The sequence below is a fragment of the Haliotis rubra genome, unplaced genomic scaffold (assembly GCF_003918875.1).
Source record: "Haliotis rubra isolate DU_JTF1 unplaced genomic scaffold, ASM391887v1 Scf1038, whole genome shotgun sequence".
NCBI lineage: Eukaryota > Metazoa > Mollusca > Gastropoda > Lepetellida > Haliotidae > Haliotis > Haliotis rubra.
Window position 1 is genome coordinate 10399 of NW_025764935.1, and position 72089 is coordinate 82487.

At 39.3% G+C, this 72089-nt stretch overlaps 1 protein-coding gene across 1 annotated transcript; it reads right to left on the bottom strand.

Moving 5' to 3' along the window:
* Positions 1 to 12234: 12234 nt before the first annotated feature.
* LOC124273820 (fibrinogen-like protein 1) lies at positions 12235 to 51369 on the bottom strand. Its single transcript, XM_046709132.1, has 3 exons — positions 51047 to 51369; positions 13557 to 13659; positions 12235 to 13270 (listed from the first exon to the last, which is right to left on the bottom strand). Exons 1-3 carry the CDS (start codon positions 51341 to 51343, stop codon positions 12618 to 12620), a joined length of 1053 nt encoding a protein of 350 aa, XP_046565088.1. The 5' UTR covers positions 51344 to 51369; the 3' UTR covers positions 12235 to 12617.
* Positions 51370 to 72089: the final 20720 nt, after the last annotated feature.

A 72089-nucleotide genomic window follows, 5' to 3' on the forward strand; every position in this document is an offset into this window, starting at 1 on the left:
AGAACTGGATGTTCATCTTTATGTTCATAGAGACTTCTCTCTTCGACTAGTACGCGTCTATAGCAATCACACGAGAAACCCGAGAAGATCGGGGTAAGAGTTGGTCATCATCATCCCATGCTTGTCGTAAGAGGTGACTAACGGGATCCGGTGGTCAGGCTCGCTTACTAGGTTGACACATGTCATCGCTTCCCAATTGCGTAGATCGATGCTCATACGGTCGATCACTGAATGATCTGGTCCAAACTCGAGTATATACTGAACGCCGCCTTATAGTTGGAATGTTGTTCGGTTGATGAAGACCAATTATACCCGGATTTTACATTATACAATTATTAGTTGAATACAAAACTGAATGATTGATATAACTGAATGATATATGTGATTGCAAAATGTTCACTGCTTGTGTGTACCATGTTAAAACATCGATGTCATTATTTACTTCAATCATTTACCACTCAGATATGAATTTTGTATAAATAGATTTTGAATACAGATCGTAAATTTCAAGTTGTGTCACTCACCTGCCATACGTGCACATTGGGACTTTAGAGTTGTTTGGGTTTTCAGTTGTTTTTTACTCCACAGACAGAATTTTCATAAAATACACACCAAATTTCGACATTACAGCTTCTACATGATGCGGTGAACACAATGATGAGTTGGCATAACCCTGTGTGGTAGTTGGCTGTCTAGTTGCACTGAAAAATACTTCCGGATTTTGCACAATCACTTGACAAGAGTACTGAACAACATACCTTCAAAATACACTTGGTCTTCGCATCATAACCTCTGAGAGAAGTCGTATGAACCCATCCACTTTCGAATAAAATAAATGCTTCCAAAGAACGGAATGCGCGCGGGCTGGTGCCACTGCAAGGCTACGGTGTAACGATGAGGTAAGTGTACAGATCGCCGTATTGTAGATCTGGCCATTGCGTCCAATATCAGCCCATCGATTGCTAATTGTGGATGTGTCGTCCTCCAAACGAAGGGAGAGAAGATTAGGTTTCTTTTCTTAGAGAAGTTTGTCTGTGGTGGACATACAATTCTAGTTTGTAGTCATCGGTATTTTAAAGATCGCTCAGCGTAACTAGCAGTTTGATATTGCTGAAGTGAAGGCTACCTCCACGTTCTTTTGCCCTAAGCTCGTTGCGCATGTGCGGACGGATACGGAAGACCGTGCCTGCTGAAACTCAAACTCAAAGGATATCAGCTCATGTTTCAATCCGCAAACATTCCCCCGGTATTTTATCAATATTAGGTTTGTTGGTTGTATTCATTGTTTCGGATCAGTATTTATACTTACATGAGTGATATTATCAACAACATGTGTTAAATACAATACAGGTCAAAGTGTTTATATAGCAGACCGCTAAACGGTTATTATATACCCGCGGGATGTAACAATTTCACATACAAACGTCATAAAATTACAAGTCACATGAACCATGGCACTAACGATGCACAAATGAACCTAATGAATCGTAAGATGTCAATGGAAACAGCAGTGTACATATACCACGTAACATATTGTTCCAGGCTTGTAGTAAAAAAACCAAAAGGGTAAGATTATTGATGAACATCTGGAGAATTAGTACATAAACGTGACCATCTTCGAGAGCAGTGAAAAGGGATATCAAGATACAAAAAAAAACGTGCCACGCGTGACGCATGTGGTCTCGAGGCGAGTGATTTTGTATATAAACTGCGTTTATTCATCCAGCAGGGAATGGGTACCCGGTGGGATAAATCATATGACTGTTAACCTTCTAGCGCCTCACAGGCATCTTGGGTTATCCGGGGTAATAATTGTTAGCGCCCTGAGCATGCCGAAGTGCGTGGAAACACTATGTCATTATGATTATTTTCATTATTAAAAATATCGAAATACATATGACAGTTATGAACTTGGTTTGGTTTCTTATGGTGTCATCTTCGCAGTTGCTATACTTTTAAGAGAGATATAGACACCCCCGACTGTGAAACAAGAAGAAATAATTATGGCAAAGTTGCTGGTGGAAAAAACTAAATATCTGAGTCGCCAGCTGACGGCATAGCCAAGTTTGAAGAAATTGTGTCAACGCGTGGATATAATAATAATAAAAACAACAACTCAATATACATGTAGGTGTGAGCATATATATACACTTTTGACAACAATGGACAGTCGACGACTCAACAGTGGACAGATAGAAAAACAATAGCACCTCCTTGACCAGTTGATGTGATGGCAGACACGGCCAAGGGGGATGACCAATTAGGGCAATAAATGTCATATACAATAATTAATGACAAGACAGAGCGGTTCAGGGTGGCTGACAAGACAATGTACACTGTCGTAGTGATAAGAATTAAGATTGCAGATTGAATAATTACAATTAAGTCTCACATGGCTTGGCTACATAGTTTTGGTCTTTAGAAATATTTGGACGATTCCTGTCCTGAATTAGTCACTATAACAATTGTTTACTGATGCAAACCGAAACATCAGATAGACTTAACCGTGATCCGTTGGTATGGTTCCATTTCTCAGCATGGGTTACAGGATTGTCAGAAAAGACTTTTCTTTTCATACGTCGAGGTGACATCTTAAACCCTTGAATAAAGTGCTCATTTTTGCAGAAAAACTTGAAAGTCGTTGGGAAATACACATTCTGGTACATCTTCTTTTGGAACACCTCACAATATTACCAACTTATCCATTTTGGGGAAATGCACATTAATTATTCCTATACATGAAGAGACGAGAAAAGATGGTCGCGTTAACACACGGATGTCTTAATTGAATTGCCGCAACTGAACATCAGCATAACCTACAAATATCAGAATCAACAAAACGATACTTGATTTAAACAGTATTATTTTTCCCAAAGACATGTAATATACATTAAGCGTTAATAAATTACAAAAGGAAAAAGGATCAGCAAACAGGCTGCATCAGCCTATGTAAATGCTCTCCTAAACATAATCTTATAAAGAAAGAGTTTATAAATACATTTGTGGAAATAAAAAATTCAATAATTTCAAACTAAGTACAGCATATGGTACCACACTATATGGAAAACGGTTGGTGTCATTTAAGAAATTATAATCCGATTTTATTCAATTCGTTTTCATACTGGGGCAAAGATTCATCGCCGCTTAGAATAGCATGTACACTTATAGTATTTTGAAAGAAGTATTTATTAAATCTAAACATATCATATAGAGGACACTGAAGGAAATAATGGAAAGGGTCCTCTCGAGTGTTTCCACAGGAGCAGGTTCGGCTCTCTGACAAACATCTATCATACAAGTGAGAGTTAAGACCACTGCAGCCAAGGTGCAAACGACAGAGAAGACTATGACCTCGCCTGGGACCATATGATATATAATGTTTAAATGTTGGAGATAATTTCATGTCACAAGATATACAAGTTCTTAAATTTTGATAATGACTCAACATTTCTAATACTCATGTCTAACGAATTCCATGCCTTAACAGTAGATGGGAGAAAATACTTATTAAAGTAAGACACACGCCCCGCATTACATTGGAGGTTATCGGAGTTTCGCAAATTATAGCGGCTTTGATTAGAATCATTTGGTGGTACCCATATTGAGAGATATTGTGGGGTTAACCCATTTACCATTTTGTAGAACATACATAATTTATGATAGTGGCGCCTTTCGACTAAGGAACTATATCCTGTCTCAGCATAGAGATTTTTGTGACTTGTGCTTCTCACTGCACCTGAGATAGTCCTAAGGGCATCTAAATGCAGTTTCGCTATCAGATGAGCCTGCTCCTTGGTACAATTATCCCAGATGGTATCACAGTAGTCAAAGATAGGCAAAATAAATGATTTATACATAGTTTCAAGCGATATTCTGTTCAGCCTGTATTTCAAACTTTTCAGACAATTTATTAGTGGACTTGCTTTGGCTAGTATATAATTAATATGTTTCTGCCATTTCCCATCATCTTGTTAACTCAGACCAAGGTGTTTATGTTCACAAACTTCAGAAATCGCAGTATTATGAACTGTTAGTTGAAGTTTCGGACTTGCATTAGTCTTATTGGAGAATAACATAGCTTCTGTCTTTTCAGGATTAAAATTAACCTGCCACTTGCTAGCCCAGTCTGAAATACGTTCCAGGTCATTATTAAGCAATGTCTGAGTCTGAAACGGATCTTCAGTTACTAGGTGTAGGGAAGTATCATCAGCGAAGAGTTTAACGTTACTTACTATTCTATGTTAAATCGTTTATATAGACGAGAAATAATAGTGGCCCCAAGACAGAGCCTTGAGGAACACCAGCTAATACAGATTTTGGACTTGATTTGTGGCCATTAATGACAACTGACTGTTTTGTATCACTGAGATAATTTTCAAACCAAAGCAATAGTTTTCCAGTTATTCCTATCGATTCCAGTTTTGATACCATACCTGCGTGCCAAACACGATCGAAGGCCTTGCTGATATCACAAAAGACAGCTCGGACTTCTTTACCCTCATCTAGTGCCTTTGATGAAACGTGATAAAGTTCAGTTAATTGGTACACTGTGGAATCCCCAGGTTTAAACCCAGACTGGTATTTCGATATGATATCAAAATACTCTTTTCAAATACCTTAGCCAAACAACAAGACAGAGCAACTGGCCTATAACTTTTACAATCGTGCACATTTCCTTTTTCGTGAAGAGGGACAACTGCCGAATATTTCCAGATGTCGGGAAATTGAGAATGTTTTAGAGAGAAATTAAATAGCTTCGTAACGGGTCTATAAAGAGGCCAAGCTAAAACTTTTAATAATCCATTGCTGATATTACCAGGATCCTTAGCTTTCTTTGTGTCTAAGCACAGCAGGATATCCTAGACTTCATTTTCCGTTAGAGAAAATATATCTAATTTGTTTTCGCAGTAAATTGGAGGAGGCGAGTCGATATTAGGTTCGCCGACTTGGGCTTTGCTCTGTGAAATATTCATTAAACGCATTAGCAATGTCATCTGCATCTCTCTACAACAATACCGTTATGGGTGATAGGTGGAAACTGTTTACCTGATATTCTATTTTTCTTAATATACATATTAACTAACCGCCACGTACCATGACTTAGTTCCTCTATCAGTGTTAATGATATCATCACGTTTCAAATCATTTAGCTTTTCTAACTTCCGAAATGACTTTGTTTCTAGCAACTTTAAAACATTCCCAATGATAGGTATCATTTTTTCGTTTAGCAACTTTATGTAGGCGGTTTCTTTTCCTCATTAATTTTCGCAGATATCCATTCATTCATATACAGTCTCGAGGTCTTATTATAACGACTTCTTTATTTGGAATATAGTTATGATTAGTCTACTGAGCGTAGATGTAAAAGTTTCAACAGAGCTATTGATATAATCACTAAACAGAGTGTCCCAATCGGTTGATGATATACTATCACTTAACCCATCGCAGTCTGCACGGTTATAGTCATAAATGGTTCTCTTAAATGTATCCTTGGCGTGTTTCCGATATTTCAGAGGAACATAAACTGGGCAATGATCGCTGCAGATTGGACCGAGAACGCCAGAATCAGTTACAATGCCTGAGGCTGAAGTAAGTATAATATCTAACAAGGTGCTAGTGTTTTGCGTCACCCTTGTAGGGTCAGTAATAAGCTGAACTAGGTCATACATGATTTGAAGACTTTTTATCTTATTATTACTCATGTCAAGCATATTGGCATTGAAATCTAAAAAGAAGAATCTAGCATTTCTGTTTATAGCCATTGCAAAGGAATCATCAATCAGATCCCAATAACGATTGCTTAAGTCAGCTCTATAGAACGGGCCAATTAGAAATTTATTATTGTTTGTAATCACTTCGACCCAAATAGCTTCTAAGCCGGGCGCATCAACATCTGCTGCATGTTTATAGCACAGGTTATCCTTCACGTAAATCGCGACCCCTCCTCCCCCTGTCGGTCTATCTTTACGAAGTGGCGGGTGATACCCGGATATAAGTATAGAACCCTTTGTTACGTCATGACTTAACCAAGTCTCAGATAAACAAATGACATCATAATGACTGTATTCGGCAGCAAGTAGATCAACTTTATCTCTCAAGCTACGTATGTTTAAATGGATATCACTAAGATCTGGACCCGGGTGTGGATGTACATCTCCACAGCATATTAGCAATAAAGAAATCACTACAAAGTAGCGAGCACCTAAACAAGGGACTATGCAGCAACATGTAAACCTATCAAAACGGCGACTATTTCTACTAGAGGTAATAGCAGCAAACAACCCAACTACCATCCTATACTTAGGGGATAACTGTACTGTATTTGACGAATTGGGGTAGTATACCGGTGGTTATATAGCCGCAAATTTAGTTATATCGGCGACGGCCCCATTCTAATTCAACTCGTTTTGCGCCGTTTTTTCGTGAAAGAAATTCATTACTTAAACCAGGTCAAAGTTCCTCTAGGTCAAAGGTTAATCATATCACTCCTCGAACTGACACCATTCGACAGAAAACATAGTTACCTTTTCAAATCTCAACATGTTTATTATGTGCACACTGACTAAATCTGACAATGATGAATAAATCATAGTTTTATAGCTAACATTGACGGAATTAACATGAAACCGCCCTCCATAATGACGTCATAAATCTTGTTTCATGATCTAACAGTTGCGAGTAAGTTGTTTGAACTTACAATTAAATTTTGTTTTGTCTTTTTAAACACAAATTCCATCCATTTTAGCTAAATAGGGGAGCAAACGCACGTAGTACACGTCGGTTTGTAAACAAACGATAAAAACCTGAATACAAACAAAACTCCAAACAATGGAGAACGTGGGCGAGTAGTCATATCAATGACTTCAATACGACCTTACCCATATGAAGAAATATATAAATAAGTCGAAGTACTGGAACGTTATTTACAATTTAATAAGTACTAGAATCTGTACTTTACTAAGAAAGTCGAATCCCAAATATAACATATGTAACATCTGACCACTTTCTAAAATGGCATTGTGTATTTCAATTCAATAAGAATCCTAAGACATTATGCTAATCCCCCGAGACACGTACTGACAACTGTACAAGATATTAGAGATAAATAAATACAAAATTAAAAACAGTCTAAAACGAAAATACCAGCAAACAGACAAAAGACAAACACACTAAAACAACAAAACGATACTTCATAAAATGAAAGACATCACTCACGTTTTAGAAAACACATGCTTGGCTCTGCCTGTAAATAGTAACTTGCTTCCGGATGCATAAAATGTAGTGCGACTTTAAAACAGCCAATCACTCTCGTCGTGTTTTAAACGGAAAGTAATGTGCCCTTATGCTATAATGGGTTTGATCATCAGTTCCAGCCATTTACAGTATTTCCAGTTGAAAAATGTGGACTTGCTCTTACTTACACCTAATCATACAAACGCTGTGTTTTATTTTTCATGACACAAGGTAGCAGCACAAACTACCTTACGGAAGATCACTCTGGTATCCATGAACCATTTATAGTAGTGTGTAACCTTGCGAGTGACCGCAAGTATCAGTCACAATACCATTGAAGTGGGAACATCACAAGAATCAATCTACGAAGTCCCATATTAGGGATATTCCACCATACAATAGGTATTCATATTCATATTAACACTACAAAAAGCCTTTCGAAAACGGCAATTAAGGAAACATGTTAAACATACTTTACAAATGAATTTTACTGAAACTTTTATCTTGCATTTCTCACGGCCTTGTTCGATTTTGTTCCTAAGGACTGCAAGAAGCCAATTTACTTAATCTGGTTAGGGGGCAGATATGTCCATGATATCCCACCGATGTCAGAGCTCCGCGTCTGTTACAACTGACACCCGTTTTATCATTATTTAAGACTGTTTCACCTGCTTATGAATTATTCGGAATCGTACAACATGCGTAATACATATTCAAATGATTTTCTCGCATTTATTGTATTATTCCAACACAAAGACAGAAGCGCTCAAATAAAGACCTGCAAGTCAATGGGGGAGCGAGACAGTGTTTTGTCTCATAATATATTAAAGTATTTCATTTCTCTGAAAATATATAATTTCTCTTCCAGCCTTTCTGGGAACAGACTGTGTTGGCACATACTGTCAGTGACATTGACAAACGCAACATGGGATATCGTTAAATTTACATTTTTCTGATAGGATTGATTGGGCCCTGGCTGCTCAACATGAAATACTTGCATTCAGTCAGGCATTGTTTTCTTTTTCTTTCCTTATGTAAATGCTTGATATTGGACCAATGGGACATGGATGTTGAACAAATAAACAATATTGGGATCGTAGGATTTGCATGGATGTTGAACAAATAAATTCCAATCAATCGAATACGTATACGTCACAAGAAACACAACGAGAGCCATTCATCCAATTCAAACATGTTTGTACGCCAGGCTCTTAAAAAGTAATTCAGCTGCAAACAATCTTCAAAAGTAGCTCGCTAATTGAAATAAACATGGTGGTCTGTCAATATTTACTGGCATGCTAGTAATAGTCCCAGTTAGCAAACCTGCTGACTATTGGTATCTTACATGAATTACTTAAAGGCCTGAATATTCTCGTTCGCACCTACAACGCGGAAAAACTGGCTATTACACGGTAATGGAGAACTGTTCTGTTCACAGATGAGATCATCCACACCGTTTCATACTGAGTTGTCCGTGGAGGGTGGACATCACAGATATGTGAGGGGTATGTTGCTGAGTGGCCTGTACCAACATAATTATCAATCTTGATAATAATCAGAAGGAACACATAAAATAAGACTTGAAATAGGCACATAAAATCGGAGTGACATACACGTCATTGAATTGTTTGTCTGTACAAAACATCTGTACAATATCCCGTAAACTATATCTATTTCTACATTTCTGTAACGAGTGATATAAACAACAGAATCCTCAGGAACTCGAACTACATTGTTGTAAAACAGTTGTGTTATATCGATAACTGCGTGTCTCAATGGAGACAATTCGAATACAACTAAGCTATTTTTTTTCGCAGAGCTTCGGTAAACGCTTTCTCAGTCAGTACCAACATGGTTATTGCATTGGTTGAATATATCTCTCGAGTCAATAGTGGCAGTATCTTTACAATCGATGAAGGATCGTTTAGATCTCTGACTCTCACACACGTATTTTCTTCGAAGTGACAATCTTGTCTCCCGCTTTGCGTTTTATAGCCTTGGTACATTTTTGCGCTTCCTCGATTCTCTAGACCACGTTCTGATTGGGGTGACGTCATTGTTATGTTCAATGTAGAGTTGCGACTGGGTGATACTTTTGTTAGGGGTGCGATTGGAATGATTCGTGAACTGGGTCGACCTTTGACCAGCTTTTTTCCCACAAGCTTACTTCTCAGCAATATTCCAGCTGTATGGCGGCGGTCTGTAAATAATCGAGTCTGGCCCAGACAATCCAGTGACCAACAGCATGAGCATCGACCTGCGCAATTGGGAATCGATGACATGTGTCAACCAAGCCAGCAAGCCTGACCACCCGATCCCGTCGGTCGCCTCTTATGACAAGCATGGGTTACTGAAGGTTCATTCTAACCCGGACCTTTACGAGTTGTTCTTTTAGTAAAATTAGAAGTCCATACATGTTTGGCCCTCACTCGAAGTAAGGTTCATACGTCAAATGAACTGACACAAACTGAATGTCAGTTAAGTGGTTTCACTGCTGTAAGTTCTCCTACACCCTTCACTGTTACTATAGTTTTCTCAAAAGAATTGTTATCACGCCCACATGGGTACACGAACAACCCATGAGAAAATATATTCCTCATCCATCGGAAGTACTTTTGGTCATGTGATGCGTCTTACCAACATTTATCAAAACTTCAATTGTCAGCAAACAACATACCGTATCAATCTTTTTCGCTGTAAGAAAAGCATATGAAACGTGAAAACATGGCGTTTTAAAATTCAAAAAGATTGCACGAATTTGGATTTTGACAGACAATTTCAAGTACAAGTGGACTCCGCTTTGTCTGATTATTTCAATCTCTATCAGGGCGTCACTGTTGTTCTAACTGTCAAACTTTTCAGCATCCAAATGCATAGTCTCACTAACGTTTTGAACACGTTTGTCGATGGTTGCAATATTTCATGTCTTGGTTGGAATATACAATAGAAAGACATCTGCAACTGTGTCTTAAACAAAATTAAAATTGTTTTCATTTTCGTTACGCAACTGACAAAGATCCTGAACTATTTTAGATTGGAATTCATTCTTACAATTTATAAACTATCTGTAGAGGAACTGCCAGATCTGTACAGGTCATCAATCCGATCTGAACTACATTTTGGTGACCATTGTCTTTGGTGGAGCCTGCAAAAGCCAATTTGAACAGCTTTGACCAATATTGAACAACAAAGCCATTGCAGAAATTCCATCATCTTTTCAAGATCTTTGACTTGCCTTCAGACACTCACACTCAAAAGCGTCTCCTCGAATCATCCAATAATCCTTGACATTTTAGAACTTTACAACGATCTTTCTAGTGACCAATGCGTCATCATCTTCCTCTGGTTACTAAATCATGTTATCATTATAGGTGACACAAGGCCGATGCCACAGCTAAAACAGCTCTTGACAAACCATTATCGACACTACTAATTTTAAATTGTAGATAATAGGATCATGATAAAATCTGTATATAGATATAATCTCTATGAATATTGACTTTGTATATATAATGGACTTATTTTTAAGGACCGCCGCCATATTGCTGGAATATTGCTGAGTGCGACGTAAAACTAAACTCACTCACTTATGTATATGAGTATACTAGGTCTTGTCGTTATTTGGCTGAAACGACGTTAAAGACTCACTCACTCACTCACTCACTCACATCGGAATACTGCAGTGTTATCTAACCCACCATGTTACAGATGTACCAGAAGAGAAACATTTTCAAGATGTATAAATTAATATACAGGGACACATTCGTGCCTCTTTAATCTTACCAGACAGAAGAGCAGCTGTTGCGTGAAGATCGTTTAGCAGCCTGGATACGACGTTTTAGTCTAGGTTCTTATATCGTTGTCAAGCAAGAGTCACTATTGACAACGACATAAGAACCTATACTGAGACGTCGCCTCATAATATAATCAATACGTTGTCGTCCATACCTCTCTTGCAGTTTGCTCTTATAAACCTCTGAATCGTGGAAAATGTTCCAGACTTTAAAAGCAGTTGGAATTGGTTGATATATTCAACTTTTAACTCATTGTTTCACTGTGTAGGACGTCTATGTGGATTTTGTTAACATTGTGACAAGGCTAGGCAGACTCAAGGTTATGTTACACGACCGCGACGTCGAAGAGACTAGAGTGGCTTTGCCTTTGCCAAGGACAGTACTGTAACTACAGTTGGTGAGTTAATGAATTTATAGTGAGTGAGTGAGTGAATATAGTTTTACGCCGTTTTTAGCACTATTCCAGCAACATCACGGCGGGGGACACCAGAAATGGGCTTCTCACATTGTACCCATGTGGGGAATCGAACCCGGGCCTTCGGCGTGACGAGCGAACACTTTAACCACCAGGCTACCCCACCGCCCTGATGAACTTATATATATGCAGCTAGATGGCAATTACTATCAAACCAGGTTTTAGTTCGATCTATACCCTCCCAAAAGAGTGGTGAGTGAGTTCACATTTTACGGCACGCGACAAAATTTCAGCCACATCGTGATGACATGAAGTTAAACATTGTTGACAACAATAATAGACTGTATAATGCTGTTGACAAAGGACTATAACTAGACTATCACCCATTTCAGATGAAACAAATTTGAGAGCATGTAAAAGAATGTTATCGCAGCAAGTATCAAAACGGTTTAACTTGAAACTATATTTGGGAAGAATGTAAAGCTGAATGTTAAAACATTTAATCTACTGGTTCAAAGAAAGATAGCCTTTTTTTAAGATATCATGTATACACGTGGGCGTGCTTCTGAGTATCTGTTGTGATAACCGTGTGATTCCAAACCTTCTCCACATCTTGTGGAATCCGAGCTAACTCGTCCTGTAATGTATGTTACAGTGCTCAAACGTTTTGGGTGGCGGTTGACTGTTGTCACTGCTTATCTCCCAAATGTTCTATGGGGGTTATAATCTATCCATTTAGAAGGTCATTCGAGAACTATAATGTTCTCATCCTGCAGGCATATGCAGTGTGTCCGCTATTATTGCCTAGCTGGAACACGTCCCTCTGTCAAGATTTGGAGACAAGCGGTGTCGTGAAAGTCTGTATGTGCCAAAAGGATTTTCTCTGTGTGTAACATATGATGTCTCTCCTTACGATTGCACCTCTTCAACTAAATCGGTCAAATGGCATGACTTTTAACAAACGTTCATTTTGGACGTCTAAAGAAATGTTTTATAAAAATGTGGGAATAAAAACACAATTCATCACCAAACGGAACTCAAGGTGCAAACTTTGTTCTCAGCACTGGGCCAGAATATATTTTTCTGCCGCGGAGTTCAACCTCTCAAATATGATGATGGACAGCGGGAACAAGGAACAACCTGGATGAGGCGTTAACAGTAATATATAAAAATAATTAGGCTTTCAAATAGGCAAAGCATGACAGTATCAGGTTGTCTCCTGTTACAGGTGTCCAGAACATCTCCCAAGGTACTCCAGCTCTCAGCTTGTCCGGAGTCTCTGACCAAACACCATTGGGATTACAGGGGGTGCAGTTCTTGAACCAAAATCCAGACTGGTGCTCTTGAGCACAGTTCAGGGGGCTGTCATCGTTGTCACGATCGAAGGTAGAGAAGGGCTGCCCCTTCAATTCGGCTAAACAATCACCACCAACATGTTCAGGAAGTATGTGTGCCCAAGACCGTTCATATGTCATTGTGTAGAGGCCATCTTGGGAAAGGGTGAAAGATTTGTATATTCTCTGTCTTTGAACAGTGGAACTATTATCTGTAGTTTTAAATGTGAGTAACTGACTGCGCCCATTTGTAATGGAAGCTATTTTGTCGTTTCCAAGCCAGAAGTCCTTGGTAAGGTCCCCAAAGCCATCCTTGTATTCTTGCCACGACCGATTGAAATTGGTAGATCCGTCCATATGAATTTGAATATATGTATTGCCACCGTACTGCATCCTGCACTTGACTTTGAATGGGCCAGGTGCCATATATGGTTGAATTAAATATATCCCAGACCCCTTGTTATAATGATGTGTGCTATATCCTTCCGAACAATCTGAAAGAATGTTATCCATAATTTAGAACGCAAGTATTGGCAAAAGACTCTTTCCAGGTACATTTAGTTCAGTGTAGTCAGATGTACAATAGTTTTGTTCATAGAGGGCTTTAGAAACAAGCTGTCACATTTTGTATTTATTTTAGTGACCCATTAATGTGGTTTCCCTTTCCTTATTTGAAAGTAGAGCATCTATATAATTACATCTTTGATTACATGTAACAATTGGGTGTAGTTTCTGAAATTAGTTTAAGAAAGGACAGCTCGGCTATGATTATCGCCTTACCTTGCATGATTCTTTCACAGAACTGGCCGATATAGCCACCATAACATTGACAGCTTAGCTTGTCCTGGTCATATTCGCCCCCATTCATGCATCGGTTCTGGACCTGTAAGGTAAAAGAGTCAGTTGTTAGTATGAACAAACAATTTTCAGATCAGGGTTCCATGGAACGAAATATATTGCAGTATACTCACAGATACGCCTCTGTAGATAGCTGAGTCCCTTTAGCATGTCAGAAACATAGGATATAGGAGTTCGAATCCCGATACGCCCCAGCACCTTACTAGTGTTCATTGGTTTTACCAAAGTGGTACAAACCTACCAAGCTTTCCTTCTAGGTTGACATCATATTACTGGAATGTTATTCTAAGCGGTATAATCAGTTACTAATTCACCTACAAACTAGCATATTCATAAACAATAGTCATGCAATAACGATTTTCCGCTTTTCAGCGTATCACAAAATGTTATCGCTCTTTATACCAAGATTTCAAACGGCGTCATACGATTATTGCTCAGATGTTGTTCGACGACGATTACAACATTCAAGGCCCCAGAAAAGTCCTGAAAGCGTTCTATTGTAGATACGTGGATCAAATTTCAAAATTTGAGGCATCAGCGAAAAGATGATGTCCGATGCAATTCCTTATCTTGACATGTACCACACGTTCTTTTCCTGGTTTCATAATGAAAGCCATCAGGATAGAAAGTGTATGAAGAAAGCAGAAACGTATTTTCGCCCACATCCTACAGTCGATAATTTGAATAAAGTCAAAATTTTAAATGCCTATGGCTCGAAGCACATTTCAGCAGAATAAGCGTCAGTCGTGGAGGAACTCTATCCAAAATAAATTGTCGTACACCAATGTCAAAGGATGTCAGTGTGGAATATGATAAAAGACACAGGTTCAAAATTTACTGTTCACTATCGACAAGAAGATGATATTTAATTAGCTGATACAGCTGACATTGCCAGTAAACTTGGTGAAACTCCAGCCTTCATGATGAACATTCTTTATCATCAAATTAAGTTCCTGATTTTTTTAAATATCACAAACAATGAGCTACATACGGCCCTTGAGCATTTACCTGAATCATGTCTGGAAACCCGGAAACGATTTTATGGACGCTTCAGTCAGTCTATGAGCTATAGAGTTACCTCCCCCACTAGAACTCTTCCCAGTGGGGATAGGTTTGTGAGCCTTTACGATAAGATGTCGTCTGCTACCAGCACCTGAATTTAGGAACCAATTAACCTAAGGCACACAATTTAACAGTCCCCGCAGTATAAGTTTTGTTTCGTATATATCAGTAAGGCTTTTTGTCACTTTCATCATAACTTTTGGTAAGGAAATGAGCTTTGAATGTACTTTTTTTTAATGGTTTCATCTTTTGCTATGTTTTGGCTCCATTGGCAGAGGTCACAGAATTTTACTTCATTGAAAAAATTTATTGAAATCTCTTTTAATTAATTATTGATGTAGGAATCATTTCCATGAATTAATGCATTTTTTTTATCATATTAGAATGTATAATGTAAGAAATATGAATAAGCTTAAACATGTTGTACAGATTTATTTCAATGACCTTTTGCATTATCAGAACCATTGTAGAACTATTCGATCTTTTGTATTCATTTCTGTCTTTTCACCATATAACTATCAAGTCCTACCACATCTATATGTCAAACAAACAATCACCAGTCATCTGTAATGCTAGATTATGCATCAGGAATCATTAAAAATTTGATAGTTGGTTAGCTGGCTGTGTGTTTATACAAGACTGAATAACTGGTCACAGTACAGATATATTTGATGAAATATGGAATTTTCCACCTTCGTGACATAATGCCGTTGTAGTCCCTATACCGAAGCCTGACGAAGAGCACACATATCCTTCCCATTACACACCAGTAGCTTTAACTGGCTGTGTCTGTAAAACCATGGTAAATAATATATTAATTTGCTCTCTGGAAACCAGTAACCTCGTAACAAACAGTTAATGTGGTTTCCGGACAAATAGAAGTACAATTCATCATTACGATTAGAATCCTTTGTTACAAGTGGAATTGTACCTAAACAACATGTAGTATAAAATTTATTTGATCTGGAGAAAGCATACGATGCTACCTGAAAGCACGGAATTATAAAGGATTTTGGTTGAGATATAGTTTAGTTCAGCTTATATCACAGGTTATAGCAGACAATTTCAAGTCCGAGTTGCGTCAACCCTGTCTGAACTTTTACAATCAGGATCACGGTGTTCCATAAATCAGTATTGTGTATTTCACCTTATTTGATATTGAAACAAATGGTTTTAACTGATTCAGTTGAAGGATCACTTTTTGTGGATGATTGTAATGGTGCAAATATGCATACAATAGAGAGGCAGTTACTGTTGATGTCGTCTGCTGTGAACTCTGCTCGGCGCATGTTACAGCCTAGCTATGGGGCTTATGGGTAATTCCCGGGTATAAGCGAGTGAGCATGTATACAAGGTGACGTGACAGATGAATAGCATATGTGAATGAATACAGTGTTGGTTATCATAGAGATGAATTAACAGTGGTAGCAGAGCATGGTTTGCATATTCTAATCATTGTGGCAAGCGTATTGACTGTATATCCTGTGAGTTACACCGTATGAAGTTTGAAGTTACTGATTGAACCTTGACCATGATGTTGGACAAGTGAAATTTGCGTTCAGTTGTATTCTGCCAGTATATGATGTGATGGATATTCAGTTGCATAGTGACATCTTCAGTGAAAGCGACAATTATCAATCTGAACAATTAATTCTGTAGTTGAACGAAGTTATTCCATTGTAGACATGATCAAAAACTGGACTCGGTAGCGGGACAAAGTATACTCAGTGTACAGAAGTGGAACATTTCGTACCATGGCTGTGCGAATCAACCCTCCGGATTTCAACCTTAGTAAGAGTTACGAGCGTTACAAACAGGAACTGCTTGCATAGCGGGAAGTTACTGACTTAAAGAAAGAGAAACAAGGTATGGTCTTAGCTCTGTCCTTGCCTGAAAACGAGATTGGTATACGTGAGGAAGTGTTTGAAGAAAGAAGATGGTTTCGATACCTTGTTGACGTTTTTGGATAAAAAATGGGGATGACCTGGCAGATAGTTTGGATAAATTTGAAGATTTTGAGGACTATGAACGTGAATCTGGACAGTCAATTAATGAATTTATTTCAACATTTGATCAAAGATACAACAAGATTTTGAGAAAGGGAATGAGTCTTCCACAGGGAATGAGTCTTGCTTTCAGACGTGCAAAGATAAGCAAAGAAGAGAAAATGTTGGTTATGACAGGCATGGACTATACTAAAAAGGAAGATTTGTATGATCAAGCTAAGGTTTCACTGAAGAAATTCCTCGGTCAGCAGGCAGGTGGTGGTGCAAGCTCAGCAGCATTTGCGAATATAAAGGTGGAACCAGCCTTCGTGGCTCAAGAAGAAGAAACATATTTTAGTCAGTCTGGCAGATCTCGTTGCAGATATTTCAGATCAAGAGGATTTGGTAATGGCAGAGGAAGAGGAAGTACTTGGAGAGGTCGAGGACAGTCAGATCGAGCTATGAACCCTGTTGGTGCAAATGGTAGAACTTTAACTTGTCTTGCATGTGGTTCATTCCGACATCTAATTGCACATTGTCCTCACAGCTTTGAAAACATGTCATCAAGAGACAACTATACTGAAGGTGAACCAGTACAGACAGAAAAACAAGTGGTGCTGTTCACTGGAAGTATCAAGGAAGGTTTGGCTCAGTTAAGCAATGGTGCTAGATCATGTGCAGTTTTGGACAGTGCGTGTTTGAGTACAGTGTGTGGCAGAACATGGCTTAATGGATACATAGCGTCTCTGGATCAAGTGGACAAAGAAAAAGTGACAGTGTGCGATGGTGTAAAAGTGTTCAAGTTTGGAGGTTGTGAGATGCTGAAGTCACTGGGATATTATGAAATACCTGCTGTGATGGCTGGAAAAGCCACCAGAATCAGAACAGATGTTGTGGATTCTGATATACCATTACTACTATCAAAACATGCTATGAAGGAGGCACGAATCAAGTTGGATCTTGGGAATGATACAGCAGAAATTCTTGGACAGAAAGTGAATCTGAACTATACATCATCGGGTCACTACTGCATTGACAAGAATGAGCAAATACCAATTGAAGAAGCACATGCTGTGTTGCTTCAGAAACTCGACAAAGACGAACGGTACAAGACTCTCTTGAAATTACACAGACAGTTTGCTCATCCTTCAGAGAGAAAGCTTGTGGCCCTTCTTAAGGATGCAGGTGTCTGGAGAGAAGAGTTCCGGGACACTGTCCATGCAATTTATGAGCGGTGTCAGTTATGTAAGATCTACACAAGAACACCAGCCAAGAACGTGCTGTTGCATTTCCAATGGCATCGCAATTCAACGAGACAGTTGCTATGGACATGTGGTCTAGATTAACTGTGTCTGCCTGCATTACTTGGAAAACACCAAGTGAAGTGATTGACAAGATTATGACGCACTGGGTAGGAGCTGGATTCGGAGTGATGCAAAGTATCCTGACAGACAATGGAGGGGAGTTCAATGCCGACGAAATAAGAGAGGTGGCTAGTATACTGAACATCCGAGTTCACATAACTGCTGCGGAAAGCCCATTTCAGAACGGACTATGTGAGAGAATCCACTCAGTGACTGATATGATGCTTGCTAGAATGGAGGAACAGTGTCCAGAAACACCTCTTGATATACTCCTGTGTTGGGCGAATATGGCTCGCAATGCTTTGCAAATGTGGCATGGTTTCAGTAGCTACCAGTTAGTGTTTGGGAAGAATCCAAACTTGCCAAACATCATGAGTGAAACGGTCCCAGCACTTGACGGTGTGACAAGAAGTGAGTCATTTGCTGAACATCTGAACCCTTTGCATGCAGCGAGGAAAGCATTTATCGCCTCAGAAGCAAATGAAAGGATCCGAAGAGCTCTGCGTTGCAAAATTAGAGCCTCGGAGGAAATATACCATCATGGTGATTTGGTGTATTACAAACGTGATGGCAGTGAACATTGGTTAGGTCCAGGCAAGGTTGTGTTCCGAGATGGAATCGTTGTGTTTGTTCGACACGGCGGGGCACCCATGACGGGCCACCTCCTCGCGGTGGGTGCTGGGTAACGCTAAGTGCCCTTCAACCCCCCGTTGTGGACCCGGGGGGAATATTTGGTCCACCAACCCGTTGGCCGTGGGTTGCGCCCCTGTGTCGGTGGAGGACGGGAGGCTGGTGGTTGAGGGCACTGGTTCCAGGAACAGTGTTCCTTTGCCCAACACACCACTTCGCCCCTTACTTCACCTAGACGGGTGGTTGAACTGGCCCGGTTCAATCAATCGGCTGGTCACGCCATGCCCTGCGCATGGAAACTGCTTTCAATATTTGCTGTTTTGAACAATTCAGACCATTTTGACTTTGAATATTCAAATGTTTGATGAAATTACATTGCCTAGAGTCCTGTGCCAGAAGGCGGTGGCTCATGGGCCAATCTGGTGATATGGATCTCTGAATTCTGAGTTTCTTGAGATTAATGTCATGGGCCGAACCAGCCTGACATTTATTCTTTTAGATTTCTTAGCTATTCATGTCTGTGTTTCTGGAGTATAGCCTCCCTGTAGCCCTGGTGTTGCAGTCTGGTTTCCATTGCAACATCGTCCATGTTGACACTCGATGGCGGGTGGGGGGCAGGGTTGCCGAACCTTATTATTTTACTATGGCTCAAAACACGCATTCTGGTTCGTCTAAAACAAATAAACGGAGACATCTTTCTTCTTCATCTGATGAGGAGGTATCCCCTTTATTGACTGAATCCTGGCCAAGATTTTTGGTTATTGCAACTGATGATGGGAGTCCGTTAAATATCAATCCTTTTGCCGTCTCCAAGGGCATCCAAGGTGTCTGCGGAGAGGTAAAGAATGTCACCCGCCTCCGAAATGGTTCACTTTTGGTAGAATGTGTTCGGAGGCAGCAATCTGTCAATCTGCTGGGATTACAGCAGTTTGTGAATAAACAGGTTGTTGTCTCAGTGCATAAGACATTGAACACTTGCAGAGGTATTGTGAGAGACAGGTCCCGTTGTTTATCCGACATGGATGAAGACGAGATTGTGGCAGAGTTAAAGGACCAAGGTGTTACTACTGTGAAGCGTTTTACCAGGAAACAAGACTCAAACATTGTAAAAAACAAATACATACCTATTCACGTTTGGTATGACACAGCTTCCGAAATCCATTAAGGCTGGATACTGTAACATCGGAGTGGAGGTATATGTACCAAATCCACTCCGGTGTTATAAGTGCCAAAACTTTGGACATGGTGCAAGGTCTTGCACAGGCAAATCTGTATGCTCTCGCTGCAGTGGAAGTCACGAGAGTAATGACTGCAGTGATACCATACAATGCGCTAACTGTGGTGGTAATCATCTGGCATCCTCCAAATCTTGCCCAAAGTTTGTATATGAGGCCAAAGTTCTCAAAATCAAATGTACTAACAACATATCATACTTTGAAGCAAAGAAAGTAGTAAATGAAGAGTCTAAATCTTCTACAGGACCAACATACTCAGCCATAGTTTCTTCTCCTTCTCCGACACCTGTTTATAAATCTCAACCAGTTTCAACTGCATGCCAAACCGTTATATCTTGGGTGACTGATGATCAAATAACCTTGAATGACACTGATCTAACATCAAACGATTGTCAACGTTCATCAGCCTCCCAGACTGACGAAACGCAACCAGACAATATACATTCAACTCAGGCAACACAGAGTGTTACCCAACTTTCAAGAAAAGAAAACAAAAAGTTAAGGAAAAAGAACAGAGCACTTCAGCATTTGGAAGATTCTCCTTCTTTGAGCCCTCCTGTGGTGGTTCAAAATTCGTTTGAACCACTTGACATGGAGATTGCTTCTTCACACACAACGTGTAGGAGTGATGACTCCTTGCATTCTCGATCTCCAGTCAAACCACCATAAGCATTTTTTATGAACTTAATCCAATGGAATTGCAGGGGTCTTAGGAACAATTTTCAGGATCTACAATTATTATCGCAGGATTTTAAACCATCTGTGTTTAGTTTACAGGAGACATACCTGAAAAATACAGACAAATTTGAATTTCGTCAGTACAATTCATTCCATTCGTTTTCACCTCCAGGTGATAAAGCCACCGGCGGCGCTTCTATTTTGGTGAGGCAGGGTGTGATTCATAGCTCTGTCCCCCTTAAAAGTCCTCTTCAGGCGGTTGCTGTCCGTCTTTCGTTACAAATAACCTTCACTCTTTGTTCATTGTACATTTCTCCATCTTCAGCTCTTCAGCAGTCTGATCTTCAGGATCTATTCGACCAGCTTCCCAAGCCCTGTATTATCATGGGTGATCTTAATGGTCATAACCCTTTGTGGGGAAGTACTGATACTAACATTAAAGGGAAAATCCTCGAAGACTTCATTTCTAATAATGACCTGTGCATATTTAATGATGGATCAGCCACGTATTTACACCCTGGTACAGGAACATATTCTGCACTAGATCTATCACTCACAGACCCAAATATTTATAACGAATTCGAATGGTCAGTTCATGATGACCTGTGTGGAAGTGACCATTTCCCCACAATACTTTCAGCTGTAAATCCAACTGATGATCCTCCTGCAACAAGGCGAAATTTTACTAAGGCAAACTGGTCATTATATCAGACACTTTGTACTGACGAACTGAAATCTGACTTTTTTGTCAATGCTCTAGATCCTATTCAGTTGTTCTCGGATAGACTGAATCAAATAGCTGATGAAACTATTCCTAAGTCCTCTGCGACACCACACATTCGTAAACCATGGTTTACTGATGATTGCAAACAGGCCAGGAAGTGTAGGAAGAAGGCAGAGAAATACTTTCGCCGGCATCCTACAGTTCACAATTTAAATAATGTCAAAATAAATAGTGCCAAAGCTCGACGTGCCTTTAAACAGAATAAGCGTCAGTCTTGGCGAAATTATGTTTCCAAGTTAAATTCACGCACACCAATTTCAAAGGTGTGGAACATGATTCAACGAATAAAGGGCAAAGGTTCCAAATCTACTGTCCACCATCTGAAGGATGGTGATAATTTATTAACTGATAAGTCTGACATTGCCAATACGCTGGGTGAAACTCTCGCCAAACATTCTTCTTCGTCAAATTACGTACCAGAATTTCAAAAATATCAGAAACAACAAGAGAAAAGGAGAATAAATTTTAACTCAGACAATGGCGAAGACTATAATGAATTATTTTCATTACATGAGCTCCACACTGCCCTTGAACAAGCTCATGATACAGCAACAGGAGCTGATAATATTCACTATCAGCTCTTGAAGCATTTACCTGAATCATGTTTGGGAACTCTTCTAAATATTTTTGATTCAATATGGACTTCAGGTAATTTCCCCACTTCATGGCGTAATGCCATTGTAGTCCCCATTCCAAAACCTGGTCGGGATCATACAGATCCGTCTAATTATAGACCAATCTCTTTAACGAGTTGTGTCTGCAAAACCATGGAACGAATGGTAAACAACAGGTTAACATGGTATCTTGAAACCAATAACCTCATAACAAATATTCAATGTGGTTTCAGGAAAAATCGTAGTACCATTGATCATTTGGTACGTTTAGAATCCTTTGTCAAAAATGCAATAGTCAATAAACAACATGCTGTATCGATATTCTTTGATCTTGAGAAAGCTTCTGATACGACCTGGAAGCATGGCATTTTGAAGGATTTACATGATTTGGGTTTGAGAGGCCGTTTGCCTCTTTTTATATCACAAATTTTAAAAGACAGACAATTTCAAGTCCGAGTGGGTTCAACCCTGTCTGACCATTATAATCAGGATCAGGGTGTTCCACAAGGAAGTATTTTGTCTGTCACATTATTTAGCATTAAGATTAACAGTTTATCCAAGGTTTTAAACGATTCAATTGATGGATCACTTTTTGTGGATGATTTTAATATTTCTTGTCGCGGAAATAAAAATATGCATACTATTGAACGGCAAATGCAGTTGTGTTTAAATAAAATAAATAAATGGTGTCTTGAAAACGGCTTTAAATTTTCTAAATCCAAAACTAATTGTATACATTTCTGCCGTAAATATAAGCCTCATAAGGACCCAGAACTATCTTTAAATGGCATTCCCATCAAAGTTGTAAAGGAGGCCAAATTCTTGGGCCTAATTTTCGATTCCCATTTAACATTCCTGCCACATATTAAATCCCTTAAAGCTAAATGCCTGAAGGCACTCGATTTGTTAAAGGTTGTCTCCAATTCAAAGTGGGGAAGGGATCAAACTACCCTCCTTCACTTATACCGATCATTGGTACGATCTAAACTTGATTATGGTTCGTATATGGCGGAGCCTGCAAAAGCAACCTTAAACTACTCGATTCTGTTCACCACCAAGGTCTAAGACTCTGTCTTGGATCATTTAGAACTTCTCCAGTTGATAGTCTCTATGTTGAGGCAGATGAGCCTTCTCTTTCCCAACGCCGTATTAAATTATCTTCACAATATATTACCAAACTATATTCTAACGAGTCTAACCCTGCATTTAACTGTCTCTTCATTCCTCTTTATGAGGATTTGTATAACAAAAAGCCTTCTCTTGTTCCGCCTCTTGGGCTCAGAATTAAACCATTCCTTTCTGCTGCTGGCATTGAGCTGGAGAATATATCTCCTTCCCGTCTTCTTTCGTCTCCTCCTTGGCAATTGGTGAGGCCAGACGTTGACTTAACATTAACCACATTTAAAAAATCCGAAACTAATGATTTACAGTATAAACAAGAATTTAGTCAATTAAGAAATAAATATAATACCTATAAATCCTTATATACAGATGGATCCAAGGATGGTGGCGCGGTTGCTTGTGCCACTGTCATTGGGTCAAAAACGATATCTTCCAGAATACCCAATGACAGTTCAATTTTCACAGCAGAAGCAAACGCAATACTAACAGCTCTTAAATATATTAATAAACACCGTAAATATAAACAATATATCATCTTTTCAGATTCTCTTTCGTGTCTTCAGGCTATTAAAAATCTTTCTTGCAAACATCCACTTTTAATAGAAATTATTGAATTGTCCAATGAACTTGCTACTGGCCAATGCGACATCGTCTTTTGTTGGTTACCCAGTCACGTTGGCATTTCTGGGAACACAATGGCTGATATTGCTGCCAAGGCAGCACTCAACAAATCTGTGACACCACTTCTTATCCCATATTCTGATTATAAAGCCAGCATTAGAACATACATCCGCGATCTAATGCAGAAGAAGTGGGACACCCAAGTAGGTATTAATAAATTACATGCAATAAAACCCTACATTGGTTACACCTACTTGGGTTGTCAGTCCAGATTTGAAGAGGTCATTATGCGCCCATGTCGCATTGGCCACACTCGGTATACCCACGAATATTTACTGAAAGGCGAAGATCCTCCATTTTGCATCCCTTGTGATGAACAAATCACAGTCAAGCATGTCCTGCTTGACTGTGTTGAATATTCCATCACAAGGGATAAGTATTTTAATGTCAAAACATTGAAGGATCTTTTTTACACTGTTAATTCTCATTTAATAATTGAATTTTTAAAGAATTAGATTAGTTGACTGATCTGTAAATAGCTAAATATTTTATGATTGGAAGTTTGAATTTGTAACACAGATTGTTAGTGGCTGTATCCTCGAGGGGGGTTAAAGTACCTAAAATTATTGTCCTCCTGAGAGGGTACGAAAGTCCCAAAACATTCAAAGTAAATTTCAACAATCCGTTTTTTAATCGTAGAATATGTGTAATTTTAATGTATGTCTAGATATATCTCAATTGCTAACAGCTGAGGGGATGGTGTAAATCCAGCTAGGGCCCATGCAGGAAGGAAATGTACTGTAAGTCCCTATGGTCCCTAGTATGGTGATCTACCTTCAGTTGTTAGCGATCTATAGCCCATTTTTATATTGTGTTGTCCCCTATAGTTAAAATGTTTTAGATTTAATTACTAGTTTTAATTTCGAATCTGTGATTATCTTGTTATTTTACTGTCCTTCGTTGACAGGTTTTACAGTTTATCATTACTTACTATGTAGAAAATTGATTGTTCTCGTCACGATATGGCTGAAATATTGCCGAAGTGACGTTAAATTTTAACTCACTCACTCACTCACTCACTCGACACGGCGGGGTGTTTGTTAGAGTGTCACCAAATAGACTGATAAAATCAGGACTGGAATTTAAGTGTAATGGGAATACTGGAGAGAGAGAGAACCAGCTGCAGCGCAACAGTGTAAGAGGCCATGGATTTGACTGCCTGACTGACTGAGTTTTGGTTTTACGCCGCTTTTAGCAATATTCCAGCAACATCACGGCGGGGGACACCAGAAATGGGCTTCACACATTGTACCCATGTGGGGATTCGAACCCGGGTCCTCGGCGTGACGAGCCAACGCTTTAACCACTAGGCTACCCCACCGCCCCGCCATGGATTTGAAGTGGACAGACTTGACATGCAGCTTTCAGAAATGATTGCAGGACACATGTCGAATGAAAACTCTCAAAATGATGAGACTAAGGTACAGGCAGCCGATAACATGACGGATGAAACAACAAACATGGATGAAGCCAAGGGAAGTAAAATCAGTTTGAAGAAGGATGACAAGATACAGTTCAAAGACACATCAAAAGATGATTGGGTGGTTGCTACAGTTGTGAGTAGAGGAGGCAAAGTGTCTGGGCGAAATAAGAATGTGTTCAACATATGTGCAGGTGATGGAGAAACTGTGACAAGTGCGAACCTTGACAAAGTGCATGACTGGATGAAAGTGATAGTCCATGATGTTAACGTGGTGACTATTCCAAGATCCAGACATGGTGATATTGATTGTGTGAAGGCGAAAGTGAAGAGCTTGGACGTTTACAAGAGTTTAGATTGATGGTGGATGTCTCATAGGAATGATTGCTTGTCATGTTGACGATTTCTTACACTGTGGACAACCTCATTTTGACAAAATCATAGCACAGTTAGTTCAGTATTTCAAAGCTGGGTAGATGGAGAGTGGACAATTCAGATATGTTGGTTTTCAGATCACGCAGAATCCTGGTGCTATTGTGCTAGATCAGAATGAATATGTGCAAGATTTAGAGTTCGACAATGTGTCACCTCAAAGAAAATCACAAAAAGCTGAAAATCTAACTGTGAAAGAACATACGGTATTGAGACAGATGGTTGGCAGAATCAACTGGGTTGTGCAAGGTTGTCGTCCTGACGTCATTGCTTTTGAAATGATTGATCTCAGCACCAAGTTCAAGAAGGGTACAGTAGAAGACTTGTTGAGAGCAATCAAGGTGATCAGAAAGCTGAAAGAAAATGAAGCAAAGCTTGTGTTCCGGAATATCGGCAATGCTTCCAGCTGGAAGATAGTTGTGTTCACTGATGCGGCACATGCTAATGTGTGTGATGGAGTAGGTAGTGTAGGTGCCTACATTGTGTTTCTTCTTGGTGAAAACAATTGCTGTTGTCCCTTAGCTTGGCACGCTGGGAAGATCAAGAGAGTAGTGAGATCCACGATTGCAGCTGAAACTCTCAGTCTTCAGGAGGGTTTAGAGGAAGCAGTGTATATACGAAAAATGCTGGAATGGATAACAAGAGTGTAGTGGAGGCCGTCCACTCCACTAAGCTTGTCGATGACAGGCGTCTGAGGCTGGATATAGCTGCTGTTCAACAGTCTCTTCAGACCAGAGAAGTCAGCGTTGTGAAGTGGGTTCCTGGACATGAACAGTTAGCTAACAGCATGACGAAGAGAGGAGCGTCTGGTCTCCAACTCTTGAATGTGCTACAAACTGGTGTGCTTCAACTCTGATGTATATGTTCACTGTGGGATTGACTTTTAACTCATTTTAAAAATCAAAAAAAGAGCTTCAAGTTTTAAGCGTAAATTCAATTTGTGATAGTTTTAATATTTTCACAACACACTAAAAAGGACATTATAACGAATGTTGATGTCGTCTGCTATGAACTCTGCTCGGCGCTTGTTACAGCGTTGCTATGGGGCTTATGGGTAATTCCCGGGTATGAGCGAGTGAGCATGTATACAAGGTGACGTGACAGATAAATAGCGTATGTGAATGAATACAGTGTTGGTTATCATGGAGATGAATTAACAGATGTTGCGCAGATCGATGCTCATGCTGTTGATCACTGGATTGTCTGGTCCAGACTCGATTATTTACAGACTGCCGCCATATAGCTGGAATATTGCTGAGTGCGGCGTAAAACTAAACTGACTCGCTACTTGAGGTGGAATTGGCAATACTAATTAACGGATAGATTGATTGAGATCAATCACATACATTAAACACAAAAGTAAATATACAGCAAACCAGACAGTGAAATATCAGAACGAGTACTGATCAGAATATTCAGTACATATTTCTTGACACTTTCAGCTGGCTGCTGCCTGCGTGTGCGTGTGCAATGTGCATTCGCCACTATATCCGTTTGCCTGGCCATATAATGTTCATCCGCTTCTGAGTTTTATAACATGTGTGTAAAATGGGCACCCGTCTCCATATCTCATTGCTGGTGTTTATACTGTGATCCCACCCCTACATCTCATATCCTGTAAGTAAAATCTGCACCCGTCTCTATATCTCATTCCAGGTGTTAATATTGTGATCCCACCTCTATATCTCATAAACTGTTTGTAAGTTGTGCACCTGTCTCTATATTTCATTGCTGGTGTGTATATTGTGATCCCACCCCTACATCTCATAACCTGTGTGTAAAATGGGAACCTGTCTCTATATCTCATTGCTGGTGTGTATATTGTGATCCCACGTCTAAATCTCATGACGTATGTGTAAAATGGGCACCCGTCTCTAGATCGCATTGCTCGTGTGTATATTGTGATCTCACCCCTACATCTCATAACCTATGTGTAAAATGGGCACCCGTCTCTATATCTCATTGCTGGTGTGTATATTGTGACCCCACCCCTACATCTCATAACCTGTGTGTAAAATGGGCACCCGTCACTATATCTCATTGCTGGTGTGAATATTGTGATCCCACCTCTACATCTAATAACCTGTGTGTTATATGGGCACCTGTCTCTATATCTCGTTGCTGGTGTGCATATTGTGATCCCACCCCTACATCTCATAACCTGTGTGTAAAATGTGCTACCGTCTCTAGATCTCATTGCTGGTGTGTATATTGTGATCCCACCTCTACACCTCATGACGTGTGTGTAAAATGTGCACCCGTCTCTATATCTCATTGCTGGGTGTGTATACTGTGTGCCCCCACTACATCCTCATAACCTGTGTGTAAAATGTGCACCCGTCTCTATATCTCATTGCTGGTGTGTATATTGTAATCCCACCTCTAAATCCATGACGTATGTGTAAAATGGGCACCCTATCTCTCATTGCTGGTGTGTATATTGTGATCCCACCTCTACACCTCATGACGTGTGTGTAAAATGTGCACCCGTCTCTAGATCTCATTGCTGGTATGTATATTGTGATCCCAGCTCTACATCTCATTATGTGTATGTAAAATGGGCACCCGTCTCTAGATCTCGTTGCTGGTGTGTATATTGTGATCCCAGCTCTACATCTCATTACGTATATGTAAAATGGGCACCCGTCTCTAGATCGCATTGCTTGTGTGTATATTGTGATCCCACCCCTACATCTCATAACCTGTGTGTAAAATGGGCACAGGTCTCCATATCTCATTGCTGGTGTGAATATTGTGACCACACCTCTACATCTCATAACCTGTGTGGCAAATGGGCACCAGACTCTTTATCTCATTGCTGGTGTGTATATTGTGACCCCACCTCTACATCTCATAACTTGTGTGTAAAATGGGCACCGGTCTCTACATCTCGTTGCTGGTGTGTATATTGTGATCCCACCCCTACATCTCACAACCTGTGTGTACAATGTGCACCCGTCTCTATATCTCATTGCTCGTGTGTATATTGTGATCCCACCCCAACATCTGATAACCTGTGTGTGAAATGGGCACCCGTCTCTATACCTCATTGCTGGTGAGTATGTTGTGATCCCACCCCAACATCTGATAACCTGTGTGTAAAATGGGCACCTGTCTCTATATCTCATTGCTGGTGTGCATATTGTGATCTCACCCCTACATCTCATAACCTGTGTGTAAAATGGGCACCCGTCTCTATATCTCATTGCTGGTGTGTATACTGTGTGCCCCCCACTACATCTCATAACCTGTATGTAAAATGTGCACCCGTCTCTATATCTCATTGCTGATGTGTATATTGTAATCCCACCTCTAAATCTCATGTCGTATGTGTAAAATGGGCACCAAGCTAACAATCTCATTGCTGGTGTGTATATTGTGATCCCACCTCTATATCTCATAACCTGTGTGGCAAATTGGCACCAGCCTCTATGTCTCATTGCTGGTGTGTATATTGTGATCCCACCTCTACATCTCATAACTTGTGTGTAAAATGGGCACCGGTCTCTATATCTCATTGCCCGTGTGTATATTGTGATCCCACCTCTACATCTCATAACCTGTGTGTAAAATGGGCACCCGTCTCTATATCTCATTGCTGGTGTGTATACTGTGTGCCCCCCACTACATCTCATAACCTGTGTGTAAAATGGGCACCCGTCTCTAGATCTCATTGCTGGTGTGTATATTGTAATCCCACGTCTAAATCTCATGACGTATGTGTAAAATGGGCACCAAGCTATATATGTCATTGCTGGTGTGTATATTGTGATCCCACCTCTATATCTCATAACCTGTGTGGCAAATGGCCACCAGCCTCTATGTCTCATTGCTCGTGTGTATATTGTGACCCCACCTCTACATCTCATAACTTGTGTGTAAAATGGGCACCCGTCTCTATATCTCATTGCCCGTGTGTATATTGTGATCCCACCTCTACATCTCATTACCTGTGTGTTATATGGGCACCTGTCTCTATATCTCGTTGCTGGTGTGTTTATTGTGATCCAACCCCTACATCTCACAACCTGTGTGTAAAATGTGCACCCGTCTCTATATCTCATTGCTGGTGTGTATGTTGTGATCCCACCCCAACATCTGATAACCTGTGTGGCAAATTGGCACCAGCCTCTATGTCTCATTGCTGGTGTGTATATTGTGACCCCACCTCTACATCTCATAACTTGTGTGTAAAATGGGCACCGGTCTCTATATCTCATTGCCCGTGTGTATATTGTGATCCCACCTCTACATCTCATAACCTGTGTGTAAAATGGGCACCCGTCTCTATATCTCATTGCTGGTGTGTATACTGTGTGCCCCCACTACATCTCATAACCTGTGTGTAAAATGGGCACCCGTCTCTAGATCTCATTGCTGGTGTGTATATTGTAATCCCACGTCTAAATCTCATGACGTATGTGTAAAATGGGCACCAAGCTATCTATGTCATTGCTGGTGTGTATATTGTGATCCCACCTCTATATCTCATAACCTGTGTGGCAAATGGCCACCAGCCTCTATGTCTCATTGCTGGTGTGTATATTGTGACCCCACCCCTACATCTCATAACTTGTGTGTAAAATGGGCACCCGTCTCTATATCTCATTGCCCGTGTGTATATTGTGATCCCACCTCTACATCTCATTACCTGTGTGTTATATGGGCACCTGTCTCTACATCTCGTTGCTGGTGTGTTTATTGTGATCCAACCCCTACATCTCACAACCTGTGTGTAAAATGTGCACCCGTCTCTATATCTCATTGCTGGTGTGTATGTTGTGATCCCACCCCAACATCTGATAACCTGTGTGTGAAATGGGCACCTGTCTCTATATCTCATTGCTGGTGTGCATATTGTGATCCCACCCCTACATCTCATAACCTGTGTGTAAAATGGGCACCTGTCTCTATATCTCATTGCTCGTGTGTATACTGTGTGCCCCCCACTACATCTCATAACCTGTGTGTAAAATGGGCACCCGTCTCTATATCTCATTGCTGGTGTGTATACTGTGTGCCCCCCACTACATCTCATAACCTGTGTGTAAAATGTGCACCCGTCTCTATATCTCATTGCTGGTGTGTATATTGTAATCCCACCTCTAAATCTAATGACGTATGTGTAAAATGGGCACCCATCTCCATATCTCATTGCTGGTGTGTTTATTGTGATCCAACCTCTACACCTCATGACGTGTGTGTAAAATGTGCACCCGTCTCTAGATCTCATTGCTGGTATGTATATTGTGATCCCACCCCTACATCTCATTATGTGTATGTAAAATGGGCATCCGTCTCTAGATCTCATTGCTGGTGTGTATATTGTGATCCCAGCTCTACATCTCATTACGTATATGTAAAATGGGCTACCGTCTCTAGATCGCATTGCTCGTGTGTATATTGTGCTCCCACCTCTACATCTCATAACCTGTGTGTAAAATGGGCACCTGTCTCTATATCTCATTTCTGGTGTGTATATTGTGATCCCACCTGTACATCTCATAACCTGTGTGGCAAATGGGCACCAGCCTCTATATCTCATTGCTGGTGTGTATATTGTGACCCCAACTCTACATCTCATAACTTGTGTGTAAAATGGGCACCGGTCTCTATATCTCATTGCTGGTGTGTATATTGTGATCCCACCTCTACATCTCATAACCTGTGTGTAAAATGGGCACCCATCTCTATATCTCATTGCTGGTGTGTATATTGTGATCCCACCTCTACACCTCATGACGTGTGTGTAAAATGTGCACCCGTCTCTAGATCTCATTGCTGGTATGTATATTGTGATCCCAGCTCTACATCTCATTATGTGTATGTAAAATGGGCACCCGTCTCTAGATCTCATTGCTCGTGTGTATATTGTGATCCCACCCGTACATCTCATAACCTGTGTGTAAAATGTGCTACCGTCTCTATCTCTCATTTCTGGTGTGTATATTGTGATCCCACCCCTACATCTCATAGCCTGTGTGTAAAATGGGCACCCGTCTCTATATCTCATTGCTGGTGTGTATACTGTGTGCCCCCCACTACATCTCATAACCTGTGTGTAAAATGGGCACCCGACTCTATATCTCATTGCTGGTGTGTATATTGTGACCCCAACTCTACATCTCATAACTTGTGTGTAAAATGGGCACCGGTCTCTATATCTCATTGCTGGTGTGTATATTGTGACCCCACCTCTACATCTCATAACTTGTGTGTAAAATGGGCACCGGTCTCTATATCTCATTGCCCGTGTGTATATTGTGATCCCAGCTCTACATCTCATTATGTGTATGTAAAATGGGCACCCGTCTCTAGATCTCATTGCTGGTGTGTATATTGTGATCCCAGCTCTACATCTCATTATGTGTATGTAAAATGGGCACCCGTCTTTAGATCTCATTGCTGGTGTGTATATTGTGATCCCACCTCTACATCTCATTACGTATATGTAAAATGGGCACCCGTCTCTAGATCGCATTGCTCGTGTGTATATTGTGATCCCACCCCTACATCTCATAACCTGTGTGTAAAATGGGCACAGGTCTCTATATCTCATTGCTGGTGTGTATATTGTGATCCCACCTCTACATCTCATAACCTGTGTGGCAAATGGGCACCAGCCTCTTTATCTCATTGCTGGTGTGTATATAGTGACCCCACCTCTACATCTCATAACTTGTGTGTAAAATGGGCACCGGTCTCTATATCTCGTTGCTGGTGTGTATATTGTGATCCCACCCCTACATCTCACAACCTGTGTGTACAATGTGCACCCGTCTCTATATCTCATTGCTGGTGTGTATATTGTGATCCCACCCCAACATCTGATAACCTGTGTGTAAAATGAGCACCTGTCTCTATATCTCATTGCTGGTGTGTATATTGTGATCCCACCTCTACATCTCATAACCTGTCTGGCAAATGGGCACCAGCCTCTATATGTCATTGCTGGTGTGTATATTGTGACCCCAACTCTACATCTCATAACTTTGTGTGTAAAATGGGCACCGGTCTCTATATCTCATTGCCCGTGTGTATATTGTGATCCCACCTCTACATCTCATAACCTGTGTGTGTAAAATGTGCACCCGTCTCTATATCTCATTAGGTGGGGTAGCCTAGTTGTTAAAGCGTTGGCTCGTCACGCCGAAGACCCGGGTTCGATTCCCCACATTGGCACAATGTGTTAAGCCCATTTCTGGTGTCCCCCGCCGTGATATTGCTGGAATATTGCTAAAAGCGGCGTAAAACTAAACTCAGTCAGTCAGTCAGCTATATCTCATTGCTGGTGTGTATGTTGTGATCCCACCCCAACATCTGATAACCTGTGTGTAAAATGGGCACCTGTCTCTATATCTCATTGCTGGTGTGTATATTGTGATCCCACCCCTACATCTCATAACCTGTGTGTACAATGTGCACCCGTCTCTATATCTCATTGCTGGTGTGTATATTGTGATCCCACCCCAACATCTGATAACCTGTGTGTAAAATGAGCACCTGTCTCTATATCTCATTGCTGGTGTGTATATTGTGATCCCACCTCTACATCTCATAACCTGTCTGGCAAATGGGCACCAGCCTCTATATGTCATTGCTGGTGTGTATATTGTGACCCCACCTCTACATCTCATAACTTGTGTGTAAAATGGGCACCGGTCTCTATATCTCATTGCCCGTGTGTATATTGTGATCCCACCTCTACATCTCATAACCTGTGTGTAAAATGTGCACCCGTCTCTATATCTCATTAGGTGGGGTAGCCTAGTTGTTAAAGCGTTGGCTCGTCACGCCGAAGACCCGGGTTCGATTCCCCACATTGGCACAATGTGTTAAGCCCATTTCTGGTGTCCCCCGCCGTGATATTGCTGGAATATTGCTAAAAGCGGCGTAAAACTAAACTCAGTCAGTCAGTCAGCTATATCTCATTGCTGGTGTGTATGTTGTGATCCCACCCCAACATCTGATAACCTGTGTGTAAAATGGGCACCTGTCTCTATATCTCATTGCTGGTGTGTATATTGTGATCCCACCCCTACATCTCATAACCTGTGTGTAAAATGGGCACCGGTCTCTATATATCATTGTTAGTGTGTATATTGTGATCCCACCTCTACATCTCATAACCTGTGTGTCAAATGGGCACCCGTCTCTAGATCTCATTGCTGGTGTGTATATTGTGATCCCAGCTCTACATCTCGTTACGTATATGTAAAATGGGCACCCGTCTCTAGATCTCATTGCTGGTGTGTATATTGTGATCCCAGCTCTACATCTCATTACGTATATGTAAAATGGGCACCCGTCTCTAGATCGCATTGCTCGTGTGTATATTGTTATCTCACCCCTACATCTCATAACCTATGTGTAAAATGGGTACCCGTCTCTATATCTCATTGCTGGTGTGTATATTGTGACCCCACCCCTACATCTCATAACCTGTGTGTAAAATGTGCACCCGTCTCTATATCTCATTGCTCGTGTGTATATTGTGATCCCACCTCTACATCTCATAACTTGTGTGTAAAATGTGCACCGGTCTCTATATCTCATTGCCCGTGTGTATATTGTGATCCCACCTCTACATCTCATAACCTGTGTGTTATATGGGCACCTGTCTCTATATCTCGTTGCTGGTGTGTATATTGTGATCCCACCCCTACATCTCATAACCTGTGTGTTATATGGGCACCTGTCTCTATATCTCGTTGCTGTTGTGTATATTGTGATCCCACCCCTACATCTCATAACCTGTGTGTAAAATGTGCACCCGTCTCTATATCTCATTGCTGGTGTGTATATTGTGATCCCACCCCAACATCTGATAACCTGTGTGTCAAATGGGCACCTGTCTCTATATCTCATTGCTGGTGTGTATATTGTAATCCCACCCCTACATCTCATAACCTGTGTGTAAAATGGGCACCGGTCTCTATATCTCATTGCTGGTGTGTATATTGTGATCCCACCCCAACATCTGATAACCTGTGTGTCAAATGGGCACCTGTCTCTATATCTCATTGCTGGTGTGTATATTGTAATCCCACCCCTACATCTCATAACCTGTGTGTAAAATGGGCACCGGTCTCTATATCTCATTGCCCGTGTGTATATTGTGATCACACCTCTACATCTCATAACCTGTGTGTTATATGGGCACCTGTCTCTATATCTCATTGCTGGTGTGTATATTGTGATCCCACCCCTACATCTCTTAGCCTGTGTAAAATGGGCACGCGTCCCTATATCACATTCCTGGTGTGTATATTGTGATCCCACCCCTACATCTGATAACCTGTGTGTAAAATGTGCACCCGTCTCTATATCTCATTGCTGGTGTGTATATTGTGATCCCACCTTACATCTCATAACCCGTGTGTAAAATGGGCACCCGTCTCTATATCTCATTGCTGGTGTATATATTGTAATCCCACCTCTTAATCTGATTACGTATGTGTAAAATGGGCACCCATCTCTATATCTCATTGCTGGTGTGTATATTGTGATCCCACCTCTACATCTCATAACCTGTGTATAAAATGTGCACTCGCCTTAACATTGCCTCAATGCAGGTGTATATTATGCTCACCAACAACTAAATCTCATTACGCGTGTGTAAAATGTTCCCATTGCTCGCGTGTATAAGGCGCACACGTCTTTTCATCTGCGTCTCTTGCCTGCGTGTGCAATGTGCACACGACGTCTCACTCCGTGTATAATGAGGCGCCGCCACTTCTTCTCACTGTCTGTGTGTAAAATGTGTACCCGCGTCTTTCTCCGTGTTTATGATGAGCAAATGATACAGTAACTGAATTAACAAGGGTATCCTGGTCGTAAGATTAGAGCGAATTTGGCAAGTGGTGTCCCATCGTCAGTGGAGAACGTGAATCTGGCACTGGTGCCAGGAATGGTGTTCCATTTGCCCAACGTACCACGTTGACCCTTCTTCACCTGCACGGTTGGTAGAATGGGCCCGGTTCTATCAATTAAATGGTGCGACTTGTTTCTGTGCTTGAACATTTCATCAACGCTGTATTTCACGGGCTAATCTGGTGACATATACATTTGGAATTTTAATTTCTTAAGAAATTTATCATGGGCCAAACCACTCGGACATTTTTCACAGGTGTCTTAGCTATTTGTGTCGTTATTTCTGGACTATAAAATCCCTGCAGCTCTGGTGTTGCAGTTTGGTCTATACTGCAGCATCGTCCTTGTTGACAGTCGATGGCATATCGGAGTTGCTGAACTTCGTTAATCTACCATGGCTTAAAACTATTTCTCTAGTTCAGAAACAAAAACATCTTTTCTACATCATATGATCGCATCAGTAACACTTGATTCTTGATCATCGAAACTGCAGACAAAGGTCCATTGAAAGGGAATCCCTTTGCTACCTTTCGGGGCATCAAATGTGTCTGTGGAGAGGTGGAACATTTCACATGGCTTCGTTCTGGTTAGTTGTATAAAGAACCAGATCCCAGTCAATGAACTCACTTAAATCTCCCAAAATGAGCAAGTTTTGTTCACCTCCGTATCACAGACAAAATCAAATAAATAATCAAAACCAGAAATGAAATAATCAAAACAAAGAAAATGACCAGCGACTGACTATCCTTCAGGTAGGTGGAATCTTAATACGGGCAACTGGCCAATGCTTCATTAATATTCATTTGCTGTCGAATTCAATTTGGACATGTTGATCTATGTCCTGGACACTATTCAGTTGCTCCCGGAAAAAATATGACATAGCTGCTGAAACTATTCTTATAAGTGCTCTGCTTACAAACACATCAGTAATAACCCATGGTTCAAGCTAGAAAGAGTAGAGTAGGAAACAGGCAGAAATATGTTTGCCATCATCCAAGGATTTTAATATAAACGGCAAAACCACTTCAACATCAATAATAAATCGTCTGTACAATTCCGAATAAATCATAAATCATACCTGAAATTGGAAACGTATGGTACAAGTAAAAATAGAAAATTGTATCGGACATCACTTTTGTCATTGATGTGTAAACTTCTTGAAACTTTTACTGAGATTTGAATAATAAAGATCAGTAAAGCTAAGACATTGGTTTCATTGTGTATACCGCTACCAAGGTGTTAGATTATGTCTGGATTATGTTCGAACTGTTGACAGCCTTTATGTGTGGAGCCTAATGAACTTTCTTTAAAAAAAACGCGGTATAACGCTTATCTTTAACCCTTTCTGTGATGACCACTTACTTAGGAAACACTAGCTGGCTCAAGCTGATTGGGATCTGGATCAAATCCCACACTACTGCTGCTAATCTTGACATTGATATCATCGCTCCTACCAACGTTTGACTACTGCTCCCTAGCAGGTACCCCTTCAAGTTTTAAAAGTTCTGATACAAACCCGCTAGTGTATATACCAGCAGGTATATGTACAATTACAAAGTAAATTCTGTTCCCATCGTCGATATTAACCTATCTACAATCATTGGATTGAAAACGCCATCCTCTAGAATACTAGAATGTAGCACCACTTTTACTGCTGCAGCCCGGCATGTTATTCTTGCAGCCTTGATGTACTGTAGATATTTCAACTGGACAATATGACTTCCAGTTACAGGGTAAATAAACAGACATGTGCAAAACACAAGACTTTAGATATATTCAGAAACCATAAATATCATCAACTCCTTGATTGGCCATACGCAGGGAGAGTTGTAAAAGCAAACATATGATTAGCTATCGGATATTAGGACATCATGTTTCTTTTTTGTGTTTCACGTAGCCACCAAATTCTGAACATGGGTCGGTTGGTCGGGAAAAAACTTAACGAAGACAAATTATCTGAATAGTGTTCTTGATTCTCATCTTTTTGTAATTCTAATTACGATTTCTCACGTTCTCTGGACTTCAAACTTGTGGCAGTGACTGAGAACAAGGTAAAATGAAATATTTGTAGATCAATCGATATCAATAGAGAGTTTTGCAATGAATTCAAGATACATTGTTTTCAATTTCTTTCATTTATCCTGTATAAAGTGAGAGTTTGACAGTTAGACACCAATTAGACAGCCAGGGCTCACATACATAAGCGGCTGATACAGACTTAATGGCTTCATTTAGTGCTTGAAGAGAGATAGAGAGTTTATCACAGTAAGGGGCGCGGCCACCGGCCCATTATACAAGTAGTACAGAATGTATGTAACACATGCAGAGAGTGCTATGCATATTCCTTTTGCAATTGTAACTGATTATTTATTTTTTTCAAGCCAAGATATACATACTTTGCTAGACACTTAATAGCATCTGGGTTTTGGGGTGATAATAACTGATACAATTTAGGATATGTATGATTTACAATATAATATCCAGGTAACAATTTTCTCAAATCTGACAAAAAGGACATATAAATCAGAAATGGTACTCTGTGTCAATACAGGGAACAATGCATAGAGGACAAAATCGTTGATCTTTAGCAATATAAAGTTTTCTACTTTCCTCCATCATTAATCTGTGATTTGAACACCTAAATTTAGTAAGGGCTATTCTGTATGATGTTACATTCACAACTGAGAAGTATTCCTCACAACATTATTCCTTCTTTACAGATGATTAATACACATTAAGTTTGGGAACTATTCACAAAATATTGACATCTTATTACGAGGGCCCATCGACTCCGGAACGGAAAACGTAATCCCCCAATAATTGCGAATTTCGTTCTCACCAACGACAGAAACGACATCCTGTTCACTGCGAAGAGGAAACTAAAAGACAGAGAAGATACAACACACCGAGACACCGAGGATCACATACAGCGAGCACGCAGATCTTTAGCTCCTATATACTCGGATGCCCTCAAAACAGGTCTAAAACCGAAGATACGGCAGGACAAGCTAATCATCGATGGAAAAGTGTACATTCATGACCGGGAAAACAACGTAAATAGGTGTATTTCGGATGGAAAACGCCAACCACAAGTCACAACGGAATCACACGACCACGCCCCTTTGTTTACACATAGTAACGGAAGTGAAAGGGAGAGCACTCTAAAGAGGAATACGCGATCGAGCAAAACAGCGAAATGAGGACTCGGCCAAGGCTCCATTAGTATTATCGGCTGGAATATAGAGGGTTTAAGTGAAAACGTGAGTTCCACCTTTAGTGATTTTGAGAGTTTTTGTTGTAAATATGATATAATTGGATTCTGTGAAACATTTGCTAAACACCCCACCGATTACGAAATGTTATTGTCCGGATTTCGATCATACCACTACTGCAGACCCAAACAGAAGCATTTGGGTAGGTACAGCGGAGGAGTGTCTGTTTTTGTGAAACCCGATATTGACGAGTATATGTACAGAGTGCTTGAAGGTTGTGAAGATTGTGTTGTTCTTTTGTTTCAATCCACGAGACTTGGACTTGAAAAAGATACTGTGTTAATGTTTGTCTACATATCGCCTGAAAACTCCCCTATATACATTGGTAAGGATTTTGATGGCATTCATCGTTTGGAACAATATGTCGAAACCATAAAGCATAATTTTTATCAGCATCATATATTACTTGTGGATGATTTTAATGCAAGAATGAAAACATATTTAGATTATTTTCCCTATGATTGTTACGTGATCTTGATTCTCTAGTGGTACACTCTACCACATGATGAGTTGGGAGTGATCTCCCTTGATTGTGCTTTTGAAGGTCGTTGATTAAACGTCGTGTCTTTGGAAGTCAACGTGTCTTGTTGTGGTCCGAAACCTCAAACCCGTGCACGTAACATGGTGGCAGCGGAGTGGAAACAAGTAAGCCCATTCCATAGACAAATCTGATCTGAACTTTGAAGGAATTTCATCCCGAATTTTGCTGTTCTGACTGTTCTAATTACCACATATCTGAAACCTCGTGACTCGCTCAAGATGGCGGAATGCGGGGAAAACGAACGACCTTTGCCAAGGTTACAAGGCATCAAGGCACCCGGACCCTTATTGCTTGATGGCAATACAGCGGAGAATTGGAAACTTTTCAAACAGATGTGGAAAAACTACGAAATATTGACGCAACTTTCAACATATGAGAGACCTTATCAGGTTGCATCATTCTTGCACTCGCTCGGTGATGGGGCTCTACGTGTGTACAACGGATTTCACTTCAGCAAAGATGAAAAGGATATTACTCTGAACGATATCATTGAGAAATTTGATACATTTGCCATTTGAGAAATCAACGAAACCTATGAAAGGTATGTGTTCAACAAGCAATCACAAAATGAGGGTGAATCTTTTGAGAGTTTCCATTCAAACATCAGATCGTTGGTAAAGACTTGTAATTACTATGGAAACTGTGTTGACTCAATTCTCAGGGACCGTATAGTGCTGGGTGTGAGTGATAAAACAACTCAGCAAACATTACTGAGAGAAAGACAGCTTACTTTGACAAAGGCAATTGATATTTGTAGAGCAGCTGAGAATGCCTCTGCTCGATATGAAGCTTTTAAGCCAGAAAGTGTGAATAAAATGGTATCTGTACGCAGAGATAGGAAGAGTCTGAACAAAGAAAGAAGTTCCACAAAATCACTGCATGGGGAGTACAAGCAAAGTGCTGACAAATCTGATCTGAAAGACTGTCAATTCTGTGGACGAAAACATGTTCTCCTCAAATATGAATGCCCAGCCTAGGGAAAAACTTGCTCCACATGTGGAAATAGGAATCACTTCTCAATCATGTGTGCTAACACAAAGAAGAAATATGGTAAAGTGCATCAAGTCACTGAAGATTCCTCAGATGACGAGGAAGAAGAATGGATACATACCATACACAGTGTTGAAAATGAACATGACTGGATCAGTACAATAAACTTTGATGAAGAAAATATCAACTCAGTGAACACATCCGAACAAATCAAGTGTCACATGGTCATCAATGGAAAAGATCAAGTGTTACAAGTAGACACAGGTGCCTCAGTAAACATTCTACCCAGAAATTACGTGCCAGATGCAGACATTAAGCCTTCTGTTAAGAAACTGAAAATGTGGAATAACACTGAAATTATTCCTCTTGGAACATCTCGGTTGTCGGTGAAGAACCCAAAGAATAAGAGAAGATATTCTGTTGAATTCGTTATTGTTGAACAACAGCTGACACCTTTAATTGGTCTTCGAGCGACTGAACAAATGGACTTGGTTACTGTGCATCCTGAAAACATGGACCTTGTTTGCTCTGTCACATACAACTGCTCCAATCTAAAAAGAAACTGCTCTCCTAGGAAGACTGTAGGTGCTCCAGAGAAGAATGGCTGCTCTTCCGTTGAAAAAGACTGTTCTTCTGTAACAAATTACTTTCCTTCTGTTGTGGACGGAACACTTGGAGCTTTCGCAGGACTGGTAAACCTGAAAGTGAAAGAAAATGTGAAGCTAGTCGTAATGCCTGACAAAAGAGTGCCATTGGCACTCCGTCCAAGACTGAAATCAGAACTTGATCGACTGATGTCCCTTGGTGTTATAACGCCAGTAAATGAACCTACACCATGGGTCAGTCAACTCACGATCACAGAGAAGAAATCAGGGGAAATCAGGATCTGTTTAGATCCAAGAGAACTCAACAAGGCGTTACAAAGAGAACACCTCACACTTCCAATCCTTGAAGAAACTCTACATGAACTGGGCCAGTCACGTGTGTTCTCCAAGACAGATCTTTAGTCCTGCTACTGGCATGTGCAGTTGGACAGAGAGTCCAGTGAACTGACCACATTTCAAACATGCTTTGGAAGATATCGTTGGCTGAGATTGCCATTTGGGATATCAGTGGCATCTGAAATATTTCAGAAGAAACTGTCAGAAAACATATCTGATCTTGAAGGTGTTATATCTATAGCTGATGATGTTCTGATACATGGAAAGGACACTGCTGAACATGAGGTTCGTCTGAAAACCTTCCTTGCACGGTGTGATGAGAGGAACATAAAACTGAACAAAGACAAGCTTGAATTAGGAATGTCTGAGGTAACCTACATGGGACACCGCATCACTCAAGAGGGTCTACAGTCTGACCCAGAGAAAATTAGGGCCATAGTAGACATGCCGCAACCTCAGAATCTAGAAGACCTGAGAAGGTTCCTGGGAGTTGTAAATTACCTTGCAAAATTTCTACCAAATTTGACCGATGTCACACAGCCACTACGAAACCTCACAAAGAAAGATGTTCCATGGAACTGGTCTGAAACCCAGAAAAAAGCCTTTGAGCAAGTCAAGACTAAAGTCACAAACACACCTGTTCTGACCTTCTACGATCCTCAAAAGGAACTAACACCGGAAAATGACGCATGTGAACATGGATTGGGATCTGCTCTACTTCAAGGTGGAAAACCAGTGGCTTTTGCAAGCCGAGCACTGACGGATACAGAGCAAGGATATGCTCAAATTGAAAAAGAAATGCTTGCCCTGACTTTTGGCCTTAAGAAGTTTCATCACTACACTTATGGAAGACCTGTCAAGGTGGTAACTGATCACAAGCCCCTTGCGAGCATTGTGTTGAAACCTCTATCAAAAGCGCCAAAGAGATTACAGAGTTGACTCCTTCGTGCACAAAAGTACAATTTTGAACTTTCATACAGGCCAGGAAAAGATCTACCTCTAGTGGACACCCTATCTAGAGCACACTTACCTGACAAACCTGAAACAGAGACAGTTCACATCAACAACTTGACCTTTTCTCCAATCAATGAGCATCGACTCGAAGAAATTCGAAAAGCAAATGAAAAAGATGATAGTCTGTCTCAGTTGAAAGAACAATCATGATAGGGTGGCCTGATCACAAATCTTTGGTGACGTCTTGTCTAACTCATTATTTCAACATTCAGGATGAGCTCACAGTACAAGACGGAATCATCCTTCGAGGAAACAGAGTGGTAATACCAGCAACAATGAGACGTGAAATGCTCAACAACTTACACTCTGGACACATGGGCATAAACTCATGCCTAAGAAGAGCCAGGGAGCTACTGTATTGGCCTCAGATGTCATCAGAAATTAGACAGTTTGTCGAAACGTGTGACACGTGTGCTACCTTCAGTGACAAACAGGGCCAACAGACACTCCAAATGCACAAAGTCCCAAATCGACCATGGGAAAAAGTGGCGACCGATCTACTCAGTTTCAAGGGACGCAACTATATGGTCACTGTGGACTATTACAGTAACTTTTTCGAGTTGGACTATCTCCCTGACACAACTGCTGAGATGGTTGTGACCAAGTTGAAACACCATTTCGCACGACATGGTATTCCTGACACCGTTATGAGTGATGGGGGCACGCAGTATACATCAGACACTTTTAAGTCCTTCAGCAGAAAATGGGGATTTGACCACAAACATCAAGTCCAGGGAATAGCCGAGCGAATGGGGCCGCCGAATCTGCAGTGAAAATTGCAAAGAGCATCATGACCTGAAACCTCTCAACGAAGGAGACACTGTACGGATGCAGCCAATTCAGAATGGTGTGAAAGAATGGAGACAGGCAGAGGTTACGAAACAACTCAACAGTAGAACCTATGAAGTGAAGACAGGTGAAGGTAAAACGTTCAGGAGGAACAGACAGCATCTCAAGTCTTCAAAACCATCAAGAAAAGAAGTTCCTTTGACAGAAACACATCATCCCTGTCCCAATGGGGGACAACACAATCAAGAAATACGAGAAAACAACCAACCATCACTCAAACAAAATGTGACTGAAGCATTAATGAACAGTGAAAATGTACCTGAGACCAAAACAGTGCAAACTGATGTCTACAAAACGCGGTCTGGACGAGTGCAGAAAAGCTAAATCTGTAAAGAGACTATAATCGTACCAGTGATCTCTGTTACCAAGTCATAATGAGAAAAGAGACAGTAATAATTAATTATGTCATTTAATTGTTTAATGTTCAAGTTAAAGCAGTTCAAGTTAAAGTGACATATTTCCTTCTATGGTTTAAGATAATTTCAGAATTACGTATGAATAGAGTTACACTCTTTAAATTACGTGTTTTAGCTTTCTTCTGTAAGAGGAAGGATGTTACGTGATCTTGATTCTCTAGTGGTACGCTCTACCACATGATGAGTTGGGAGTGATCTCCCTTGATTGTGCTTTTGAAGGTCGTTGATTAAACGTCGTGTCTTTGGAAGTCAACGTGTCTTGTTGTGGTCCGAAACCTCAAACCCGTGCACGTAACATGATGATCTCTACTATGTCCAAAACAACAGTGAGGACTACCCAAGTGATAACTTCCAAACTCCGCGCAATACGAAAGACAACATAAGATATAACAACTATGGAGTATCCCTTGCAGAAATGTGTTGTACACATGGTCTACATGCTTTGAATAGAAGGTTGTTTGATGATAAGGAAGGCAACTTCACCTGTGTGACCCATAATGGTGCTAGTGTTTTGGATTACTTCATAGCAAGTACTGATCTATTCCCCTATTTCAGCTCTTTTGGTATTCATGAAAGAGACGAGTCAAACCATTTCCCTCTATATTGTTCTATTTATCTTCCTGGTGCAGCTTCAACTCAAAGGTGTAAAGATAACAATTCCAATCAGTCGTGTGTTATGGATCAAAGGCATGGAGAAAATACAAATGGTCCCCTGAAATGTACAACATATTTTTAGTTGATTTTCATGAATTGTTTATGATGCAGTATGACACAATACATAAACAGATTGAAGAAAATGCGGAAGAAAGCGTCAAAGCATTAACTGATCTCTACCAGGCTGCAGCAGATAAATTCAAGAGAGTTTACAATAATTCTCTTTTCATATATTCCAAGCAGCCCCCCTGGTGGGACTCCGAATTAGAGCTTATCAAACAAAAGAAATACTCAGCTCTTAGAGCACACAGATCAAGGGGTGAAAACATTGATTCATATATATGTCAAAAGAAACTTTTCAAATCTACATTTCAACTAAAGAAAGACCTATATCTTCAAGATCAAAGGAGAAAACTTAGTGACTCAAGAAATGACCCTAAACAATTCTGGAGTGTATTAAAATCAAATTCAGTTTCTCGTTCAGAGACTCCTAATATTCCTGTAAATGAATGGCATGATCACTTTCGGAACCTTTTTTATTGTGAATCTGCCAATGATGTTATTGATGAGACATTGTGTGAGGATATAAATGACAACATGGCATCACAGTTGAATGATCCCTTTTCAGAACATGAAGTATTTTCTAGTCTTCAAAGCATTAAGAGTGGCAAATCAGCAGGACCAGATGGCACAGCCGGTGACTTTTTCAAGGCTTCTAAAAGTTATATTGCACCATTATTAACTAAACCATTCAAAAAGTTATTTGAAGATGGCATTTTCCCTGAGACTTAGGGAAAGAGTATCATCTGCCCCTTGCATAAATCTGGAAGCAAACTGGACCCAAACAATTTCAGAGGTATTTCTTTGATCAACTCAATGTGTAAAATTCTTACTTCAATAATCAATAACAGATTACAACAATGGTGTGATGACAACAACATAATCTCAGAGTGTCAAGCTGGATTTCGACATGGTTATTCAACCACTGACCATATATTCACCTTACAAGCCATGGCAATCAAGTATTTATCAAAAAATAAGGGGAGATTCTATTGTTTGTTCATAGACTTTACCAAAGCATTTGACTGCATTAAAGGTCACATGCAACGTAAAACACAACTTTGCAGATTCTGATACCTTTCGGTATGGACTTACCGAAACTAATCATCAAAAATGCAAATTCAACTTATAAAGTTGAAAAATAACGCGATGAAAAAAACCGCGCGAAATCGGAGTTCAAACGATTCACTAATTTTCCCCCGACTTTTGAAGGCTTTGGTGTGAGCTATTTTCCTAATGTTTTGTTGATATCTCACAGGCGCGAGCTTTTTATATGTTATGACAGTAAATAAACTGTTTATATAATTTCATTTGTCTATTTCACCACACGTTCTTCTTACCGAGTCACTTTCTCAGTTCGATACTTAAAAGCAATGTTATTATTTAGCGTTGACAGAATTTCTAACTGTGATATAGATATGTCGTTGTCACAGACAAAACTCAATGTCTGTTTTATTGACACCTGTGTGTCTGCCTGCCTGTCTGCTAATGACAATATTCAATACACAACTTCGATCACTGACCACATGCAATTTGAACTTAACACCAATCAGGCTATACACCATAAACAAAACGCATTGATTTATGGCCCGAGTTCGGTCTCTGTCACATTATGTAATTACACGGACAGGCAGGTGTGATACTTGAACACATGACATGTTATGGCGTCTGTTGATTGCAAAATGTTATACACAAAAAATGAGCATGTATTTACAAAACCCAACATCTCTATATATACACACACAATGAGCCGTGAGGGCATCTGCAAATGAACCAGCCGTTACACTTGAGTGCACACCCACCCGCTCGGTATCCCGGCTGCCTCGTTTCTTGGGAAGTAAACCCAAGCACAATATTGCACTTTTGATTTGCGATTGTACGCTTATAATTTTGTTTATACGTTTTTTCATAACCAGCAATGTATATTATATGTCATGAATAAGTGATAATTGTGTTTTAATTATGTTTGATTTTTTGGTTGAATGTGACCTTTAATCATCAAATATTGTTTAGGAGTCTTGTGAGCATTGGTGTGAAGGGGAAATTTATGAAATTTATCATCAAGATGTACTCATCATTATGTGCTTGTGTCAGAACTGATACTGGATTATCATCTTATTTCAACTGTAATGTTGGCACAAGGCACGGATGTATTTTAAGTCCTGAAATTTTCATTATTTTTATAAATAAACTATCACAAATGCTGGAGAATGATGGTGAAAGAGGTATTTTTATTTTTATATCTGCCCACGCCAAGGATGTTTATTCTCTCCTATTTGCTGATGATGTCTCATCTGTATCTGACAGTGCAAAGGAAAATTTATGTTGTAGAAAGGTTTTGTGCAGAGACTGGAATGAAGGTGAACCTGAAAAAGACTAAAATAATGGTATACTGAACAGCAAAAGAAAGTCTGGCTTTTTGTCAAGTTTTTGAATAGAAGACAACCCAAATTATGTCTAAGCATTTATTCTATAGAAAACACTGTCAATGTAACAGCTAAAAGTTGCTGTTGACATTGAATTGCAATAAGTTCAAATTGATCACAGTTCGTCACAGTCCTAAAGTGACAGTCTCTTTAGTAGCGCGTATAGCCACCTTGAGCTTGCACACAGGCCGTGCAACGTGGCCTCATTGAGTTCACTAGAGTCTGAAAGAATGCTGGATGCAAATGGTTCCGCTCAAACACCAATCTCTATTCCAACTGTGCAAGTGTGAGTGGCTGTCTACCTGCAGCAATCCTCCGTCCAATTTCGTCCCAGAATGTTCAATGGAAGCCATATCCGGGGGAAAAAGACGTTAATGTTGTTCTGAGCCAGATAATCCATCGACACCCTTGCTGTGTGAGGGCTGCAAACGTCGCTGGCGTTGTTGACGTGCCAAAATTGGCCCCACATATGGCCTTCGGCAGTGGATTCCAGCAGCCCGAAGACGACGCCTAATTGTATCGCTTGGCAATGCTCCCCTTGACCCAAGAACAAAGGCTGCTGTTACTGTTGCTGCTTGAGTTCGGTTCCTTAGATGAGTGACCCGGATGAACCGATCTTGCGCATGAGTTGTCACTCGTTGCCGTCCGGTACGGGGACGATCAGCAGCAACCCGCTTTGCTGATCAAGTCGTGTAATGGTGGTAAGATGACAGCCCAATTGTCTAGCTGCAGAGGTTGCAGTGCTACCTCCGTGTAACTTTCCAATGGCCATTCCCCTCTGCTCAGTCGTTAGTCTAGGCATCGTTTGTGTGGCGTGTACACCTCCTAGCGTCAATACCTAACTGTTTTTTGACACAAACCTTTATAAAGAATACCTCAGAGTGAAATGCATGCTTTTCATCCATAACCGTCGATGCACGTGCTAAAATTATGGTTTTGCTGCACTGTTGGTGTGTTTGTGCGAATGTTTCGTATGGACGTTGCATGACATCATCTCATCTGGGATCATTACGTCACTTTACCATGAACGTTCCATAAACATGAACGCTTACCTTCATGAGATTTCAGTTTGTCGAAATATGCGTTTCTTTTGCTGTTCAGTATATTTCGCAATGGAGGTCCACTCAGGGATTATGTGAAGTGGTTTTTAAAAGGAACACAAATTGAGGTTGTTAATATGTATAGACACTTAGGTGTTGTGTTTACTCCAAGATTATCATGGGCAAAAGCGAAAACCTGTTTATCGTCTCAAGCGAGGAAGGCAATATTTTCTATCAACAATTATCAAAAACGTTTTGGATATATTAACCATCATGAATTGTTTAAGATATTTGACTCTATGATTGCACCAATACTCTGTTACGGATCTGAAATATGGGGAACAAGCTACTGTAAAATTATTGAAACTGTGCACACCAGATTTTGCAAGTCATTTCTTAAAGTTAGTAAAACTACCAACAACAACATGGTTCTGGTAGAGTGTGGGAGAGCTCCCCTCCAGTATCAATATATGTCAAGAGCAGTCAAGTACTGGCGCAGACTGATACAGCTTCCACGAAACAGACTTCCTTATCAGGCATATCTAATGATGAACACTCTCGATGATAATGGTAAAACAACATGGGCTTCTCATATTAGGCTGATATTATTCCAATATGGATTTGGTTTCTTATGGATATCTCAAGACATAGACTGTATATCCACATTCATGGTAATTTTTAAACAGAGATTCTATGACTGCTTCACTCAAAACGGGCATGCATCACTATTTTCGATACCCAAATGTAAATACTATTCACAATTTAAATAATCTCTAAGCGTCGAACCATATTTAACTAGTGAATTGCTACCAAATCAACGTAAAATCATAACTCAGTTTCGGTGCTGTAATTTCAGACTCGCAGTGGAATGTGGCCATCATACAAACACCCCGTATAATGAACGTCTCTGCCTCTTTGGTCATGCTGCTGGCCTTGATTACATCGAAGATGAACTCCATATTTTATGAATATGTCCAAAATATTCCCAACAAAGATCTGATTGTTTTTCAATACATCTAACTCAACCACCGACAATTGAAACCTTCATCCGATTGTTGTCATCGGATAATATACATATTTTAAAATCATTGAGAAAATATCTTTCACAAGTTCGCCGTAGAAGGAATGAATAACTGTAAAACAAATCAATACTAAACTTAACTTAGCTTTACTCAGTATGTATTTACTTTAGCCAAATGTATGTATTATGGGCTTTGGGCCTAAATTACCGAATAAACCTGTCTGTCTGTCTGTCTGTCTGTCTGTCTGTCTGTCTGTCTGTATATTGACATATTAATTCAAACCATGTTTGTTGATCTATTGATATACACTCTCTTTAGAATCAAATAACACCTTATTTATACCTTAGATTATACTGTAGAAAAACAACAGTTGAAAATCCCTGTAATATTCCTTTTGATACCATTTTAAAATCTGGTGCAAATGTTGATCAAGTAACTCTCATCGATAACCCTTACTGGAAGGATGTATTGAAAGCTTGGAATAAATATTGTAAAAAAAGTCATGTGAACGCAGGTAATATTTATGAAATCCTAGCCCAACCACCATTGTTTAACCATAATTACAAAAACCCAACACACTACAATAAAAACTGGGCAAGTAAAGGCATTCTTACAATTAAGGACCTGTGTAACGAAACTGGTTTTTTATCCTTTGACAAGTTGAAGGAAATATATAGTATTAAAGGCACATACCTTGACTATTTGCATGTTTTGAATAAACTTCCTGAATCTTGGAAATATACAATTAGACACTCTAGAAACATCCCAGTTTTTGATTTACTCATAACTGAGTGTCATTTGACTTTATTGAAATCTTGCAAAGGCTCTAGAATTTTTTATGACGCCTTTATTTCCGATGAAGATTTACCTAAAATGTGTCTTAAATGGCAAGAATCTTTCGCTAATGTTACTTTTGATTGGAATCAGATTTTTACGACATATAGAAATGGTTTGAAAGATGTGAAACTACTTGATTTCCAGTACAAGTTTTTACATGGTATTATCTATACTAAAAATGAACTATTTAAAATGAAACTTGTTGACAATTCTGTTTGCTGTTTTTGTAATGAACTGAATGAGAATATTTGTCATGTATATTGGGAATGTAGAGAAACACAAACATTCTGGAATGAACTTGAAGTTTGGATAAATAATCATATTGAGAATACGACTAAAATAACAAAATATCTTGTTTGGTTTGGAGCTTTAAACACAGACAGATTATTAAACCATATTATCCTAACTGCAAAAAAATATATCCAGTTATGTGGGATTAATCAACACACTCCAAAACTTCAAAAGTTCCTGTTTGTTTTGAAAGAAATTTTCAATGTGGAAAAGCTCATTGCAATTAAAAATAATAGCCTCCAAAGTCATGACACAAAATGGAGATCTATATTCCCAACCTAACAATGGTATTTTTGAACTCTATCTAACAAACTCAAGAATGTGAATTGGTGCTCTAATGATGTACCCTTGGGAACAATAAAAACATTCTAAAAAAAAACAAAACAAGTTTCTGAAATTTAGTAGCTGGGGATGTAAAATATTTAACACTTTCTGGGCTTGACATGACCAAACATATATTGTGTTATATGCCATGACCCACTGCTTGAGAAATGAACACCCAAATATTTTGTAGGAAGACACAAATAGTGTATCATTAAAATAAACATTTTCGTATTTCTTTAATCAACCATCTTTCCTGAAAACCATACGTTTAGTATTACTAATATTGACGGTTAAAGACCACTTGCTGGATTATTCAATCTTTTTTGTAAACCTCGGACAGTGCTATCGAGCAGTAACATACCATCAGCGAAGAGTAACATGAAAAGTCGACACCGAGTTCAATACATCTATCTTCATCAACATCAAGAAATTCAGTAATATCATTAACATACAATGAAAATAGCAGTGGTGATGGTTGGCAACCCTGTTTTACTCCGCTCACACAGTCAAACAGTGTAGCCATATTGCAATGATATACATGATTGAACATTTCTGTACATATTTCTAATTAATCTAAAGATTTTACCTTTCACATTGCCAGTCCAAAGTTTATACATCAAACTTGTTCTATTGATGCAATCAAATGCAGCTTTAAGTTCAACGAAACAACTTAATAGTCTTCCCTTATATAAAGACAAATATTAGTGACCAGTGTATCTAACACAAATATATTGTGCTTGAATGTGTTAATAGAGTTCATAAATTAAAAAGGTTATCAAATTAATGTATCGAAACGCCAAAGTGTTTCGTTTCTAAAGCAATTGTACAATAAAACACCCTAAAGTTTCCACTTACATTGAAATGGCGCCACCCTCCACTGTAGCAGACACCTGTCAGGAACATCTCACGGTGGATCATGCACGTGTCACCAGCCACAGACACGCTGAAAGCCACACATTGGGTTTCCGTAGAACACTGCACACCACACGCGGCAACGCTATATATGCCTTCAATGACGGTAGCATTTGTAGGGGAGATGAACTGAGTGCACTCAGAATACGCTTTACTAGAAATAATCCTCGTTTCATCACCAGCAATAATTTTGAAATGAAGGAACAAGGTGACAATAGCCAACATGTGTAAGGCTGCCATATCTCTTACAGGAATAACTCTGTTAGTCTTCCACTTGCCATATAAACATTAGCGTTGATCGATCAACAATTACGCACTGAAGAAAACATTTGATATGCTTAAATGACAATATGATAACGCCCTCAACCTAAAAGTACCTTAATGGCATTAGTTAGCGTATAATCTGAAAAACACGCTTCTGAGATGAACTGCCAATTACTGGCAAACAAGACTAGTGAAGCTATAAAGCATCCCCGTGCAAAAAGGAATATCAAACGATTATGTTTGGATTTGTTTTATAAAATTGAAAGGTTTCCTTTTATCTCCCGATTCACTGGCTTGATAAATATATCCTCCTTGTATTCAGCTATGTCTGGTATTGTGGAATGCAGGAACCAAAGGTTGGGTCTGCTGGAGCATTGGTGAGGAAGCTGACTGTTGGAAAGTTGAATCCATTAGTCTTGCCATACAGCTGCAGCCTTGTGGAGAGTGTTCTGTCTGAATTTGTATGAACAGGACAAGTTGGTCAAACTGGTATCCTTAATTTCTACTTCAGGTGGGTATATCAGTTGAGGTAGATTGTGTGATTGACCAACCAAATATTAACCGAATTCATAACGACTATAAGCCTGAAGCGTAAGTCAAACTTGCCTTCTGCTGACTTAGCCAATGCGAGCAACAATTATAGTTCATATTTATTACTTCAAAGGATCACTGAAACTGACACTGATCTTCTGCGTAGGATAACAAATAAAAAGGAAATATCCTGTGCATACTAAGAAAGCCAGATTGTCAGTTATCATAAACAATTCAGTAAACGTTCAATCAGTGATGACGTCAGTTCTCGTCATGGGCTGAAGAAATGTTTGGATCTGAGCTTGTGGAATTCGAGCAAACTCATCCTGCAATGTACACCTGGCGAAATGTCTGTAACTGCGACAGAGGTTGAGGGATTGACGTTAAGGTGACCTATCTGCCAAGTTCATCCTATAAATTATCTGTACTGACTCTCCAGCTACCAGGCGTGTTTGAAGGCACTCCTTCTCTATACGGCCATGAATCGTGACATGACATTTGTATCCATGAAGCACACTGCCGTCAATAACATTTTACGAAAATATACTTTGTTTCAAATAAGCGGTATTACTATATACTTTTTCCCCAGATTGTTCTTTCTTTCTCTCTAATCCCGCGAAAATGTGGGTCTACATATCTAACGTATATTTAATGTAGTAGAAAATTACGCAAAGTACTTTATCGAACCTGGAGAGACAAAATGATTATTACTCAAACAGAAGGTTTAATAGACACGCGCCTGATAACTTCGTTGTCAAATTGTGAAAGTGAAAAGAACACTTTCATATATGTAACGCATCTTATATTTGGGATTACACTTTCTCAGTTATCTACAGATTCTAGTATATTTGTTGGTTTGCGTCACAAATAAATGGCAGGAGTCTAGACCGTCCTGGTATGGCAGGAGAGCAGACCGCCGCCCTGGTATGGCGGGAGTTCAGACCGCCGTGGTGTTATGGCATGGGTGCAGACCGCCGCCGTGCTATGGCAGGAGCGCAGACCGCCGCCGTGCTATGGCGGGAATGCAGACCGCGGCCGTGGTATGGCAAGAGAGAGTGAGTCTAGTTTTACGCCGCTTTTAGCAATATTCCAGCAATATCACGGAAGGGAGTGAGTGAGTGAGTTAAGAATTTAAGTCACATCGGCAGTATTTCAGCCATATCGTGACTGCATCAAGTTATAAATTAATAACAATTACAGGGAAAGTATAAAAACCTGTCAACGAAGGACAGTAAACAACTAGACTATCACAGATACAAACTTAAAACTAGTAATTAAATCTAAACTATATTAACTATACATGAATATACAACATAAAAACAGGCTATAGATTGCCAATAACTGTAGGTAGATCACCATACTAGGGACATCACGGCGGGGAATAGGGCTTCACACATTGTACCCATGTGGGGAATCGAACCTGATTCTTAGGCGTGACATGCGAACGCTTTTACCACTAGGCTACCCCACCGACCCTGGTAGGGCAGGAGTGCAGCCCGCCGGGATAGGGCAGGAGTGCAGACCGCCGTGGTAGTGCAGGAATGCCTCATGCTGTGTCATTACAACAGTTCCATTGTGTTGCGGTGTGTCCAAGGTTACCATAACAAATTGCTCAGGGTTTCGATTTATGTCATAACTGATCAATGTGATGAAACCAAGACACTAAGCACATTCCATCTACTGGCACCATTGATTTGGTTATGTGTGTGTCAATATACATCAGCTCGTATTTGGTCAGCCATTATAAATGTATCGCAATCAATGAGTTTTTACTTGGATTAACTGGCTTACCAACAACACCGCAACTCTCGATGTATGTGTAAATTATTAACGCAAAAATAGTATGTAACTTCACTGTTAACAAGATCCCAACGTAGTGTACTGAGTAAGCTTCGTTGTGGCACTTTGCCGCTTGAGATAGAACTAGGCAGGTATACCCGCCCGAAAACGCCTTGAGATAGAACTAGGCAGGTATACCCGCCCGAAACGCCTTGAGATAGAACTAGGCAGGTATACCCGCCCGAAAACACCTTGAGATAGAACTAGGCAGGTATACCCGCCCGAAAACACCTTGAGATAGAACTAGGCAGGTATACCCGCCCGAAACGCCTTGAGATAGAACTAGGCAGGTATACCCGCCCGAAAACGCCTTTAGAAGATAGGATTTGTAAATTTTAGTGCAGCAAATCTGTTGAAGATGAGGTACACTTTCTCGCGGAGTGCGACTTTTATTCAGATATCAGATATAATTTATGGCAGAATAGCTCCCCTATTAATCCTCTATTTGCAGAAATGTCTCCTAAAGCTCAATCTATATTCTTATTACGTAATGAAAGATTTGTGAAGCCTAATAACACAAATGCACAATAGACGAAAACACGCGCTTTAGTCCTGAACAATGATTATCAGTGTGTATATTAATATTTTAATGTTTTAGTCTTGTATTAATACGTTCCACATTTCCATGTGGATTTTAAGTAGTTATCGTGTCTCACAGGCCGTAGGGCCGGGTGGTCTACATTTTTTATTGTGAATTTGTATGTGATTTTAACATGTTAATTGCATACCACGGCACACGTTAATAAACTATTTTTCTTTTTCCTGTTCTTCTTCTGTAAAAACTGCATCTCATTTCAGCTCGTGCCCCTTTGTCTCCATAAAGCGCTCTTAACAAATATCTTTTAACTTACACTATTCACCAAACCATAACATTGACTTCGATAGGACCCTTTGATTACGAAAGGGAATGTCAGCCGGCTGTTGTACAATCGATCAAGGGGTCATTTATAAGTTTTACTATATTCCAAAGGATGAAGAACTGGATTATTGCAATTCGTCGTGCTGACTGGACTCCATCACAATGTTCTCGCATGTGCAACAAGTATTATTTCTGATAGGTTTTATTTTGAGTGACACATGTACTTGTTGATGGTTCAATTCGTTAACGAACAATAGTAAAACAATGTAACCGTGCAGAAGAATAAATTAGTCAGTCGATCAGTTCAAATGAAGACGTTGACAAGTAGTTGAAAAAGTGAAATAAGTGAAGTTGAAATTATTGATCAGAGAGAGATGTTAAAACAATGGACTTGGCACTACCGCACGTTTAGTTAGTTGAACTCCTGCCAATTATGTTTTGATAAAAATAACCTGTTAGAAATATCGAAGTTATATTGACTTTTTCTACAATGTATATTTTTAAAGTTAGCGCATTTACTCATTTTACAGATTTTCGGTCGATTACGAAACATTTGTAGTTTTATCTCTGATCACATGAACAACTATAAAACATCTCATTAATTGTTTGGGGACAACTTCTCTGTAAAAACCAGCATCCGAGTATTTACAATGTCAGCGTAAACCAATCTCATTATAGCGAGAGTAAACACTGCTGTTATACACAGCTGAAAACATACACTAGATTTAAGAATCCGCTTCTGTGATTATCTAAATAAAACTGGAAAAAGAGCTTTAGGACAAATAACTTTGATTAACATTAATTTGGTGGCAGGTTAAGGTAAATATTTTGGTATTTGAGAATCTTGTACGTATATTTGAAATATTGAATTATATATTTTAATTGTTGCTTGCTTCACCAACAAAAAACATCAAATGATGTGGATTGTATTCCATTTTTTTTCCTTCACGAAAGAAAATAGGGTCACTGCATCCAAGATGGTTGATCGAGAAAAGCGACTTTAGGAAAGACATGAATGTCAATAGTGACCAAGCTGCAACTGCCTTACAGTCTCTTTCTGGTGTAATTAAAGACATAGCATCTCACAAAATTCTGCTTAACCTAAAGAATAGTGAATCACAAAAATATAGTCAGTCCACATCACGTAAAATGGCATACTGAATTTTGTTTTTTTTATTCCATTATAAGTCTCAGATGAAATACATATGATATAAAAGACAATATATCGCCTTGGGCGATCAGAAGTGGTGCCAGTTTGTTGTAGACGACCTCGCAAGTCATACACAGTACGACGGCTGCATCCGATTGCTCTTGCGACGTCAATAACTGATCTCCCGCTTGCAACATGCCAACGGCACGTTCACGTTGCACATTTGACAATCGTGGCATTTCAAGTACCGTTAGAACTGTGGTTTAAAAGTGTTTTAATTCTTGAGGCCAATGCAAATACGTGCATATGAAGAAAACTTCGATGCGAAGATCACGTGATCGACTGCACGTGCAAAACCTGATTTGGCACTAACATCATTTGCACGACGAATGGATGGGTTTGAGTGGGTTTTGCTAACGTTTTTCTAGAGTCGAAAGATAGGGATCCCATTTCGGATACATAGATGTATCATCAGAGAAAAAGTATTCATTATTTTTCAAATTATATTTTGTGAAGTTTCTTTTTTGACTCAGTATATAACATCAATGGTGTTTTGTAAGCTTATAACAAATATATAGATACATAAGATATCATTAACGTTTCTGTAGAGGGCATATAACATTGGAGGGATAAGGTTGAATAGTGTGAATGCAGTGAGTGGGGTCTGGAAATATCAGCTGATATTATAAGTAGAGTTCAATGCTTAGTACATCGTAAGGTATATAAATGTTTCCACTTCCTTATAAAGGGATCTAAGCTATTGTCTTTCCTAGCTATATATTTTTCGGTTGTATATATATCTTTTAATAACTTAAGAAATCCCTCAAGGGAAAGTGCTTGTTGTTTTATACTTGAAACATAAATGAATCTTTTGGCAAGAAGTATAATATGATTGTTTGAGCACACTCCAAACATGATAGTGAATTTTGTAAATGTGACAATACTCTGGAGGTGGGTATTTAGAAATTGTTCTACATTTTGCTAAAAGTTGTTAACTAAATCACACTAAACAAATACATGCAATATGTCTTCTTAGGTAGTTTTACAAAAAGTACAAGTATCATTATCAACTAGCTTCATCCTCAATAGTTCTTTCTTTGTATAGATTATTCTGTAAATAAATCTGTACTGAAAATCTAACAGCTTACAATCATTTGTACATTTCCTGTAATATCTGAATACATCACTCCACCTTATATCATGCTGAAAGACAGTATTCCAATACTCTAGTACTTTAGGGGTATTGTTGTTCAATTTATCATAGAATATCCTTGAACTTTTAACATTTGAGATCATATCTTGGTAAACTCTATTAATGTTTAATTGATTTAAGCAGAGAGGTCCGTTTCCTACAAGTTGTCTCCAGTTCACTGGACTGTTATTTAACAAATGATGATAATCTAAGATGGTTCCTCTTATTTTGTACCTGTGTTTTACATCTTCAAAACTGAGAAATCCTTTTTCATTACTAATATCGCTGACATAAGGTATACCGCAATTAAACCGATTTCTTATCATGTATGAAAATTTAAAGAAATGATTTAACCAAAGTGTCTGAGCCAAGATTTGGTCTAAGTCATCGCTGTCAAAGGTGTGTTTTTTATAAAATATTCTCCAAGCAGATAAATCATCTCTCCAATAAGGATTATCATTGCCAGATAAGCAATCAACAGCATTAGAACCTAGAAAGTACAGATGACTTAAGGGAAAGATGTTATTAAAACTTGAAGTTTTCCTTAAGTGACATTTCAATGATGATAATTTCGAAGCATTGATGAAACATTCAATCATTCTGAGGCTTCCATCCTCGTAAGTTCTAATGATATTAGACCTTTTAATCTTATCATTTTTATTATTCCATATGAATCTATAGATTATTTTATTGAGTTCATCGATGAATGTTTTTGGCGCGTTAGGGAGTGCTGAGGAAATATGTACTAGAGTAGAGATTGCTAAAGTTTTGATAACAGTGATTTTCCCGATTAGGGTCAAGTTTCTTCTTCGCCAACTAGCAAATAATCTATTAATATGTTCTATTAATATGTTTTTGTGTTAATTACCCAAATGTCTTTAAGAGAAGCATTAAATGTAACAGTTATTCCTAATGAAACTAGAGATTTTTGTGGGGTTACATCTTCTTTTTATTCTCGAGTACAACGTTTCAGGGCTTGTTCTGGCCCCATCATCAGGTAAAACTGAACAGTAACTGTTAACTCTGGCCGTGACGTCACAATGCTTATGACGTCACAATGCTATGACGACGCAATACATGTGGTGGTCAATAGATACAGATGACATGGCTAATAGAATACATGTTATTATGAACATATAAGATGTCGTTTACTGCAAAATTAATGGATCAATTTAGAACTGTGCAGATACTTATACAAAATTGTTGATTGATTTAGAAATTTTAGAAACGTTGTACTCGAGAATAAAAAGAAGATGTAACCCAGAAAAAATCTCTATGTTCATCAAATATCATCTTCTAAAATGCCAATCAAGCATATAGTTATTCCTAAGATTTCAAAGTCTCCAATGTGCCAGTCAAGATAAAAGTCATTGGCTAAAGTTATAATACTACCTGTCATTGAGCCTATCCGGATAGCTTTTGTCTTGTTTACGTTCATTTTGAGTCCTGACATTTGATAGAATCTATTCAGTGTTTCAATTGCAACATTGGGACTTGTTTCGGATCCATCTAGATATAGCTGTGGATCATCCGCATATTGTCCAAGTTTCTGTTCTGTATCAGTGTTATGCCCTTTATATCAGGATTCGACCTTATCATAATAACTAATAGGAATTTTCTGTCTCTATTTGGTTTAGGTAAACAAGTAATAATTCCCATGTTCATTGTAATAGTTAATTCACTATTTGTAAAGGTTTCTTTTATAAATCTATAAACCAAAGGGCTTAAATCTCTCCAACAGAACTTAAAGAATTCAATAGGGTAGCTATCCATTCCTGGGCTTTTATCATTCTTCATGGATAAAACAGCCTTATTAATTTCTTCTAAGCTAATTTCTTTTTCCAAATTACGACAGTATTCAGGTAGATATCTAACACGATTATTATTGTAAAGAGGACATACTTATGTAATGTGGAATTGATCTTCTTGTTCAGTCACACAGGAACTTGAGTGACACACATAAGGAAGAGAGTTTTTTATGGATGTCAACTTCTTTATTATGAGGAACACAACGTTTCGAAGTATATGCTTACTCCTTCATCAGGTGAATGAAAGGAAGAGGCAGAAAGCATATATATGTACATGTAATGACAACAAAAGTAATATGACAACAAAGATGCAAGTTAAACAATGGAACATTTGGAAGTCTGTACTACCAGTTAATTAGTACTGAATGGACGTCAACACTCAACTGTTACTTAGCGCTGAAAAGAAGCCAACACGTAACAGTTATATAGTGTATGAACAGTAGACAGCTAAAGCCAGGATTAACTGATAGGGAATAGCACTAATAGATAAACACAATGGAGATTGTCAAAATTGAGGCTTGAACGTGCAAATCGAAACCAAAGCAAAATAATTAGCAATAAGTACCGACAACAATCAACAATTATCAAAACAATAAGTCCCCGGCGCTGGGCTGGTGGGTTCCCTCGTCGCGTTTCATGGCTGGCTGGTGTCTTCTGATGTCTATGGCTTCTTGCAGTTTTCTGATAACTCACTTTCAAATAGTCCCAATTTGTTCTGTTCTACATGAAGATCTTTAGCTGACCACACCCCACAAAGTCACAAAATTCTAGATTACAAACACGAGACTGTCCATGGATTTGCTGGTTATTATTGTGAGTAAGCTTCAGAGCATTCTCACTGAGTTGGTTATACATAGTCTTGGGGTTGGAGAATAACTGGATGTTCATCTTTATGTTCATAAAGACTTTTCTCTTCGACTAGTACGCGTCTATAGCAATCACACGAGAAACCCGAGAAGATCGGGGTAAGAATTGGTCATCATCATCCCATGCTTGTCGTAAGAGGTGACTAACGGGATCCGGTGGTCAGGCTCGCATACTAGGTTGAAATGTTATCGTTTCCCAATTGCGTAGATCGATGCTGATACGGTCGATCACTGAATTATCTGGTCCAAGCTTGATTATATGCTGAACGCCGCCTTATAGCTGGAACATTGCTGGGTTGCTGAAGACCAATTCTACCCGAATTTTACATATACAATTATTGTGACAATTATCGTGCCACATTTTATTGGATTCAGAACTGAATGTGTTATACACATATTTTATTCATGAAATATTAACATGACATGAATATGGATTAGCACAACAAGCCAAGGGCTTAGAACGGCAACAGAACTGACTGTGACTGCAAAATGTCCACTGCTTGTGTGTACCATGTTAAAACACCGCTGTCATTACTTATATTACTTCAATCATTTACCACTCAAATATGAATTTTGTATAAATGGATTTTGAATACAGATCGATAATTTCAAGTTGTGTCACTCACCTGCCATACGAGCAGATTGGGACTTTAGAGTTATTTGGGTTTTTTAATTTCGACATTACAGCTTGTACATGATGATGTGGTGAACACAATGATGAGTTGCCATAACCCTGTGTGGAAGTTGGCTGTCCAGTTGCACTGAAAAATCCGGATTTTTCTACAATCACTTGACAAGAGTACTGAACATACCTTCAAAATACACTTGGTCTTTGAATCATAACGTCTGAGAGAAGTCGTATGAACCCATCCACTTTTGAATAAAATAAATTCTTCCAAAGAACGGAATGTGCGCGGGCTGGTGCCACTGCAAGGCTCCGGTGTAACGATGAGGTTAGTGTACAGATCGCCGTATTGTAGATCTGGCCATTATGTCCAACATCAGCCCATCGATTGCTAATTGTGGATGTGTCGTCCTTCAAACGAAGGGAGAGATGATTAGGTTTCTTTTCTTAGAGAAGTTTGTCTGTGGTGGACAGACACTTCTAGTTTGTAGTCATCGGTATTTTGAAGATCGCACAGCGTGACGCATGTGGTCTCGACTTAGGCAAGTGATTTTGTATTATAAATTCATCTGTTCATCCAGCAGGGAATGGGTACCCGTTGGGATAAATCATATGACTGTTAATCTTCTAGCGCCTCACAGGCAGCTTAGGGTATCCGGGGTAATAATTTGTTTGCGCCATGAGCATGCCCAAGTGCGTGGGAAACAGACGCTTTATAAATAGTCATTACTATTATTAAAAATAACGAAATACATATGACAGTTATGAACTTGTTTTGGTTATTTACGGTGTCCTCTTCGCAGTCGCTAAACATTTAAGAGAGAAATAGACACCCCCGACTGTAAAACAAGAAGAAATAATTATAGCAAAGTTGCTGGCGGAAAAAAACTAAGTAACTGAGTCGCCAGCTGACAGCATAGCCACGTTTGAAGAAATTATTTACTGATGCAATTCGAAACATCAGATGGACCTAGCCGTGATCCGTTGGTATGGTTTCATTTCCCAGCAACGGTTACAGGATTGTCAGAAAAGAATCTCTTTGGCAGAAAAACTTGAAAGTCGTCGGAAAATACACATTCTGGAACACTGGTCTTTTGGAACTCCTCACAATATTTAGGAGATAAACGTACTGTGTGGGAAAATCAGAGGTATATTACGGCATTATAATAGCTCTAAATTTGTGTGTTTGGGCATCGTGTTCCGAACTGTTTTTCATGTTTTTGGCAATATCCAGCAAATATAATATAAATCAAATTTTGGGGACGGGTTTTTTGCAAGTGAGTGTATAACGATTAACTTTGTGCGAGTTTATATCACTACATCCTAATCGAAGTCACCAGTGCATAATGAGACAGAATCTGCTTCCAAAATTTGGATCATAGGCAATTTTAATACCTGGATTGTGTGAGATTATCTGTGAAAGATTTAGGAGATTGTATTTGTTTATATCGTCTGGTAAAAGGTTCCAAAGTTCTACAGCGGTTGGTAAGAAAGAGTTACTGTATAAGGTTGTTCTTGAAGAAACGTTTTGTAAATTTGTTTAATTTCTCAAATCATAGGAAATATTAGCAGAGACGGGTTTTGGAACCATATTACATAAATGGCTAGGTGCTTTATTGTGTATCATTTTATGAAAAATGTTTAACTTTGGTATACGTCTTCTTTCAGGTAGAGGTCGGAGATCAGTTTCTTCATACAATTAATTATGGCTGGTACCGCGTGTTGCCCCAAATATAGTTCTCAAAGCATCAAGTTGTAATTTTTCTAACTTGTTTTTATGATTTTGTTTTTTCGGGATTAAACTTAACTTGCCAATTTTTAGCCCATTGTGATATTCTTTCTAAATCGTCGTTTAAGCACATAGCTGATACACTTGGATCATCTATAACAACATAAAGTGACGTATCATCAGCAAATAGTCTAACATTGCAGTCTATACCATCTACAAGATCATTAATGTATATCTGAAATAATATCGCAGAATACAGCCCTTACCTCCTTACCCTTATCAAGTGAACTTGAAATAAAATCATATAAATCTATTAACTGATAACTAGTCGAATCTCCAAGGGTGAAACCAGATTGCATCTTACTTATGATATCGTTATATTTGAAGAAATTATAAACATATTTATGTACACATTGTTTAAATACCCGGATACTTTTGATACACAACTTGTCAGTGCTACAGGTCTATATTTACTACAGTCATCAATATTATCTTTCTTGTGGATTGGAATTACTGATGCTTGTTTCCATATTTCAGGGAAGGTAGAGGTCAGAAGGGATTGGTTGAAAATCTTCATGAGGGGATATGACAAATTATTTGCATTTAGTTTAAGACATCGATTCCCTATACCATCAGGCACGGTTGCCTTTCTGTTGTTGAGGGAAAGGAGAATATCTATAATGTCTGCTAGGTTTAATTCTATAGAGGATAAACAGTTTTCATTTATCATATTAGGAATAGGGGGAGAGCGTTCCGGGTCTTCAACAGAGGCTTTGGCGATGAAAAAAATCATTTAATACGTTTGCTATAGCTATTGGAACATCATAGATTATATTTTGATGCGAGATCGGTAGAAAACTTGTCATTTTATGTTTTTTATTCAAATAAGTTTTTATCAAGTGCCACCAAGTCTTATTATCACAATGTTCATTGATAATGCCGTCTAATTTAAAAAAAAGATTTTCCTTTGCCCTTCTGACTGTTGATACAACACAATTCCGTAATTTTCTAAAAGCTTCTCAATCAGATTGAAGATTACGTTGTTTTGCAAGCTTGTGTTTACGATTTCGTTTGCGTATCTAACTACGTATTTCGGCATTCATCCATGGCTTATCTTTACTTCTAACCGTTACAGTTTTATTCGGAATACATTTTTCCATAACATCTAAGAGAAATTTACTAATTCTCATAACTAATAAATCAAATATCAGGAATGTTAAGAAGAGTTTCCCAATTTTAGCTATGCAAATATGAATTCAAATGGTCTATGTTAAGTAGTGAATAATTGTATATCTTCCTTGTGAAACTTGTGTCAAAAGGTTTGGATCTTTTAAGGCTAACAAACACAGGACAATGGTCAAACAGGGTCAAGTACACCCGAATAACAAACATTATCATGATTACTAACAAAGATTAAATCTATCAGTGTACGCGAGTGTACTGTTATCCGAGTAGGGTCAGTGATAAGTCCATAGTTTGCTTGTAAGCACTCTAATCGCCGTTTATAATTACTGAAATAATCAACATTAAAAGCACCTGCCACAGCTATATCTAAATCATTACCTATTGACATACTAAGGATACACATTTAAAGTATCAAGTAATACTGACACAATGTGATTTGTGCAGACAAAACCAACAACAAACAAAACAGACAAATAACTGTAATAACCGCTGCGTGTATGGAAGGTGTTCGTTATATAATAAGTCACTGTACACAATATTACACCGAAGTTGTGGGAATCTTCGTTTCAGTCAATACACGCGGACACTAAAGGGTGAAGTTCACGAAGGGTCAGGGTCAAATGCATAACAAAAATGTCATTTTTATCAGCCAATCACAGCGGAGGTAGTGTCAACCGTTCCCGAGGGAGCCAATCAGCACCTACACAACACTGTTGACAAAACAAAAGCACGTGTTTCTACCACAACACAGGTGTCAATACTGTGGTGCCTATTTGTCGTTCTCGTCCCCACTATCTTCCATGTCGGTGAACTCCACTGATCTCTGTACACCCTGAGAAAGTTCCATGCGGATTCTGTGTCTGAGGGACTCGATCAGCTTATCAGAGTTTCCTCACATCAGAAGCGATCCTAGATCTCTCCTTAGTGAGATCATCATTTATGAACACCTTTGTTTGCCGCGGCCCACCTGACTAAATAATACACGTTCCCTTTGTCTTTCCTTTTCTTTAACACCTTCTCAATATCCCATGGCATCTCGTCTCGCCTCGCTGTAATTCTTCTTCGCCAAAGCGCCCCTTTAAGAGCTCATTGTGGAAATCGTTCAAAGTATAAAGTGGCAGCCTTTGACGACGATAACGTGCTGCTATTTTAAATAACTCTTCCGTCCAGCGCAAGTTGTGTTCTATAGCAAACGGTTTTCTCAAATAATTGATTCTGACAACATCTCCTTCTTTATACTTAAATGGGTGGATTTTGATGGTTTCATGTATGAATGATTCCATACTTTGACTTCGTTTTCCTTGTTCACATCATCAGGAGCCCTATCTCCTGAACTTCCGTGTACGGTGTGATTGTAATTGTACACTTACTTTCAGTCTGTGTTACGAACAGTTTGATCGACTGATGCTCCGTAAAATCGTGAAAAGCCCCTTTAAATTTTGTCCCATTATCCACTCTCATTGTTGTTGTATTTATGTATTCTAAATGATGATTCAGCCACATATTTGCATCCAGCTACGGGAACATATTCTTCCCTGGATCTGTCACTCGTCGATTCCAACTTATATAATGAATTTGAATGGTTGGTACATGATGACCTTTGTGGTAGTGATCACTTCCCCACCATTCTAAAAACAATCAACCCTGGTGATGATCCATCTTTAACGAGAAGGAACTTTGCTAGGGCTGATTGGTCATTATATGACAGTCTTTGCGTTGAACACTTAAAACATGACATATTTGCGAACAGCGAAGATCCTATACAATTGCTTTCTGATATACTTAATGACATTGCTGACCAAACTATACCCAAATCCTCTGCAATTCCACATATTCGTAAACCATGGTTTAATAATGAATGTAAACAGGCCAGAAAGAGTAGGAAGAAAGCAAAGAAATATTTCTCCAACATCCTACAGTCCATAATTTAGATAAAGTAAAAAGTTTAAATGCCAAGGCTCGACGCGCATTTAAACAGAATAAGCGTCAGTCTTGGAGGAACTATGTTTCTAGAATACATTTACGTACACCGATGTCAAAGGTGAGGAACATGGTCCAAAGAATAAGGGGCAAAGGTTTTAAATCTACTGTCTGCCATCTGAAGGATGGTGATAATCTATTAACTAATAAAGCTGAAATAGCAAAACAATTGGCGAAACTCTTGCCAAACATTCTTCATCATCAAATTATGTCCCTGATTATCAAAAACATCAGAAACAACAGAAGAAAAGAATCAATTTTAACTCAGACAATGGTGAAGATTATAATGAATTATTATCCCCCGCCGCGCGTTAAGCGCGACGCGGGGCATATAGTATTAGGCTCCGTCCGTCTGTACGTACGTACGTACGATTGGAATATCTTAAGAACCGTTCACTGGAGTCTTTTCATATTTGGTACCTAGGTTCATCACAGTAAAAGAAAGGTCCCAGTTAGGTTTGGTGACTTTGACCTTCATTTCAAGGTCACAGGAGGATTTTACCCTTGTCGGCGACATGTCTCAAGAACCGTTCACTGGATTTTCTTCATATTCAACACCAAGCTGTATCTAGGGAAGGTGCAAGGCCCAGTCGATTTTGGTAACCTTCACATAATGTTCAAGGTCACGGCGACACTTTGAAGACTTCAGCATGTTAACCTGCATGTAAAGATTGTCAGCGAGATATCTCAAGAACCCGTGCGGCGGGGTATACCTAGTGGATAAGGCGTTTGCTCGTCACGCTGAAGACCCGGGCTCAATTCCCCACATGGGCACAATGTGTGAGGCCCATTTCTCGTGTCCCCCGCCGTGATATTGCTGGAATATTGCCAAAAGCTGAATAAAACCAAACTGACTGACTCACTCACTCTCAAGAACCATTCACTGGACTTTCTTCATATTTGACACCAAGCTTCATCTAGGGAAGGTACAAGCTCCAGACGATTTTGGCGACCTCCACATAATGTTCAAGGTCACGGCGACACTTTGAAGATTTCAGCATGTTAAACTGCATGTTAAGATTGTCAGCGAGATATCTCAAGAACAGTTCACTGGATATTTTTCATAGACTTTCAAGACTTCCCTTAAATGTTTTTCAATAAACAATTTCTTTATTACTATTTTTGCATATTTTATACACTAAGACATTCATGTCAAGGTCAAAGTGAGTCTTGAAAATATTTGTGCGTTTGAACAACTACAGAGCAAGATATCAAGAGAGGTTGACTGGTCATGTTTTTGTTGACATTTAACTTCATCTTAAATTAAGACCTTCACTTTCATGACTGTTTAAGTTTGATTTGATAAATTGCGGCGGGGGATTATGTCACCTTAGTGGCAATGCTTGTTTTCACTGCCTGAGCTACATACCGCCATTGAGCAAGCGCATGATAAAGCCACCTGATAAGTCCTGAAACTTTTACCTGAATCATGTTTGGAAACGCTGCTAAAGATATTTGATATGATATGGACTACAGGGAATTTCCCAACTTCGTCCCTATTCCAAAGCCTGGCCGGGATCACACTGATCCATCAAATTACAGACCAATCTCTTCAACGAGTTGTGTCTGTAAAACCATGGAACGAATGGTAAACAATAGATTAACATGGCATCTTGATACTAATAACCTTATAACAAATATTCAAAGTGGTTTCAGGAAATCGTAGTACCATTGATCATTTGGTACGTTTAGACTCATTTGTCAAACATGCAATAGAAATATACAACATGCAGTATCGATATTCTTTGATCACGAGAAAGCATACGATACCACCTGGAAGCATGGCATTTTAAAGGATTGACATGATTTTGGTTTGAGGAGTCGTTTACCTCTGTTTATATCACAGTTTTAAACAGACAGGCAATTTCAGATCCGAGTGGGTTCAACCCTGTCTGACCATTATCTTCAGGGTCAGGGTGTCCCACAAGGCAGTATTTTGTCTGTCACATTGTTTAGTATCAAGATAAACAGTTTATCAAAGGTTTTAAACGATTCTATTGATGGATCACTTTTTGTGGATGATTTTAATATTTCTTGTCGCAGTACAAATATGCATATTATTGAACGGCAACTGCAGTTGTGTTTAAATAAAATTAATAAATGGTGTCTTGAAAATGGCTTTAAATTTTCCAAGTCAAAAGCTAATTGTCTACACTTCTGTAGAAAATATAAGCCATTTAAGGACCCAGAACTATCTTTAAATGGCACTCCCATCAAAGTTGTAAAGGAGGCCAAATTCTTGGGCCTAATTTTTGATTCCCATTTAACATTCCTGCCACATATTAAATCCCTTACAGCTATATGCCTGAAGGCACTCGATTTGTTAAAGGTTGTCTCCAATTCAAAGTGGGGAGGGGATCAAACTACCCTCTTTCACGTATACAGATCATTGGTGCGATCTATTAACTTGATTATGGTTCCATCGTATATGGCGGAGCCTGCAAAAGCAACCTTAAACTACTTGATTCTGTTCACCACCAAGGTCTAAGACTTTGTCTTGGATCATTTAGAACTTCTCGAGTTGATAGTTTCTATGTCGAGGCAGATGAGCCTTCTCTGTCCCAACACCGTATAAAATCATCTTTGCAATATATTATTAAACTATATTCTAACGAGTCTAACCCTGCATTTAACCGTGTCTTCAATCCTCTTTATGAGGTTTTAACAAAAAGTCTTCTCTTGTTCCGCCTCTTGGACACAGAATTAAACCATTCCTTTCTGCTGCCGGCATTGAGATGGAGAATATATCTTCTTCTCGTCTTCTTTCTTCTCCTCCTTGGCAATTAGTGAGACCACAAGTTGACCTCACACTGACAAAGTATAAGAAAGCAGAAACTAATGATTTACAATGTAAACAAGAATATAATCAATTAAAAAATAAATATAATACATACAAATCCTTATGTACAGATGGATCCAAGGATGGTGGCGCAGTTGCTTGTGCCACTGTAAATGGATCCCGAACAATATCTTCTCGACTACCAAATAACAGCTCTATGTTCACAGCAGAAGCTAACGCCATATTAACAGCTCTTAAATATATTAATAATCACCGTAAATATAAACAATACGTCATCTTTTCCGATTTTCTTTCGTGTCTTCAGGTTATTAAAAATCTTTCTTGTAAACATCCACTTTTATTAGAAATTATTGAATTGTATAATGAGCTTGCTACTGGCCAATACGACATCGTCTTTTGTTGGTTACCCTGCCACGTTGGCATTTCTGGGAATACAATGGCTGATCTTGCTGCTAAGGTAGCACTCAATAAATCTGTGACACCACTTCTTATTCCATACTCTGATTACAAAGCTAGCATTAGAACTTACATCCGTGATCTGATGCAGAAGAAGTGGGACACCCAAGTAGGTATTAACAAATTACATGAAATAAAACCTTATATTGGTTACACCTACTTGGGTTGTCAGTCCAGATTTGAAGAGGTCATTATGCGACGATGTCGCATTGGCCATACGCGTTGTACTCACAAATACCTATTAAAAGGTGAAGATCCTATGGTTTGTATCCCTTGTGATGAGAGAACCACGGTCAAGCATGTCCTGCTTTACTGTGTTGAATTCTCCATCTTAAGGGATAAATGTTTCAATGTTAAAACAATGAAGGATCTTTTTACAAATGTTAATTATCATTTAATTATTTATTTTTTTAAAGAAATTGATTTGTTTGATGAATTCTGATTAATGTGCTTTGTAAATAGACATATTTTAAAGATTGGTAATTTAGATTAGTAACTTAGATTGTTAGTGGCTGTACCCTCAAAGGGGATTAAAGTACTGTAAAATTATTGTCCATCTGAGAGGGTACGTAAGTCCCAAAACTTTCAAAGTAAATTTACCATATTTTAAACGTAGTATTTTTGTTCTTTTAACTTACGGCTACATTTTCCTACAATCGCCAGCGGCCTGAAGGGATGATGTAAATCAAGCTAGGGTCCATGCAGGTAGAAAACGTAATGTAAGTCCCCATGGTTCCTAGTATGGTGATCTACCTGGTGTTTTATACTGTATTGTCCTCTTTAATTGAAATGTATTAGCTTTGCTCGCTAGTTTTATTCATATCTGTGATTATCTAGTATTTTTACTGTCCATCGTCGGCAGGTTTTAATCTTCAAAACGTTTTCTCTTTATAATGTATACATTGTTTTCGTCACGATATGGCTGAGATATTGCCCATGTGACGTAAAATATTAACTCACTCACTCACTCCTTTCAGTGAGTGAGTGAGTTTACCTTTACGCCGCACTCAGCAATAGTCCAGCTATGTGACGGCGGTCTGTAAATAATCGAATCTGGACCAGACAATCCAGTGATCAACAGCTTGAACATCGATCTACGAAATTGGGATACAATTTTCAAATCAGGGTTCCGTCGAACGCAACATTGCAGTATACTCACAGATACGCCTCTGTAGATAGTTGAGTCCCTTAAGCATGTCAGAAACCTAGGATAAGGGAGTTCGAATCCCGCTCGCCAGCACCTTACAAGTGTTCATTGCTTTTACCAAAGTGGTAAAAACCTACACAGCTTTCCTTCTAGGTTTAAATGTATGATATTACTGGAATGTTATTCTAAGCGGTATAAACTAATTCACTCACAAACAAACGTATTCGTAAACAATAGTCATTCAATAACAAATACGATTTTCCGCTTATTAGCGTATCGCGCTTTATGCCAAAATTTCAAAGAGCGTCATACGATTCTTGCTCAGATGTTGTTCGACCCCGATCACGACATTCAATACCTCAGAAAAGTCCTCATTACGTTTTATTGTAGATTCATGGAGGACATTTCAAAATTTGAGGCATCACCGAAAAGATGATGGCCAATGCAATCCCTATTTTGACTTGTACCACACGTTCTTTTCCTTTCAGAAGAGGGGCAGTGGGGTAGCCAAGTGGTTAAAGCATTGCTGGAATATTTATAAACACGGCGTAAAACTAAACTCACTCATTCACTCATGATTAGCCTCTGCATGTGTTAAAGATAAGTGCAGGATCTTTTCGAGTACACGTAGTATCATCACTATTTGATTGTGATTCGTAAACACATGATATAGTTGGAATTGTACAATGGACTTCTTTGGGGTTTCGAAATGTTTTTGTTGCTTATATTTAGGTAAAAATATCAAATCTCACAATGACAAGACCAGGCAGGGCAATGTATTCAGCATAGAGGCCATTCGCCTAGAATACAGTCATGCGGTAGATATTTGTACAATTAACAGGACCGAAATTGATGATATAACTTGTACCCTTGTTTATTTGGTTCGTTTGTGTAACGTCGCGCTCAGCAGTATTCCAGCTATGTGGCGGTACTCTTTTTACCATGAGTCATATTTCGTTCATTTATTTCAAGAGCTTTAACATACATTTGGTTATTTTGCCAAGTCTTTTTATATAACACATGTATGTGCACAATTCCAAAGAATTTGATGGAATAGTTTTGAAAATATTGTTATTCTAAACTTCAAAACGAAATTTTCTCGAAAATAGGTTATTAGGACCTAGAACACACTGGTTTTCAGGCGACGGCGTATACACCTGGACAAAAGTTACGCAAAACCCCATATTTTTCTGAGTGATCACATTTGAGATCGTGGGAAATTTTCATAAGTGTCATAAAGAAAACCATGCTTTTTACAGAAAATGACAAAAGCAAACTATGACAAACTGACTTTTATTGATTTTAAGTGCGTACACTGAAAAACAATTAAACTTTGGTGAATGGGACATCTTAACAGAAAAAATAACATGATAAAACTATCCCCAATGAGGGCAATTTAGGCAAGGCACTGGCCATATTAGGTGTAAGAAATGTTTAGTGTCCATTTGTAAGTTATTCTAAACAAAGAAAACTTAGTATCGTGTGTAGGATTCACGGACATTGATGACTGCTTGGACCCTCCGTCTCATACTATGTACATTTCTTTGAATGCGCCAGATACTACTGTACTGTGTTTGTGTATGTGTGTGTGGGTGGGTTGGGGGGTTGGGGGGGCACGGTTCCTGACTGCCCTACAAAATATGTCCCAAACGTGCTCGATCGGGTTCAGATCCGGACTACAAGTTGGCCATGGCAGAGTGGTGATGGCTTCTTGTCTCAATAACTCGATTACCGCTCTGGCTCTGTGTGGTCTAGCATTGTCATCCATGTAGACAGGTCTTGCGCGCAGAGGGTGGTTCTCGAAATAAGGGATAACAACTGAACGTAAGATGGCATCCTGATATTGTTGACCATTAAGGTTCCCTTTGACTGTCACAAGGGTCAGTTTGCAGTCGTAGGATGCACAATCCCAGGTCATGACTGATCCCCCTCCACATACTACAGTTGTCTGGATGATTTTAGCGGTAAATCTCGTGTTGTGGTGTCTCCAGACACGCACTCTACCATCTACAGTCCGCAAAAGCACCCTGTGCTCATCTGACCAATGGATCCGTCTCCAGTGCACCAAGTTCCAGTTGGATCTGACACGACGCCACGTCAATACTTCACGCATGTGCCGACGAGTTAGTTGAGGCCGTTTTTATTGGTCTTCTGGCATTGAAACCTGCTGCTCTGAGGCGCCGTCTAACAGTCCTTGCAGAGGGTATCTGATTACTGTACCACTGCAGTGTTTTTTGTTTAACGATCCTGTCTCACAGGTGTTATATTTGGTCTGCCAGATCTTGGGCGATCCCGCATTCGTTTGTCGATGTCTATCAATTAAACGGCTTATTACCGTGTGGTGACGACCTGTTCGATAATCTGCCACCTTTTGGCAGCAGACAGGCGGCGTCTTGCCATGACAAAGTTTCACGACTTTAAAAGTGGACTTTTCACGGGTGTCAGTGAACAAAGTTCAGCAAATGCACGTTTTCCATGCTTGATCATCTCTATTTTGCGATAGAAATCTATGCCAAAATCACATATTTTTGCAAAATAATTTGTCATGCTAATAA

Excerpts from the sequence above, each read along its gene's own strand:
- LOC124273820 (XM_046709132.1), bottom strand. The coding sequence starts at position 51,343 with ATGGCAGCCTTACACATGTTGGCTATTGTCACCTTGTTCCTTCATTTC. Across the intron at positions 13,660-51,046 it reads GAGGGTGGCGCCATTTCAAT|GTCCAGAACCGATGCATGAA; the intron begins GTAAGTGGAAAC and ends TTTACCTTACAG. Across the intron at positions 13,271-13,556 it reads CTGTGAAAGAATCATGCAAG|ATTGTTCGGAAGGATATAGC; the intron begins GTAAGGCGATAA and ends ACATTCTTTCAG.